The sequence below is a fragment of the Lactuca serriola genome, chromosome 8 (genome assembly GCF_051521515.1).
Source record: "Lactuca serriola cultivar US96UC23 chromosome 8, Lser_US96UC23_V15, whole genome shotgun sequence".
Taxonomy (NCBI): Eukaryota; Viridiplantae; Streptophyta; class Magnoliopsida; order Asterales; family Asteraceae; genus Lactuca; species Lactuca serriola.
Window position 1 is genome coordinate 5188874 of NC_136415.1, and position 72089 is coordinate 5260962.

Here is a 72089-nt window from a genome sequence, read left to right on the forward strand (position 1 = left end):
TATTTCCTTATAAGATCTTGGTTTAGGGAGTTTGTCACACCCCGAAACTGATGGCGGAAACGTTCTGGGGCAGAGGAGGTCATGTATAGCATCACTACCAATGAATAACAGCAATCATAGCAACACAACCATTACAGTGAATACTTAGGTAAAAAAACGTTTACATTTGTTTTGAAACTTAGTTTGAATTACATCCAATAGTTTTGCATTGTAAAAAAAAACTTAAAAACTCTAAATGTTTCGGTTCCTTGAAGGTCCAGCAAGTACTTGTCTACTGATTTCCTGAGAATACAAGCAGTTTGAAAAATATCAGCATAAAGCTGGTGAGTTCATAAGCAGTAATTTGTAATGAAAACTTATTGATGAGTGAACCGAAATGATTATGTAGTTTCAAGAAAATCCGATATTTTCTTTAGTGAAAAACGTAGTGTGATTGATTTCGTATACAACCATGAATTTTCGTTTCTGAAAAACCGTATAGATATGCAAAATACTACTTCATGTGACCAGCTAAAGCTAATCATGAAGTATACGTATTAAAATGTAAAACCGTAGCATAAACGATTCGGTTTTTGAAAACCCTGGCTCGGCCAGTATGCATAGTGTGTTTAGTTCTATTTGGTATAAATAAAACTACTGAAGAAAACCAGGTTGGTATACTATCGGTGATTTATACATAATGTGAGTCATATAACCATGCTTGATATGACTAGAGACCTTTCCAACGTTCTTCAGACGTTGACGTTAAATGACATTTGTACATCTTAGGCGTGCCCGCCAAACTGTAGCTAACAATTCAGATGTGGGATTGTCAGTCCCGAATTGATCTATTCACAAACCTCACGCTCTCCCTCCAGGAGACTCTGGTTATACAGTGGTAGGATTTATCCCTGTACACCTAAGGGTATAGTAATGAAGTAGCGCCTCACAGTATCGTACAATCTAGTTTACAAGTAAAGCAGTAACGTTCTACCGTAATGGAAATCCGAGTGTAAACCACATATAATGATGAATTACAGTTATGAAAAATCATGATTAAACCAATGATATAAACTGTAAATAGTTTCTGTTCCAGTGCATATGTTTAGTAGAGAAAGTTTTCATGCTTGATAAGTTCTTAGAGAAATTCCCAACTATACCGATTATAGTTAGGGGTGAGCAAAAACCGAACCGATAAAATAAAAACCGCAAAAACCATAATAAACCGCAACCGAAAAACCGAAACCGACGCAAAAACCGATGGTGCGGATTTTATTTTTTTGAAAAACCGAATTTATTGGTGCGGTGCGATTTTTATTTAGAAACTGGACCACCAAAACCGAACCTCACCTCAAGCTTATTAAGAATAAAACAAATCACTAATTTATATTATACAATTATATATATTATTTAAAAAACTAATAAATTCTAATCTATACATATATTATATATTGAACTTGACGGTAATTAGTAATTAGGTATTAGGTTTAATATGTGAGTTTGTCACTTTGTGTTAGTGACTTAATGATTATGTGTAAAGTGTAAATACAATGTGGGCTACAACTTGCAAGCTTGTAACTTCTAAACGCAAATTGAGTAAAAAAAATGAGCTTGGGAATATGGGTTGCAAATGAAGTGATAAGTAAACAACATAAAAAACTCAAAATTACAGCTTCTAAATGTGAGGAAACGAAATGACACTATGTCATACAATCATAAATCTTCACATGAACATCACGGTTAAAAAAATTATACCGGTGAACATAAAAAAAACGCACCATATGTTTGGCTCGGTTTAAAACCGACACCGAACCGGTACAAACCGAAACCGCACTCAAAAACCGCAAAACCGAACCATTGAAAAACCGCACCCAACGGTTTCTAGAATTCAAAAACCGCACCTTGCAGTTTGCGGTTCGGTTTGGCCCTAAAACCGCACCATCCTTACCCCTAATTATAGTTTGTATGAATAATGAAGCGAATATCGAATCCGTAAAAACTATGCAATTTTCGTGAAAACGTCCCTTATGCTCGACATAGTACAAAAAGGGAAATAAAGTATGAAATTTTGCATAAGTTTTATGTATATTCCTGAAAACATTTATGTTTAGCTTATAAGAAAAACATTTATGTTTAGCTTGTATTCCCCCCCCCCCCCCCTGAAAACCTTAAAAATACGGAAAAATGAAGGGGTATGAACTCACACTTGTTGCGTGGAGTTGTTGGCTGAGAAGAAGGTTCCTGAGTTGTTGCACGTGACACTTAACGAAATCCTATTGTCAAATAAATACATATATGCATCTAAATTAGCGATTTCGATGAATAAAGTGTCGGAAAACACTTGAATTTGGTTGAGGAATGTTACCGAGACTTGTTTGAATCGAAGGAATGAGTTTACAGCCTTAGAACTCGAGTTTCCGGTCTCTGAAGACTGGTTTACAGTTTCTGGAATGAGTTTACGGTTTCAGCAGGTGGCTGAGTTTACGACCGTAAACTCAAGAATTGAGTTTACGGTCTATGAAGCTTGGACCGTAAACTCGGAAAATGAGGTTTTGAATGCTGATTTCGATGCAAGGTGTGATTCCAGACGCTCCAAAGTGCTCCAAAAGGTGTTTTTTTTTCGATGTTTCCCGGAGCTTAAATGCGATTTAAGGAGTTTACCGTTGAAGAACCTTAGAGAGAGGAGGAGAGAATGCGGCCAGAAAAACGTCCCAATGAAGTCGGAGGCATCGTATTTATAGGGTGAAAGTGGGGGCCACTCATCACTGACCGTAAACAGGGTTTACAGTCGTAATCCCCTTTAGACCAAAAATGTCGATTTTCGAGATTTCGGGTTTCCGCGCGATTTTTGGTTCCGATTCGTAAATAATTTAATTAAATATAACTAGATTATTTTTATAAACCAAAGAGTTTGACGGAAAAGTTAACAAATTTGAATTTTTTTATTAACGGAATCGCGTAACGGAAACGAGATAAGTTTCGGGTTGTCACATCATCCCCCCGTTAGAGGGAGTTTCGTCCCAAAATTCGAACCTAGAATACAAATCATGGATTAGGAAAGAGATGCAGATACTTCTGTTTCATCTGATCTTCGCGCTCCCACGTGAATTCAGGCCCCCGCTTGGCATTCCAACGGACCTTCACTATAGGGATGCGACTTTCTTTCGTTCGTTTGACTTCCCAATCCATGATTTCGACAGGTTCTTCCATGAAGTTGAGGTTCTCGTTGATTTCAATCTCGTTGAGAGGAATCACAAGTGTCTCATCGTACACACACTTCTTTAGGTTTGATACGTGGAAAATAGGATGAATGTTGTTGAGTTCTCGCGGTAACTGAAGCTTGTATGCTACGAGACCGATCCTAGCAAGGATCTCGAATGGTCCGATGTACCTTGGGTTTAGCTTTCCACGCTTTCCAAAGCGTATCATGCCTTTCCAGGGTGAGACCTTTAGAAGGACACAGTCACCAACCTGGAACTCCAAGGGTTTACGTCTCTTATCGGCGTAGCTCTTTTGTCTATCTCGAGAGGCTTTCAGTCGTTCCCGGATTTGTACAATCTTCTCAGTTGTCTCTCGGATGATTTCAGGACCGGTGAGAGTACTGTCGGGGATTTGACCCCTGGCTAGTTGCGTGTCGCCCAGCTCAGCCCAACACAAAGGAGATCTGCACTTACGACCATAGAGGGCTTTAAACGGCGCATCCTTGATGCTGGTATGGTAGCTGTTGTTGTAGGAAAATTCAACCAAAGGAAGATGAGTGTCCCATGACTTGCCGAAGTCAATGACACATGCTCTCAACATATCTTCCAAGGTATGAATTGTTCTCTCACTCTGTCCATCAGTTTGCGGGTGATAAGCCGTGCTCATATCCAATTTAGTTCCCAGAGCGTTTTGCAAGGACTGCCAGAACCTCGATGTGAACCTGTTGTTTCGATCAGAGATAATGGATGCAGGTACACCATGAAGGCGAACTATCTCTTAAAGGTAGATCCGTATGAGTCTCTCCATCTTGAAACTTTCTTTGATTGGTAGGAAGTGGGCGGACTTCGTCAACCGATCGACAATTACCCAGATAGCATCGTGCCTACTCAGAGATCTGGGTAACTTGATAATAAAATCCATGGTTATCCTCTCCCACTTCCACTCAGGTATTTCCGGCTGCTGAAGTAGACCTAAGGGCTTCTGATATTCAACCTTCACATTGGCGCAAGTTAGGCACTTGCCCACGAAGGTAGCAATCTCTGCTTTCATTTTTGGCCACCAATAGAGTTGTTTGAGATCCAGATACGTCTTATCCGAACCTTGGTGAACAGAGTATTTAGTCTTGCGAGCCTCATTCATGACAACCTCTCTGTAACCGCCGAACTTTGGGGTACAGATTTGGTTCATGAAATAGTACACTCCGTCTTCTTTGACCTCCAAGTTCTTGTCCATTCCCCACAAGGCTTCCCCTGTCACGTTCTCGGGTTTTAAGGCTTCCAGTTGAGCCTCTCTTGTAACATCCGGACTCCCAGGTATTATTTTATTCTTTTATGTTTTTGGGTGTGGTGAGGAGACTCGGTGAGTTGGAGTCTAAACTCGTCGAGTAGGATCGCGGTTTTGCACACGGGTTCGCGTCTGGACTCGGCGAGTCCAAGGGGTGGACTCGGCGAGTCCACGCTGTTTAATGAAACCCTAACTTCCAGGGTTTGAGACATATTTAAAGGGGCTTATGGCCGTCATTTGCGGCCACCAACCCCAGAGAGAAACCCTAAAGAGATCTTGAGCGTTTTGGGAGAGAGATGAGGCCATTGTAAACTTTTAAAGCATTGTTTGGCAAGGCAAAGGAGATTCTAGCTAAGAGGAAGCAAGGGAGGTGGACATTCTTCGAATTTGGAGCTCAGAGCATCACTTTGGAGGAAACATTTTGGCTCCCTTTTCTGTTGTTATGATGAACATGGAGGTTTAGGGTTTCTTGACCCCTTTATTGGTTAGATTTGATGTCCATATCGTCCCTATTTGTGACGAGGCTTGGAATGGGATCCATAGAGGTCCAGAGAAGCTTTATTCCTCAAGCTTTATGAGGATTTATGGGAGTTTTGACCATGGGTTATGAAATATGGGGCTAAAACATCATATAGGAGCAAATAGATGTTGTTTGAGCATCAAGGTTTGGACTTTACATGATTATCATGCTTGGGGAGGCCAGATCTATGATTGTATGGAACAGATCTGGCCTCAGAAATGGTTTTGAGTTTATGCATGGCATGAACTCACCGAGTCTGAAGAACAGACTCGGCAAGTAGTATGAAGTTTGCCCGTAATCACTCAGTGAGTGGACTTGTCGAGTTGAGGGAACAACTCAGTGAGTCAGGGTGAGTCAGGGGGCTGAGTTCAAGACGGAACTCGCTGAGTTGTTCTTGAGACTCGGCGAGTTGAGTCGTGGTGGCCCCGCGATTCATGCCAGGTGGAACTCGTCGAGTCAGGGAGGTACTCGACGTGTCAAGAAAGGATCTAAGAGAGTCATTGGACACGTGTAGACTCACCGAGTCGCCCTAGTGCACTCGCCGAGTCCGGTCAAAGTTGACCGTTGACCTTGTTGACTTTTAGGGTTGAGTACAGTTGTATTTATGAGTGTATTACTTTATGTGATTAGGCGGATGCTAGATCACACTTATTCCGAGTCAGATATTTATCGAGACATCGAGGTGAGTCTTCTCACTATACATTACCTAGAGTGGTATATTATGCAGACCAGAGGGTCTTATGTGTTATGTATGAGATTATGTGTTATGTGTTATGTGTATGTTGTATGTTGTTATAGACCGGACCGAAGGGTCCAACGATACAGACCGGGCCGGAGGGCCCAACGAGCTATGACCGGACCAAAGGGTCCAACGAGCTATGGGACTGGAGGGTCTCGCTGAGACACATCGACCGGAGGGTCGTATTATAGCCTTGAGTGACGTATGTGTTGTATGCGGTATTTTGGGGAACTCACTAAGCATTTGTGCTTATAGTTGTTGTCTGATGTGTTTCAGGTACCAGTGATGAGCGCGAGAAGACGCCAGCATGAGTCGTACACACAGGAGGAGTTTATGTTTTGGGATTCTGGGGAAAAGTTTTTGTTAGAAATACATTTGATACAATATGTTGGTGTTATTTTGTGAATAATTGAATGTTTTGAAAATGAAAAATTTGTTTTAAAATGTACATTGTTACATCTCTGATCTGCGCGGACAGGTGGGAATGGATGGTCATTGTTAGTGCCTTCACCTTACGCCCTGAATACTCCTTTCGACTGAGGGCGTCTGCTACCACATTGGCCTTGCCGGGATGGTAGCGAATTTCGCACTCGTAGTCACTGAGTAGCTCGACCCATCGTCGTTGTCTCATGTTTAACTCCTTCTGATTAAAGATGTGCTGTAAGCTCTTATGGTCGGTGAAGATAGTGCACTAGGTTCCATAGAGATATTGTCTCCAGATCTTTAACGCGAAGACCACTGCTCCCAACTCCAAATCATGAGTTGTGTAATTGACCTCATGTGTTTTCAACTGCCTCGAGGTATAGGCGATAACCTTTCCTCGTTGCATGAGCACACAACCTAGGCCCTGATTGGATGCATCGCAGTAGACCATGAAGTCTTTCGTCCCTTCGGGCAGGGACAAGATAGGTGCGCTGCATAGGGCCTGCTTCAATGTTTGAAATGGAGTGTCTTGCTTGACTCCCCAACTGAAGGTTACAACCTTTTGTGTCAGGGTAGTTAAAGGCTTAGTGATTCTGGAGAAGTTTTGGATGAATTTGCGATAGTAGCCCGCGAGACCCAAGAATTGCCGGATTTCTGTGGGTGTCTTTGGTGCAGACCAGTTCTCAATCGCTTTGATCTTGGATGGTTCCATGTGTATGCCTTCTTTGCTAATCACATGACCAAGGAAATTCACCCTCCTGATCCAGAACTCACATTTCGAAAATTTTGCGTATAGCTTTTCCGCCCTTAATGTTTCCAACACCTGCCTCAAGTGTTGTTTATGATCATCTTCACTCCGCGAATAGACAAGTATATCGTCGATGAACACAATCACGAACCTGTCTAAGAAAGGGCGGCACACCCGATTCATCAGGTCCATGAATGCTGCCGGTGCGTTAGTCAGACCAAAGGGCATTAGTACAAACTCGTAGTGTCCATAGTGAGTTCAGAATGCTGTCTTGGGCACATCATTCTTGTGAACTCGCAACTGATGGTACCCTAATCTTAAATCGATCTTTGAGAAATAAATGGCTCCCTGAAGTTGGTCGAAGAGATTGTCGATTCTGGGTAAAGGATATCGGTTCTTGATGGTCAGCTTATTCAGCTCTTGGTAGTCAATGCACATCCGAAAGGATCCATCCTTCTTTTTCACAAATAAGATCGGAGCTCCCCAGGGTGAGGAACTTGGCCTTACGAATCCTTTGTTGATCAATTCATTGAGCTGACTGGATAATTCTTGCATTTCTGCTGGCGCTAAACGGTATGGAGATTTAGCTACAGGCGTAGCTCTGAGGATCAAGTCGATATGGAACTCCACTTGACGCTCGGGAGGGATTCCTGGGAGATCTTCAGGGAAGACATCAGGTGGATAGATTTATCGAAGCAAAGAATATCAGCATGACTGGAGCTTAACCAGTCCATGCCGATAATGACGTCGAAGCTCTTGATGGACACAGGCATAAGATCGATTGGAAAAGAATAATTGTCTAGAGTAAGAGTGCAACCTACGAATATGTCGTTAGTACTGTCCTTCTTTCCGTTAGCCATCTCGACGGTAAATGTTTCGGTTAGAGGTTGGGATTTACATTTGATTAGGTGCTTAAATGAATGACTAACAAAACTCCTCTCCGCACCAGAATCGAAGAGAAGGCATGCATAAGAGTTGTCAAGGAGGAACGTACCCGTAACAACGGTAGGATCAGAAACTGCTTCATTCTGACCCATAGCCAAAACTCTCCCTATATTGCCACCAGTTGTTGCCTTGGGGTAGTTTCTCCTGTAGTTCCTAGCCTCTCCACATCCATAACAAGTTTGACCAGCGCCCGCTCCTGGAGTCTGGTTGGTTGGTTGAGCCGGTGTCTTGCAGTATCGAGCTGTGTGCCCCTTCTTCCCACAGTTGTTGCAGATCAAATCACGGCAGGGCCCGTGATGATGGAAGTTACACTTGGTGCACAAAGGCAGTTTTCCAGCATAACCACCTATAGGGGATTGGGTGGTCGGAACATCAGCAGGAGCAGTAACAACATGAACTGCCACTATTTGTTGTTTCTTGGAGGGCTCCTGCGAAGACTGACCCTTTCGCTTATTGCCAGACTTCTTCTTCTTCTCACCGCTATCCTTTTAGGGTCCAGGGACAGTTGTCACTTCATCCAGATCGATTCCATGATCGATTTGAGTTTATGCCAGATCCTTGGCGCTTTCAAACATAGTTGGCCTAGAAGCCAAGACATTTCCTTTGGTGGGTTGCGTCAGTCCCCAGATGTACCTCTCGATTTTCTTGCTTTCCGGGGTGACCATTCCCGGACAGAGAAGCGCTAGATCACAAAATCTAGCAGTGTAAGCAGCGATGTCGGAACCCTTCATCTTCATGTTCTAGAGTTCGTGCTCCAACTTTTGCACTTCGCCCCTCGGGCAGTACTCTGCTAGCATGAGCTCCTTAAGCCTTTCCCAACCCATGGCATTAGCCACTGGCAGGGTTAGGGTTTTGACTCGACCATTCCACCAGGTCAAGGCTCTGTCAGTGAAGGTGCAAGCGGCAAACTTCACCTTGTTGGCTTCAGAACAGACATAAATTTTGAAGATGGATTTGATGGGTTTTGGTCATAAGACATCCTATGTGCTCATACAAACCCTAATGCTTGGATCTAGGTTTCTCTATTGTACATGCTTTGAATCCAAGACTATAAACCCTAATTCTAGCATATGGAAATCAATATTAACATATAATTAGGTTTAAGATATTACCTTGATTGTTATGTAGCAATAACAATCCCAATTCCTCCTTTGAATTGACTTTGGAAGGCTTAGAGTCACAAGTGTCACTCCTCTAATGGTTCACAAACACTATAAGCAAGAGGATGAAGAGGAGAGAGGATGGAGGCTGCCCAAAACGTGTTCTAACCCTAGAAAAGAAGTTCCTCACGTTTTTTAGCCTTAAGGGTTCTATTTATAGTGAGGCTATTAGGGTTATCTAACAAGGAAACCCTAATTTGGTTGCTTAAGCCCTAAGCAACCCATAGACTCCTTTAATCAAGCCCATGGACGAAATTCTTATGGGTTTCCCCATAGAATTCGTCCACCTCTTGATTTAAGACAATCCATGGCCCAAATTGCAATTATCTTATAATTACAATTCCAGTCCCTTAAGTTTAATTAATCTCTTTTAGTCACAAAACTAATTACCAATTAATTGTTGAGTAATATTAATTAAACAATATGATTTCTCCTTTAATATATTATTCTCATAATATATTAATAAATCATATTTAATCCTTTCTCTCCATAATTCATCCGATCAAGTTGCTTTGGTGAAGGCAACCCAAAAGGACCATGCACCATCGGGTCAAGTACATACCAAAATAGTTATGGACTTAGACACTAATCCAACAGTCTCCCACTTGCATAAGTCTAATAACTATTATGCGTATGACTTCAGATCCTGATCTGCAATCGTAGCTTTCTAAAGCCGCTGTCAACTCTGATCCTATCAGATACGCGTGTCCTTAGATAAGGGATCATATATTCCTCCATTCTAGATATCATATGAGACATGATTTCTAATCATTCTCTTTGTACTATATCTTGATTTCCTGATTTATGACGATTGACTAATTGAACAAATCAAATTAGCCCTAGCCCGGCCGAGCATTTACGTTTGTCATCACTAAATCATCGAGGGGCCCAAAGATATTGCTTTTATCCTACTTTGGATAAAAGTAACGGATAAACTTTGATACAATGCTTGCTTGCACTCACTTACCGAATCACACACAACAATATGTTTTATAAAACCAAGTTACTAGTGCGTTTACATATTATCAATGTGCAACCGATTTGCAAGATACAACTCACACATCTCGGTTTCAAGAATATAAGATATTATCGTCTCACTAATCACTCGTGATACAATTTCATGGAGTGATCCAAGTGAGCGTGGGTTTAATCCAATGCTCAAATCACATTCATAAGCACTCATGAACATTGCAGCAAACATTTGCTTATGTCTAATACACTTTAGACAATCCACACACCAATTCACGACAGTCTTCATTCATATCTACTTCCAACATATGAACGACTGTGGCCCGTTTGAATAATTCGATTATTCTTAATAAACTCAATTATTCTGGAAGTCAAAACATGCAAATGTGAAACACAAGAATAATACTAATCCCATATGGCCTCAAACCTTTGAGCATAAATAAAACACCTTTTATTTATCACGACATTGATTACTCATTATTTGTCGTTTCGATTAATCAACTTTTTACTTGAATTATTACACTTGTCTCATGCTCCTAGCATGCACACAATGTTTACCTATGGTTCTTACTTTGTGAAATAGATCACATTGGACACATTTCCAATCATTCTCATTTCACAACTCCAAATCCATTTTTCATAAGTTTAAGAATATAAAATTCTTGTTACTTATAAAATATGCTAGATTCTAACATTCTATGCAACTTATCCTTTCGTAATGTCACTGCACCAAAGTCACAAAGACTATTGCCAATGATATTACAAAGTCCTCTATCGGAGATTGTTACAAGACAATTCCATAGACGTGATGTCTCTCACTCAAAGTACATTCTTTGAACATCCTTTTGCATAGAAGTTTCTAATCTAATCATAGATTTCTCAATATTCAATTCCCAATATGGACACACTTCCATATGTTCCATATGATAACTCATTCTTAATAGAATCTTATCTATTCGTAATGATGTCGATATGGTCCATCTAATATGGAAACATTTCCATATTTTCCAATACTATACTTCCAACTACTCACAAGCGACCAATCCTCGTCGAACTTGGATTGTCCTTTGATAGTTGTTTAATTATTTAGTCTAAACCGATTCTAGTCCTTTTTCCCTCTAAATGTGCTCGACATTTGGAAAATTTTAGAATGGTCAAACATTAAAGCATTTGCAATCGATCCTATACCCGAAGCGTATGGGACATGACGCATAATGTTTTATTTGCTATGTTCTCAAAATTCGAATTGTGAAGAGGAATGCCGTAATCATAATCGAAATTTTAAGAACACACTATGTACCCTTGACTAAATTTATTAACATTTCTCAACCAAGACCTTTAGATTTGAAATGAAGCATAATATTCTCTCCCTTAATTATAGCAAAACAACTTTACAACCCTTACGAGTTTGCAAGGTATAACTCTTGTTTTCTATAATTAATATTGCCAACTTGCAATACGTGCCTTAATAATCATACAATCATAACATTTATGTTCCCACTATCATGATGATTATTATAAAACATAACACTTATGCTCCCACTAGCTTCGACATGTATTCATAAACATCTTAACTTTCAGAAAAACAATGCTAATTGAATTTCTTAAGTTCATGTTTCTAATACTTAGTGCTTTGATAATCTTTTATCAAGGCTTCTTGAACTTATACACCTTTGCCTTCGATAGTTCATATGTGTGTCTAAACACTTAAGACTAATTGCCAAACCTCACAATTCAAATTATGGAAAGGGATACCGTAACCATAATCGAATTCGAGAATGCAATTTTACAATCACTATCTTCTTAAAATCTTTCTTAGTGAAAGCATTTCCTCACAATCATTTTCATGAAGGAGGAAATCTTATGACACCTAGATTTAAATGGTGTATGTGTTCCTATCCATGTGAATTTGTTAAAACCAAGGTTTACGACAAATTCAACCTCATATGGACCGAACTTTCTAAATCTTGATTTCTTGCCTTATGGTAGCACAGCTGCCTACCACGTCTTCCAAGTAGTTAAGCAGCTCACCTTTTCCTATCAATGTACCTTTCATTGATTAAGGTGTTTTGCCTTTTATGCGTTCAAAATGAGAACTCATAGAACTCACATGCATAATTAACTCGATTGGATTGGCACAGAAACAAAATAATGTCATCACGATAGGTTGTAAACCTCAACTCGTGTGCTAGTGATGATCGATAAGGTTTATTTGATTTGTTCTTGAAACCTTTCAAGACCATTAAGACTCCCACTTACTCCTTGACATATAAGATTCTCTTGTCAATAACCATTTCTTGACAAACAAATATTCAAGAGTTAGTGTAGCTTTTATCAAAACACTTCATAAATTGGTCCTAGTTGGTCTTTGTCTTATCCAAGACATCACAACTTTCCACAGTTGATGAATGTTATAAACCTTACTTTTCACTCGATGTCACAATCTTAACTTTAAGACTTGTTATTGGAACGAAGTATGATTGACTTATTGATTTTAACCATTTCTTCAATTTTTGATTCCTCTTCTTAGACATTCAATTGTACTAAGACTCATTTAGAGGATCAATTGAGATATGGTTCTTAATCATTAAGACCTATCAAAAAGCATAAAAGGTACTTTCCCATCTTCTTAGAATGGAGAAACTTTTATCTTTCTGCCTACTTGATTCTTCTTATTCGTTCTGCTATTGATTTAAACATTTTCAATCAATTCAGAATTACACTTAATCTTGTAAGTATAATCGTATTTACCAAACCTTTAGTGAATCATGACGAATATCAGTGTTACTCTTATGGTGGACTTGATCAACACGCAACTTTGTGTGCTCGATCTCCTAGTCCTTCACTTGACACCTTGTCAACGAATTACTCTAATTTCCAAATATGAAATTTCTCATTCATCGTGCAACCAAGTTGCATGATTCCAAATTTCTGTCCAATTGAAACTTGGGCGATGAGAAACTCTCCCTATTTGGTAAATTCTCGACTTTCCATAAATAACATAACAAGAACCAAATCCATTATTGCTAATATTCAAACATCAATTTTTCATATACGCCATTGCAAGGATAAATAAATATTATAAAATCAAAATTTATTTTATTGCGGAAAAATTTGTCCTTACAATGCAATTCATTGAAAAACTATGCTAATACATCTTTCTTAGCAATCTAATTCTAACTCTAAGTAGTAGCTCAAGAATCTAATCTTCGAGAAATGCGATCAAAATCCATTCCTTCACGGTTAGATTCTGCTCACTTCTTCCTTTAAGCTTCCTTTTTATTCTTCGATCTTACAAAACATCAATTGTAATCTTATCACATTATGTATTAAGAATCTAGAATAGAAGCTTAAAAGAGTTAGTCAATGGATTTTACCTAAATTAGAGCCATACGTTTCGACTCTCCCATCTCTTAGATCTCTTAGGTAAATATGGCAGCTTCGTATCCAATGCCCCTTCTCTTGGCAATAAAACAAATCGACTCTTTTGGAACAGCACATGGAACTACTTCAGACATTGCCTTTCTCTTATGATCAAACTTTTCGATCATAGCATGTCTTTCGTTGCTATTGTCTATATCCATAGAGGTCTTGAAGGCAGATTCACCATTCAACTTTGCTTTTCTATTGCGCCAAACCATTGCTGATTCAGCAGCAATAAACATATAGGTGAGATCTATAAGGGTCACGTCGCGGTTCATCATATAGTACTCTCTTACGAACTCACTATATGAGTTAGGAAGTGACTGAAGCACCCAATCAACAACTATTTCCTCATAGACAACGGATCCCAACATTCTTAACCTATCAATGTGTGACTTCATCCCTATGACGTGTGCACACACCGGCTTTCCTTCTTTATGTTTACTTGCCAAAAGGGCTTGAGTGATCTTGAACTTTTCAAGCATTCGAACTTGTGGGTTAGGGAGAATAATTGGAGGAGGAGGAGGAAGTGAAGTATGATCTCTTGTTCCTCGATCGAATCGTGGAATATCATCTTCACGTGGAATGCTTGTTCCACGGGATTTGAGAAGACCATAGTTGTCAAACTTTGACATCTACAAAACGGGAGAAAACGAATTCAAGTTAGTTGATAGATTGAGTCCTTAGTAAATCACCCAAATGAGATACTAAGGCTAGGACCCAACACAATATTCTACAACTCGGGAGAGGGATGCCGTAACCCTAATTGCAGAATATTTGAAGGTAAGTGAATAACGATTCACTACTTTCCACCATGAAAAACGAAAAAGAAATTTATGTTTTAAATCTATGAAATCTCCTAGATCCTTTGAGATTCATTGAACTTTCAATGGCATGTTTAATCTCGATATGCCCCTCTTGTTTGTGACTGGGATGCCGAGGATCACAAAGCGGGTGTGAATAACCATGCAAACTTACATGGTGCCCTCACATGTTACAATCACCTATTCGATGTGCCGGTAAACCACACACGCTCCACCGAACTATGACAAACATTGAGTCACCCTTTGTTACCTTTGCTTAGAACCATTTAGTGTGCCGGTAAACCACACACGCTCCACTAACATCTTCGCAAGGGCACAAAGTGTAATTTCATGGAATTGTATCAATTCACTTTTGCCTAAGTAACTAAGATTGGGAATTTTATGAAAACATTTAGTTACTTTAATAATTCATTATACTTATAATGGAAGGTTTTCTCCTATCCTACCCGTTCGGCTAACGACCCTCCACTAGTCAAGAGTGCGGTGGGTAAGAGTGGATACCCATTCAATCGCCATTTTATAGGCAATTTCCTTAAACACCCCTTATAGACCAGCTTCGTGAATGAGGCCTACTAACGGTAAGACTGACTTTTACTCATACATATATATAATGTTAGACTTTTAATGTTATATATAGTATAGGGTGTATTTTACACTTTTAAAATATTAGGTGGTTCAATTTAACAATCATACTTTTAATTCACTTAAATTGTAAACCTAAACTTTTTATGGATTTATTAAACCTCTTTTAATTATACACCTTAATTAATCAATAAAACCATAAGGGTGTGATTTGAACTTTTTCAAAACTATACTAGTTTTAGAATTTAACATTCCTAATTAAACTTTTAATCAAATTTTAAATTCGAAAACTTGAGGGCAAGTTTTGAAACATTTCAACACATTAGGGTTTAGAATTTAAATATACATCAAAATTAAACCATTTAATCAAAATTTAAATTCCAAAACTTGAGGGCAAATTTTGAACCTTTTTCAAAACATTAAGGTTTCAACTATTTAAATTTCAAAACAACAAAACTTTTGGGTTAAAATTTAAACTATAAAACCTAAAGGGGAAAATATGAAACTTTTCAAAGCACAAGGATCAAATAAAAAATAATCTAAATTAACATTTAATTACATAATTATCCATATTTGATTTATTTAATGATTTCTTGCAAAACAATTTATCAATTTAGTCAAAATAATTAATCATTTATCACATAAGGAAACAATTATCTTATTAATTGATAAATATCTTCAATTAGATCAAAAATATAGTCATATATATAAAAAAAAATCGGATTTATATTGATCTAATATGATAAGGTAACAATCCATAAGCAAAAATAGCAAGAAATCGCGAAATACCCTCCGTCTGACGAGTTGACTCGTCGAGTCAAGCTTGGACTCGTCGAGTCTGCATGGACTTGGCGAGTCCAGCCTCCAGAAACCAAAAAATCGAATTTTTTTTCAACATATCAAGCATCAATACAATAGAAACCAGTCTAGGCTCTGATACCACTGATGGGTTTTGGTCATAAGACATCCTATGTGCTCATACAAACCCTAATGCTTGGATCTAGGTTTCTCTATTGTACATGCTTTGAATCCAAGACTATAAACCCTAATTCTAGCATATGGAAATCAATATTAACATATAATTAGGTTTAAGATATTACCTTGATTGTTATGTAGCAATAACAATCCCAATTCCTCCTTTGAATTGACTTTGGAAGGCTTAGAGTCACAAGTGTCACTCCTCTAATGGTTCACAAACACTATAAGCAAGAGGATGAAGAGGAGAGAGGATGGAGGCTGCCCAAAACGTGTTCTAACCCTAGAAAAGAAGTTCCTCACGTTTTTTAGCCTTAAGGGTTCTATTTATAGTGAGGCTATTAGGGTTATCTAACAAGGAAACCCTAATTTGGTTGCTTAAGCCCTAAGCAACCCATAGACTCCTTTAATCAAGCCCATGGACGAAATTCTTATGGGTTTCCCCATAGAATTCGTCCACCTCTTGATTTAAGACAATCCATGGCCCAAATTGCAATTATCTTATAATTACAATTCCAGTCCCTTAAGTTTAATTAATCTCTTTTAGTCACAAAACTAATTACCAATTAATTATTGACTAATATTAATTAAACAATATGATTTCTTCTTTAATATATTATTCTCATAATATATTAATAAATCATATTTAATCCTTTCTCTCCATAATTCATCCTATCAAGTTGCTTTGGTGAAGGCAACCCAAAAGGACCATGCACCATCGGGTCAAGTACATACAAAAATAGTTATGGACTTAAACACTAATCCAACAGGATTCGATCTTCTCGAACCATCGAGTCAGGGCGATGACACCTCCATTTCCATTGAAGGACTTGGGTTTCGCAGTCCTGAAGTCCTTGTAGGAACACTCTTTCTGATGTCCCTGACTTCCATCTTGTCTCTGTGGGTCGGTTCCACCTCCATCTCCTCTGGCGTTTACTTGTGCCATTGCTGCAGTCACGGCGGCGGTGACTGCTGCCTAAAACATGACAGGGTTGAATTGAGGAGGTGGTGGTGGTGGTGGCGGAGTATTGTTGTTCCTTTTGATGGGTCTTGATCGGGGAGGCATCTTGTACTAGAAACAATCAAGAAGAAGAGGATGGTAAGTCCTCGAGATATACATAAAGGAACAAAAATGTATCTCATCCTGATAATGAAAGTATTCTACCCAGCGATAATCATAGAAAGGTTACTAACACAGTAAGTTATCGCTTAAGGAAGGAGAGGTAGCAATACTCCACGTACTAAGTTTGGCTCTAGCGAAAATACTCCTATAGTTTTTATGTGAGATGATTTTGGTAAGTTTTAGGCCTGCTGTAGCACCACAGTCACCCCCAAACACATGTTGGTCATGTCTCGGCTGAATATAGTTGATCAGGCTATATTCACCATAAACATGATTACATAACTGCCCATGTTTAACCGTAGCGTTCCAGCATCCAAAATACTTTTGTTCTGTCCTACTAGCGACACGAATCCTGTAATGTACGCATGCTCGTATACTTCTTATAAAAATACTTATATTTTGAAAGTATACTTTTAGCGTAGAGCACTTAGGCCCCTTAGTGTTTATAGTTGTATACCACGTAAGGTTCGGTATACTAGTTCGCTATAAACATGGGCTCTGATACCAATTTGTCACACCCCGAAACCGATGGCGGAAACGTTCCGGGGCGGAGGACGTCATGTATAGCATCACAACCAATGAATAACAACAATCATAGCAACACATCCATTATAGTGAATACTTAGGTAAAAAAACGTTTACATCTGTTTTGAAACTTAGTTTGAATTACATCCAATAGTTTTGCATTGTAAAAAAAACTTAAAAACTCTAAATGCTTCGGTTCCTCGAAAGTCCAGCAAGTACCTGTCTACTGATTTCCTGAGAATACAAGCAGTTTGAAAAATATCAGCATAAAGCTGGTGAGTTCAAACCCCTACATTTTTCCGTATTTTTAAGGTTTTCAGGGGGGGGGGGGGGGGAATACAAGCTAAACATAAATGTTTTTCTTATAAGCTAAACATAAATGTTTTCAGGAATATACATAAAACTTATACGAAATTTCATACTTTATTTCCCTTTTGTACTATGTCGAGCATAAGAGACGTTTTCACGAAAATTGCATAGTTTTTACGGATTCAATATTCGCTTCATTATTCATACAACTATAATCGGTATAGTTGGGAATCTCTCTAAGAACTTATCAAGCATGAAAACTTTCTCTACTAAACATATGCACTGGAACAGAAACTATTTACAGTTTATATCATTGTTTTAACCATGATTTTTCATAACTGTAATTCATCATTATACGTGGTTTACACTCGGATTTCCATTACGGTAGAACGCTACTGCTTTACTTGTAAACTAGATTGTACGATACTGTGAGGTGCTACTTCATTACTGTACCCTTAGGTGTACAGGGATAAATCCTACCACTGTATAACCAGAGTCTCCTGGAGGGAGAGCTTGAGGTTTGTGAATAGATCTATTCGGGACTGACAATCCCACATCTGGACTGTTAGCTACGGTTTGGCGGGCACGCCTAAGATGTACAAATGTCATTTAACGTCAACGCCTGAATAACGTTGGGAAGGTCTCTAGTCATATCAAGCATGGTTATACGACTCACATTATGTATAAATCACCGATAGTTTACCAACCTGGTTTTCTTCAGTAGTTTTATTTATACCAAATAGAACTAAACACACTATGCATACTGGCCGAGCCAGGGTTTTTAAAAACCGAATCGTTTATGCTACGGTTTTACATTTAAATACGTATACTTCATGATTAGCTTTAGCTAGTCACATGAAGTAGTATTTTGCATATCTATACGGTTTTTCAGAAACGAACATTCATGGTTGTATACAAAATTGATCACACTATGTTTTTCACTAAAAAAATATATAATTTTCTTGAAACTACATAATCATTTAGGCTCGCTCATCAATAAGTTTTCATTACAAATTACTGCTTATGAACTCACCAGCTTTATGCTGATATTTTTCAAACTGTTTGTATTCTCAGGAAATCAGTAGACAGGTACTTGCTGGACTTTCGAGGAACCGAAGCATTTAGAGTTTTTAAGTTTTTTTTACAATGCAAAACTATTGGATGTAATTCAAACTAAGTTTCAAAACAGATGTAAACGTTTTTTTACCTAAGTATGCACTGTAATGGTTGTGTTGCTATGATTGCTGTTATTCATTGGTTGTGATTCTATACATGACATCCTACGCCCCGGAACGTTTCCGCCATTGGTTTTGGGGTGTGACAGAGTTTTTAGGGTTTTCTCCCATCCATCTTGTGTCATTAAGTCATTTGAGCATGGCTTGAGGTGGAAACCTCAGATATGGACTGTAGGGAGCCTTGTGAGTCCAAAGACCCGAGCTTTATTAAGCTGGAGGCAAGCTCTTGTGCATCTAACCCTTGTTGGAGCTTGTATTGGCATTATGAGCCTAATATGCCATGCATGCACATAAAGCTTGCAGCTTTATGTGATATTCGAGCCTTAGGAAGATAGATCCGAAGTATGGGGTATTAGTTCTGCCTTAAAACATCTGAATGAGAATTCGACATAAGGGACTCGACGAGTCGATGAGCTGACTCAACGAGTCAGATAGAGTTTGTCCCGTTGAGTATGAACACGCTGTAACTCGGCAAGTTGAGTTGGACCTTCATGGGGGTTCTGAGGAACCGAAGGGACTCGACGAGTCGCATAGATGCACTCGACGAGTTGGATCAACATGGACTGTTAACTTGAGTGTTGACTTCTGTTGACTTTAGGGTTTGGTTAAACTTGAGGGACGGAGGTCATGGAGGGGTAAAATGGTCTTTTACCCATCCCAAGAGATTAAAGAGGGACTAACATGAGTTTACTTAGAGTTGTGATCTTTAGGTGTTAATTAGAGATGCTTATTACATGTAGGCGGGGATTAGACTGTTCGAGGGGTATTTAGTTTCCTTGCTTGCTTACGAGGTGAGTCTTCTCACTATACCTACCTAGAGTGGTAACCTTTGTGTGACCGGAGGATCTTATGATTGTGTATTATGACATCCTGCATTATGTCTTTGTGATTTATGATGTGTATTATTCTGAGCTTACTGAGTTAGGACCGAAGGGTCTACCCGAGTTGTGGGACCGATGGGTTCCACTGAGACACACTGACCGGAGGGTCTTATTTGTGTATAGCCATGAGAGGCTAACGAGTTATGTGTGGTATTTTGGGGAACTTACTAAGCTTCGTGCTTACCATGTTATGTGTTTCAGGCACTTATCAGGACCACGGGAAGGCGTCGACTTGATTGTACAGACGAAACAGAGTTACATTTTGAGGATCCTGGATTGTGTTTAAAATATTTGCTGAATATGTGTTCTTTTGAAAACATTGTTAATTGGGGTTTGTGAACTATGTTATGAGAATTACGTGATTTCTAAAAGGAAAAATTTGTTTGAAAATTTACGGTGTTACTAGTTGGTATCAGAGCCTTGGTTTGAGGGATTCAGATATACTTTCGGGTGTGTCTGGACTCAAATTGAGGATTTGAGAAAAAATTTCAAAGGAACTGATTTTCCTAAAAACGAGCAAGAGTTTTAAGAGGAATCGAGTTGGAGTAGTGTGTACAATCAGCCAGAGCCCGAACGGTGATTTTCCAAAATACCCTTACTTATTTGTGTTATGAGATATTTATGAGATGTTAGGGATGTGTGCTAGATGATAGGATGGGTATTTGATATTTAGGGCTAGTGTTGCCTGATTTGTGATGCCTTAGCCTAGGAGTTGCTGCTATTTGTGGTTGCCTTGAGTATGTGTTGAGTAGGAGTATTTACCAGGAATCACTTAGAAAGAGTTTTGAGTCGAGTAATAATCTAGAGAGGTACCTAGATGAGCATATGAGGGGTCTGCTGAGAGAGTAGCCTATTATTTGTGAGAGATAGAGTATGTGTAAATTGGGATCCTACGAGGAGGACTTGGGGTGACTGCAGGTTGGTGTGGAAGGTAGTATTGGGCCCGCACTACTAAAAACAACGGATCTGTATGCAGCCCAAGTAAGAATCCTTAGGGTACTAAGGAGCATGTAGGGGCGGGAAATCGAGTGTGAGTATGCTCAAGCGAGTCTCTGATGATTTTGTGCTGTGTTTTAGAGACATCATGGTGGGTACAGGCCACAACCCCGAGAGCAGTAGTGCTGGTGACAAGAAGATTCACAGGATCATCCATGAGGAGGTGGCTGCAACTATTCGAGAGGCAATACCAGATATGTTTTGGTCTATTGAGACCACCCTGATTGAGACATTTGATGAGCGGTATGCCGCTGTTACTGAGGTCGCTGATGCTGCGGCCACTACAGCTGCTACCATTGCTAGACCACATGGAGGTGACTCGTTGTTGTTCTGGGAATTCAGAAACACGAAGCCACCAGAGTTTGATAGGACACAGGATCCTATTGCTTCTATGAGATGGATCTCCGACATTGAGGGATACTTTTATACATGTTTGTGCTTAGAGCACTTGAGAGTTCGGTTTGCGCTGAACCAACTTCGTTTGGGAGTAAAGGACTTGTGGAAGTTTGTGTCGATCAGTTTTACTCCTGCAGACCATGTTGCAGTGACGTGGGAGAGGTTTACTCAGTTGTTTCGAGACGAGTATGTTCCCCAGGTGGAGAAGGAACGGTTGGCCCAGGAGTTTCTGTATCTCAAGCAGAAGACAAAAACCGTGACTGGGAATTTGAGGATGTTCCATGAGAGGGCGTTTTTTTGCCCTGAGCACGTGTCTACTGAGCAGGCACGTGTGAACCAATATCTAACCATACTGAGGAGGGACATATGGGAGTTCGTGGCGAACTCGTTGTATAGGACATCGGCTGAGCTTCATACCAATGGCAGGCGGAGGTAGATCGAGCTTGAGTTGCAGACCAGGGAGGAGGGAGAGTCCCAGGGGAGGGATTGTAGACCGGTGGAGTCATAGCCGACGACGAAGCGAGCTAAACCCGCTGATGCGAAAGCTGGGGGCCAGAAGGGCAACACTTGTGGTAAGTGCGGCAAGAGTCACAAGGGATCATATATGTAGCACCTGGGTCTTGGTACGTATTTCTTTCTAAGTATTTTGCATTTTTGGTCTTGGACTCGCCGAGTTGAAGGAACAACTCGCCGAGTAGAAGCGGGACGGGACGTAGGGTTTAAGTGATGGACTCGACGAGTTGTGTAACGTCTCAAAAATACGAGCCAAAAATTTCATTTTTAAAACATACCATTTGCAAAACATTATAAATAAAACATTCACGGATCATGACATTTCATAAAAGATGTTGTTTGTCTGGAAACCATTTCGTAAAACATAATACTATCAGAGTACAAAACCCCAAAAGGATCCCATAGTGCGGAATACAAAGCGTGTGTGTGATGTACCGCTACCGTGCCGTGTCCTTCCCTTTCGAAGAAGAGGTACCTGAAACCAAAACTGAAAACTGTAAGCACGAAGCTTAGTGAGTTCCCCCCTATTACCACATACCATACAATTATATATCATAAACACCGTCGGGCAATTCTGGGGTGCCGACCTACCCGTGTCAAGCCGTTCTGGGGTACTGACTACCCATGTCAAGCCTTTCTGGGGTGCTGACTACCCATCGGTCCTAACAACCGATCCTCAGGGACTATTTCACCCCCTACTGCTACTATCACATGTATCATAACATAACATATTATCAGACATATCTGGGGTGTCCGATCTACCCTTTGGTCCTAACGACCGAACTTGGGGACTATTATACCATGCCAGCATATAAACATATCATCACATACTGTCAGACATATCTGGGGTGTCTGACCTATCCTTCGGTCCAAACAACCGAACTCTACTACTATCACATATACATATTAATGTGCACAAAAGTACCCACTAATTTTAATATTTATAACCTAACAAACTTAACTAACTATGCACTTATAGGCAGTGTACCTAGTCAGATTACAGTATAGCTTGGGTAAGTCGGGTGTCGATCACAGGGAACGGTGTTACTAATTAATTTACTTACTATTAAATTAACCTAATTTATTAACAAGTTTAAAAGGGGTTTTATCTGGTTTTACAATATCAGATGAACTTAAACCAAATTCAATAAATAAAAACACACTCTTGTTTAGTTCGAATCCACTTCTCCCTTATGGCTAGCTAATGATTACGGATTATTAAGTTGGTTTTTTTAGTTGTATTAGTAATTTAGTTCTAACTTACCAATAATTAACTAATTCATGTCAAACCATGTATGTTCACACATGATTAAACACCGAACTAATTATGAATGTAAATATGTTATGTAAGATTTGTTGTATAAACACAATTATGATCACAATACACGTTCTCTAACATAGCTAAGCTTTATTTATTCTAATTACTAACTAAGATTGGTCAATCCTAGCTATAACAATTCAATGTTCACTAAATCATTAGGTAAACAGGTTCATGCAGTTTAATGGTCACTAAGCTACACAGAACATGCAGTCAAGCAATTAGACAAACAAATAATAGCATGCTAGGTTATAAAAATCAAACACAAGCAATTTTTACCAACTAAACTTAATCCATAAACATATAACTATTCATAAGTTTAAAGCTTCATCTAGCTAAACAAGAGTAGCTAGATTCAGTTGCTCATCATATCAACTAAACCAACACGGCTAAAAATAATGAAAGACATGTTCTTATTTAACTAAAATATAAACCTCTATTCTTTTTGGTGTTGAAAACCTTCTTCCAGAACCCTTCTTTCGCTCTGAATTGACTCCTGGAACTCTTTCCTTCTGCCAAAAGCTTCTCTTTTTCGTAATAATCAGGAGGACTTATATAATCCTCAAAAACCTACGCCATGTCGTGGGCTTCAAGCAATCCGTATCCTTCAAGGAAATCCTCCACGTCGCGATGTCTATCTTCTGGAACACCCGTGCCACGTCGTGGGCTTCATCGCCACGTCGTGAATTGAGTGTTTATCGTGAATTTATTATTTTCTTGTCTTTCAAGCCTCCCATGTTCCACATTTTGGCACTTTTGGTCCCTCTCTTCGAAAAGCCTTTATATTGACTGAAAATAACAATTTAAAGTCATAAGTATCATTATTCTAAACATATTATCAATTTATTAATAAAAATGTACTTAAATATTGCCTAAAAATAAGTATAAATATGGCAATATCAAAATACCCCACACTTAGGCTTTGCTTGCCCTCAAGCAAATTTAAACTTAATTCTTAATTACTAACACCACACAGAACAATCCGACTCTAGTTCAGCCATTATGCCAAGACCTCAACGCATGCTTTTGTGTCTAAAATTTTCCTAAAGTACCCCCCATACTTTAAATACTCACAATCTTCATAAACACTCGCCCACTTTTTCTGAACAATGCTCATTTTATGCAACCCTCCGAATCCATCCTCAGAAAACCTCCTTATCCTCAAGGTATTTTTAGTTGAGCAACCTAAGCATACATAATCTAGAATTACAATCATCGATACCACTATGGAGCTCTTTCGGAATTCTTCACTTCTTTGACATTTGATCTTTGATTTCTTTGAATTCACCACCTTATTTGATTTGATTTCTGGTATCTTCAACTTTTGAATTTCTTGGAATTTTGATCTTTTGATCTTCACTTTATTTGCTCCAAAATTCTTCACACTTTTCTCGTAATTCTCTCTCTCTCTTTTTTTTTTATACATGTACCTCACTTTTTTTTTTCACTCAAAACCTACATGCTTAAGCAGAGGCGCTCAACCTCAACCTTTCTTGGTTAATGGTAATAATTTTCCTGGATACATTTCAGGTTTAGGCTGCTAAACATATTGCATCCCTTAAACCAAGTGGGGTTGTGTTTTTGTTCCATGATTTCACTAAAATAAGGGAGGCCACAAATGCACTATTGCGTATATTGGCTCAACTAAACATTTGAACTTTCATCGAATCATTCCACATAATACTAGCAATTATAGCTCAAATTATTATTACTAGATTTAATTATTAAAAATTCAAAATTTTCAATTTTTTACTATCAAATTCTATGATTATCTAGCAAATTTTTACTTTTTCTACCCCCACCCCACACTTATTTCATACAATGCCCTCATTGTATTCATAAAAATAAATCAAAATTAAAGAAAAGGGAGAAAAAGGAACAGACTCCCCTGGGATAGTGGCGTGAGCATCTCCAAAAGTGTGGAAAACGTGCATTTGGACTTCCAAAAATAGAAACTTGTTGTAGAACTGGTTGAATACGTAAATAAACCACGAACATAACTCGAAACTTCAATTCTTCAAAGTGGGTATTTGTACGAAAAAAATGTGGGCAATGATAATCTGGAACACGTCGTGATATGGGATGAAAGCGCGAACACCAAAATGCTGAATTTCTTCAAACTGCAAGAACGCCACGACGTGGCGTAAGGATTCCACGTCGTGGAAACTGGGCATCAGCAGAAAATGGCTTATTTGTTTTATTTACTCTAGCAACTTTGACCAATGGCTAACTGGTTTCAGACGATTCTATGCAAATATAGTTCCCAACTGTAACCTCTCTCCTAATATACCCCACACTTATCTTGAATTGTGGGTTCCAACTCACGACTCTAAGCTTCCTTGACTAGACAAACACGACTCGAAAGTTAACCTTTTATGCTCCTTAGAATTCCAATGCTAATCTGAAAAATGGAACAACCCAAAAGAAAGAAAAAAAGTAACATCATAGTTTAAGAATGGTTTACATTACACACCAAATTCAAACATAAAAACAAACTAAAAAAACAAAATAAAATGAAAAGAAATAAAATCAATCATCATCTTGATCTTGTGCTCCACTTGGCCCTGCCCCGTCATTCTGCGGACGCCATAGCTCCTCCCACGTCGGAAAATAAGGATACTGAGGTGGCATAGAAGGTGGTCGGGTCACACCCAGATGCGAATAAATACCCTCAGTAAGCTGGGTATGGTAAATGGCATGCCCCCGTAGATTATCCAAATACGTTCCCACCTGACTCTGAAAAGGGTCGGTAGGCACTCCCTGCACATACTGCGAAGCAACACGCTCTCTCTCGACTTCACCTCTAGCCCGCACATTCCAACGCCGCGGTCTGGCTGGTGGTTGTTGTCCTGGTTGCGCCTCCTCTTGCTCGTCCTCTATCGGCGGTATAACAAAACGACCCCCGATATTCACCACCGCTCACATAACACCCAAGACTTGAATGGTCAAGTCTGTTTCCGGGAATCGAGTAAGATTCCTCACAAAGTCATGGGTCAAAATATGATATGACCTAGCCAGGCGAGTAACCAAATGCCCCCCTGTAATCGGGCTCCCGGGCCTAGAATTGACCGCTTTCCTCCCCATGAATCTCGCCAACATATAAGGTAAATCACAACAAACTCCCAGGGTAATAAGAGTCCATAAATAAAACATATTCTGAATGGGGACCTTATCACCATGATGCTTGTGATTTATTGAAAAAGTGATAAGGCGGTGTAAAAATCGGAAAACCGGATTCCGAATTTGTGACTCACTCGAGTCACGAGTGTTGTACTCATGGCTAGAAATGCTCCTCCAGAACTGAACATCCAAAACACCAGGATTAAAATCCCGTACGCAGCCAAGCAAGAACGGAATGAAAAACGGAGATTGCGTCTCCACTTCTGTATAGAGCCCCATACGCCAAGCAAATTCCCGAAGACTACACTCTCGGTATACACCACCCAAACGAAACACAAATGCCCGATTGTAGGTGAAATCAAGGGTGCGTTCCTCGAAGCATACGGTAGAGAAAAACTCTACCGATAATTCCCGGTATACGGGTTCTTGGATGGCAAACAAATTCCTCCACCCGTGACAAGTGATCGAAAATTGGTCCCCTTCGTATGTTTTCGACCAATAGCGTGTCAACTCTGCAACCATTCCCACTCCACCAAGCCATCCCCAATCGATAATTGGGGCTATTGCAAACTCCCTATTGTACAGCCATCCAAGCCGATTCTCGTAAGTAGTTAACAACGGTTGGGGAATGTTTTGAGGAAACTGGTATAAGGGATGTATGCTTGCTACATCTATCGGGTTTTCCTCCTATGGAACAGCTCGTCGTGGTCCCATTTCTGCATACAAAAGCAAACCAAAATAGCAAACAACCAACATATTAAAACAATTTAAACCTGTTTCACAGAAGTCACGACGTGGCCAGGCTACGCCACGTCGTGGGCCGCGATCGGTCACAGTTTCTAGATCGGTCTATGTGCATGCCGTTTCTACTAAAATTAATGCTTGGGGTTTGTTCCTATGGACATTTAAGGGATATTCAACCTAAAATCAACCACTAGATTCAACCAATTTCGTGAATCATACAAACCCTAACCATGAAAACTTGAAATTGAAAGAACTAACTACAAAATAATAAGTAAAACACATACCAAGTAGATTAATTGGCAAGATCTTACAAGGAAATTGGAAGTAGATTAAGAAATTGGCTGTGGGGTTATGTTGTTCCCGTTCATGCGGCAGCTTCTAAGTATGATTGGGGCTTATTGGTCAAAGGGTTTTAAGGAAATGCTCCCACCTGATTTTTAAAGGCCACGATGTGGCTAGCTATGCCCACGTCGTGGACCTTAAATATGTTCTCTGGTCCCGTGTTTCCATTTCGACCCACAACGTGGCTGGCTATGCCCACGTCGTGGAAACTGCCAAATGCAAAATTTTAATAAAGTCTAACATATTAACTAATTACTTTGCATTTCATTCATTATTTAAAGTTCCCCACAACTAATTCTTTACCAATTATCAGTTTTTAGATGATGAATTGATGTCTTTCCTAATTAAAAGCTAAAAAAAATTATAAAAGAAAAGGAAATGCAAACCAAGCTCGGGTTGCCTCCCGAGAAGCGCTTCTTTTTCTTGGAGTCTTGAGCTGGACTCCGTGCCTTCTACGTTGAATCTTCGGAAGAGTCTACCACCAGGATCTTTTGTTCCTTGAACTGCCGCTTGTAAGCTTGAACTCGTCTTTTATATGCCTTCTTTGAATTCTCCTTTTTAGCTTTTCCATCTTCTTCAAGCTTGCGTTTTGTGCCCTTCGTTTGTTCCTTGCACTCCATAGCATTCTCCTCCTCTTTCACCACCGACCTTGTTACTCTTGAAGTGACCTCCTCTTCATCACTTGTCATTTCCTCATCCTCTTCGCTCACCCAAGAAGGCGGACTCTTGTAAGCTATGACTTCAATCAAATACGGAACAGATGCCCTCGGTTTTGTCCATTTGACTTGATGAACTGCCTTTATCTCGTCTTCCATAAGCTTTTCCAGTTCTTCTAGTTCATTCTCTTCATTAATTGTGAACACCTCTTCTTTATCTTCTTGAAAGTCATCTTTTATCCCAAAGACTTCTTGTTCATCTCCAACCCTCAAAGTGAGCTTAGACTCGCGGATATCAACAAGGGCTCCAACAGTGTTAAACAATGGCCGACCAAGGATTATTGGAACATCCAGATCTTCTTTCATGTCTAAGACTACAAAGTCTATTGGAAAAACAAATTTTCCAATTTTCACCAAAATATCCTCCACGATGCCACGAGGTTGTGTCACCGAACGATTCGCCATGTGAATCTTCATTTTTGTAGCCTTCATCTTCTGAATCTCCAATTTTTGATAAAATGAAAAAAGGCATCAGATTAATGCTAGCCCCAGAATCGGCTAAAGCATTAACCTTCATTTTATTCCCAAACTTACATGGAAGAGTGAGGCGTCCAGGATCCCCCATCTTTTCTGGTGTTTCTTCCAACACAACTTTTGAAGTTTGTTCACTTAGAATCATTGTAGACTGCTTCTTTAATTGCCTTCGAGTGTCTATCAAGTCTTGCAGTAATTTCTGGTTCTCGGGAGCTTTGGATAAGGACTCGACAAAGGGGGTATTAATTGGGATTCCCTTCACATGCTTTACATACTCTAAATGCTCCTTCTCCAGTAGACTAAGTGCAACTCGGGTGGGAAATGGCAAAGGTGGCTGATAAGCTAGAACGGGCTCAAAGGGGTTTTGATCAGACAAGCGCCACGTCGTGGCCAGAGGAGTGCCACGTCGTGGCGAGCCTGGTTCAGCAATTTTTCCACTTTCGATCCTTGATTTCTTGGGCTGCTGTGGTTCTTCTTCCAATGCCTCCAGGAACTCAGATATTGCATCTTCTTCAGTATCGATGGCCATTACGTGAGATTGGGTCTTTACTTCGGGATTCTTCGGGGACAATTTTTCATGCACTAAAATGGCTAGTTGACCAAATTGTACTTCAAGGTAATGGATGGAGGCTTGCTGGTTCTTTATCAAAGTTTGTTGTTCCAAAATGGCGGAATCAGTGGCATCATGTCTCTTTTCCGAAGCCTCCATAAACTTCATCAAAATGGTCTCTAGGTCGGGTTTCTTCTCGGCCGGTGGCTGCTCCTTTTGATAAAGGCCTCGACCTGTCTGCCTATATTTTTCTTCTTTTTGCTTCTTATACTCTTCATATGGCAGCCACTCCTTCTTCGGTTTCCTCCAGTCCTCATCAAACTTATCCCCACTAGAGTAGCACACTTGAGCTTTTCTGTTCCCAAACTCATCTACATTGCAGTCCTTGGTCAAGTGTGGACCACTGCATCTCTCGCACCTTACTCTTATGGCATGTATCGACTGGTCCATTTGTGTTATCCTGCGATCCATGTTATTCAGCATGGCCATGACAGCTGCAATTTCTTCAGTTTGGGCCCCTCCACCGCCTTTGATTCCATTTTGCCTTAGGTTGTGGTATTCGCGAGAGTGTTTCGCGAATTCTTCAATTAGTTCCTTAACCTCCCTTGGATTTTTCTTTGTCAACGGTCCTTGAGAATCAAGGAGTTGTCTTGTCATCACATTGACCCCATCATAAAAGATTGACATCTCTTGCTGCACATTTAGGTCATGTTGAGGGCAATTTCTGAGCAAGCCCTTGTACCGCTCCCATGCTTCGTATAGTGACTCCCCCGGCTGTTGCTCAAAGTTGGCTATCGCCTTCTTGAGTTTCGCTATCTTGGATGGCGGGCAAAACTGGTCCAGGAATTGCTCACGCATTTGAACCCAAGTGGTGATTGTACCCGGTGGAAGTGCTTTCAAGCACTCCTTAGCAACTCCTTTGAAAGTGATGGGAAGCATCCTAAGCAAGACAGTGTTTCTGTTGACATTTGGGACATTGAAGTAATCTGCAATGTCGTTGACTTCATCTAGATGCTTAAAAGCATCCTCATGATCTTTCCCGAAAAATAGGATGTCCTTCAGTGCGGTCAATATGTGTCCCTTCAGCTCGAATGTGGCAGTGGCAGGTATTGCGAGTTGGACTAAACCGGGACCCACATCTTCTCGGATCTGCTTCTTGTAAGCTCCCATGGACATTTCTTCAATCGCTGCCATCTCGTTCCTTGGCTCGTTCTCGGGTTCGCTCGTGTGTTCTTCAAATTCTGGCTCGGTATCGCTTTCGGACTCGGTTTTGATGGGTGTATGGTCCAAATGCTCAGGATTGCTCTTGTGCTTTGCTGATGAACCTGACTCTCCTGTCTTTTTTCCCGACTTCCTAGAAAAAGCTGACTTCAATTCTTGCAAGGGCACCTTTTTCTTGTGAAGTGCAGACTCGGGGTCTTCAAGTGGTGGCACCAAGTGTGTGTTTGAGCTTCTGGTCATGAACTCCTGCAACTTGCTAAACTAAAAACGTAAAACTGAACTAAAATAAGAAAAACTAACTAAAAACTAAAAATTGAGTTTTCTATCTGTTCACGTCGTGGCAGGTATTACGCCACGTCGTGGACTCTGTGTCTGACAGAAAATTTTTTATTTTGCTGAAAAAACTTAACTTTTTGTGATTTTTATTCGACAAAAAGGATCGATCAATTTAATGCAAATAAATAAGCTAAAAACTAAGCCGTTCCCTGACAACGGCGCCAAAAACTTGATGTGCACAAAAGTACCCACTAATTTTAATATTTATAACCTAACAAACTTAACTAACTATGCACTTATAGGCAGTGTACCTAGTCAGATTACAGTATAGCTTGGGTAAGTCGGGTGTCGATCACAGGGAACGATGTTACTAATTAATTTACTTACTATTAAATTAACCTAATTTATTAACAAGTTTAAAAGGGGTTTTATCTGGTTTTACAAGATCAGATGAACTTAAATCAAATTCAATAAATAAAAACACACTCTTGTTTAGTTCGAATCCACTTCTCCCTAATGGCTAGCTAATGATTACGGATTATTAAGTTGGTTTTTTTAGTTGTATTAGTAATTTAGTTCTAACTTACCAATAATTAACTAATTCATGTCAAACCATGTATGTTCACACATAATTAAACACCGAACTAATTATGAATGTAAATATGCTATGTAAGATTTGTTGTATAAACACAATTATGATCACAATACACGTTCTCTAACACAGCTAAGCTTTATTTATTCTAATTACTAAGTAAGATTGGTCAATCCTAGCTCTAACAATTCAATGTTCACTAAATCATTAGGTAAACAGGTTCATGCAGTTTAATGGTCACTAAGCTACACAGAACATGCAGTCAAGCAATTAGACAAACAATAATAGCATGCTAGGTTATACAAATCAAACACAAGCAATTTTTACCAACTAAACTTAATCCATAAACATATAACTATTCATAAGTTTAAAGCTTCATTTAGCTAAACAAGAGTAGCTAGATTCAGTTGCTCATCATAGCAACTAAACCAACACGGCTAAAAATAATGAAAGACATGTTCTTATTTAACTAAAATATAAACCTCTATTCTTTTTGGTGTTGAAAACCTTCTTCCAGAACCCTTCTTTCGCTCTGAATTGACTCCTGGAACTCTTTCCTTCTGCCAAAAGCTTCTCTTTTTCGTAATAATCAGGAGGACTTATATAATCCTCAAAAACCCACGCCACGTCGTGGCTAGATGCGCCACGTCGTGGGCTTCAAGCAATCCGTATCCTTCAAGGAAATCCTTCGCGTCGCGATGTCTATCTTCTGAAACACCCGTGCCACGTCGTGGGCTTCATCGCCACGTCGTGAATTGAGTGTTTATCGTGAATTTATTATTTTCTTGTCTTTCAAGCCTCCCATGTTCCACATTTTGGCACTTTTGGTCCCTCTCTTCGAAAATCCTTTATATTGACTGAAAATAACAATTTAAAGTCATAAGTATCATTATTCTAAACATATTATCAATTTATTAATAAAAATGTACTTAAATATTGCCTAAAAATAAGTATAAATATGGTAGTATCACATATCATGCTAGTATAGAACATATCAGGTAGTAGCAAACCTAGATGATATCACAAAGACAATCATCTAACAAACAACTCCTACTGGTGGGCCGGCATTGTGGCCGTAGACTCACCGCTACTGGAAGGTAACTCACCTCAAAGTAGTTGCTGATCTGTGTGGGAAGTAACTGTCTTCTGCTGCTGCCGCTCCGGAAATCCTCCGACTATAATTCCCACAAAACCCTTAGTCAGTTACTGCTAACCGACCTCAGGGTAAAATGACCATTTACCCCTTACCAATCAAGAGTCAAAGTCAAAGTCAACTGCCAGTTGGCCCGACTCGCCGAGTTGACTTGCCAACTCGCCGAGTCCCTATCCCTTTGTCCGACCATAAACCCGTCTCTACTCGTCGAGTTAAGCATTAACTCGACGAGTCCTCCTTCTAAACTAAAGGCTAATAGTCCTTCATCCTACTCGCCGAGTTGTATGAACAACTCGTTGAGTTCACCTTCATCCGAAGAACACTCTATGCTGAGACTCGCCAAGCTGTATGAACAACTCGTCGAGTCTGTTCTTGAGGCAAGAAGATTGCTCTGAACTCGCCGAGTCATGACATTGACTCGCCGAGTTACTTCATGAGTGATTCTGGCTTCCGACCCACTGAGTCACACCCCATGACTTACTACACCAACCCGCAATACGAAAAAGGGGAAAAACTCGGGGACTCGCGACTCGACTCGCTGAGTCAGATGAACGACTCGCCGAGTCTGCCACATGCAGATACTATACACGTGATTCTTCTTGAATCCAACTCATGTCATTCATAGATCTGGGTTTCTAGGGCCTGATTAACACGTAAAGTTTCCAACTTTACATGTAAATAATCACCCATGAGGATTTTAGGGCTCAAAATGCACCAAAATAGTATATCTAGGGCTTTCATGCAATATGGCTCCATAAAGGCAGTAGATCCAAGCTCCTGGAGTTCAATCATGCCTAGATCTAGAGGCTAAACAACTTATTACAAACCCTAAAACACAAACAAGCTTGGGGAAAGGCTCAAGAAGGACTTTCATGGAGCTATAAGGGACAATAAGCATGAAAACAGAGGGAAAACTAAGTTATACCTCAAGGAATCACTGAGATAACACAAATATGCATGGCCTCCTTCTTCTCTTCTTGATCTACTCTCCTTCCCTCTCCAAATCTTCAAGAAAACACACCAAAATGCTTCAAACTCACAAGGAACAAGGCTTGAACGAAATATAGAGCTCTGAGGGTGAAGGGGGCGAGCTTGGGGGCGGATAAGAGGGTTTAAATAGGGTGCAAACCCTTGAAATTTAGGGTTTCATCAGACAGCGGGGACTCGCCGAGTCGCCAACTTAAATGTGTTCCGGATCCCGTCTCTACTCGGCGAGTCGGACCTACAACTCGCCGAGTCCAAGGCTAAAAATGAAAAACACTAAGATAAATTTTACGTACCAGGAACCAAGTGCTACAAGTAGACCCTGTCTGGACAAAAACCCTAATCCGAGGGTTTGCACCCTATTTAAACAATGTTATGACGGCCATAACGTCCTTATGCTCCCAGAACACCTCTCATTGAAACCTTAGCCGTTATTGAAGCAATCTTAGCCTTGTTGGTGGATTTTAGTGCTTGTGGTCTTAAGAAGGAAGGAGAAAAGTTTGAGGAAGCAAGTAAAGACCAAGGGAACCCGAGTTTGTGCACTTTTTACAGTTCATTGAAGGTAAAATGTTGTAACCTTGCTCTTTCTTTTGTTAGATCCCTTTTTGGGGAGATTTAGGGCTTTTATAAGCCATTTTTGATGGCCAACCATGATTGCAAACATGGTTAGGGGTTAGAGCTTCTGAATCACGTCATTAAGGGAGTCACAAGGCAGTTGGGAACTGCTTTTGCACCCATGAAAGGTCCCATGCATCATAAGAACTTGTTTTATGTCCTTTTGAGCTCAAAGTCCCATGCAAGCATGTAAATTTTGTAACTTTATGTGCTAGATCGATTGTAGAAGCTTGGATCTATCTTTTGATCAAAGGTTGTACACCAGAAATCGAGGATTTAGAGTGTGGACGTGACCGACTCGGCGAGTCCGTTCCTGGGACACGACGAGTCCAAGGTTTTGAGTCCCATATCTGTTGAAGATCAAAAGAACTCAGTTGAGTGTTAGAAGGGGTGTAACCGGACAGAAAGAGAGACCCAACGTATTGGACGTAATTTTAGACCTGGAGTTCATGAGACTCGACGAGTGCTAGAACAGACTCGGCGAGTCCAAGGCAATCTTCTTAAGTTTGAAGATGAACTCGACGAGTTTTTCATGCAACTCGGTGAGTCGAGGACATGACTTGTTCATCAGATGAAGGTGGACTCGACAAGTGTTCATACAACTCGGCGAGTCGGATGAGTTTCATGCGATGTTCATACAAGAGAGGAACTCGTCGAGTCGATGCCAAACTCGACGAGTCGAGACGTGGATAAGGACGAGTAAAGGGTTAGGGACTCGACGAGTTGACGGCCCAACTCAGCGAGTCGGGTCAACTTGAAGTTGAATTTGACTGGACTTGGACTTACCCTGTTTAGGGTTGCACGTGTTGTGTGTTGACATGAAGGCTGTCGTGTAGGAATCAAGGAGTCGAAGGGAGTCGACTTGTGCGCCGAGGATAATTCAAACACTGCACGACATTGAGGTGAGTTACCTTCCAGTAGGGGTGGGTCTAAGGCCACAAGGCTGACCCACCAAAAAGGGGTATTTAGAAGATAATGGTGTTTGTGATAATTATCTTGGTCTGGTTATGTGTTTTAGTCATGAGATTTATCTGTATGATACGTTATGTGTATAGTAGGGATTAGTTTCCATGACAATGGTCCTTAGGACCAAAGGGTAGGTCAGTATCCGGATATGCCTGACTGTATGCTTATATCTGTGTTGCATGCTAGTGGTAGGGGGTGAAATAGTCCCTAATTACCAGTTGAAAGATACAGATGGCAGTTACCGGTTGAAAGATACCGATGATGGTTACCGGTTGAAAGATACCGATGATGGTTACCAGTTGAAAGATACCGATGAAGGTTACCGGTTGAAAGATACTGACGATATTGTATGATATGTGGTATGATGGGGGAACTCACTAAGCTTTGTGCTTACAATTTTATTTTGGTTTCAGGTACCTCTTCGTCGAAAGGGAAGGAGCCGGCGGCGTAGCAGCGCATCACACACACATGGTTTCTGCATCGAGTTTCTGGGATTGTACTCTGATTTTCATTACTTTTGATGTCATGGTTTGAGACACAACATTATGATTTTGTAAGGTGTTGTTTTATTGACAATGTTTTGGTAAAATGCTGATTCAACATATTAATTCAAAAATAAAATTTTCGGGCTTGAATTTTGGGATGTTACAATGTTGGACAGGGATTTGCTACAGATGTGGTAGGGAGGGGCACATGGCGAAGGATTGCCCTAAGGGGTTTGCAGTTTTCTTTCACTGCAACTAGACTGGCCATCGGAAGGACGAGTGCCCTCAGCTCATTCAGGGATCAGCTCAGGGTTCTGAACCTGCAGCTTTGCGTGCTACAGATAGTCGGTCGGTGAAGGCCGAGGTTCTGAGGGCTCATGGGAGAGCTTTTCAGCTGACAGCGGAGGAGGTCCGCAACACCTGATGTCGTGGCTGGTACGTATTCCCTTATTTATACTATTTTGAGATTTTTTGTGCTTATTCTATGTTATATATAGGTAGTTTCCTTGTGAGTCCTATACCTGGTTTGGTGTTATTTGACTCGAGTGCGAGTCGACCCTTTGTGTCTTTAGCTTTTAGTCGTCACATCAGTATCCGACGTGAGGCGTTGAGTCGACCTCTGAGGGTTTTCATAGCCGACGTGCATGCGTTTTTCGCTATTGATGTATTCTGAGGATGGGTACTAGAGATTTTTGGTGTCGAGTTCCCGATAGACCTGGTACCTATCGCGATGGGTGATGTCTGTGTCATAGTGGGCATGGACTGGCTGAGTCGGTTTGGAGCTATGATCGAATGTGAGCATAAAATGGTGACTATTCGAGACCCTAGTGGGGGAGTGCTTATGATGTATGGCGAGGGTACCAGATCTGGATCAGCTTTCTGCTCTGCTGCCAGAGCGAGACAGAGTCTACAGTAGGATTGTATGGGCTTTTGGCGTATGTGATGGATACGGGGGTTGGTATAGGGAGGCCGAGTTCTATCTCCGAGGTTCTGATAGTTATTGCCAAGGCACCTTATCGCATTGCACCGCCTGAGATGCATGAGTTATCCTCACAGCTCCAGGAGCTGCTAGGGAAGGGGTTCATCAGACCGAGTAGCTCACCATGGGGAGCTCCGATCCTTTTTGTCAAGAATAATGATGGTTCACACCAGATGTGCATTGATTACCGAGAATTGAACAAGCTGACGGTCAAGAACCATTACCCACTCCTGAGGATCGATGATTTATTTGATCAGTTGCAGAGGGAATATTGGTTCTCCAATATTGATTTTAGACCTGGATATCATCAGATGAGAGTTTATTGCCATTAAGTTAGGTACTAATTGACTGAAACAAATCCTTGTTTGGAGCTATAACGCAAATAATTAAGCATAAAGCATATAACTAGTAACCAAAAATGAGAGCTAAACAACCAACAAACGACGACAACGAGACTTAAATACTGACGAAATAAAAAAAAGACATTCAACCAAAATGAGATCGAAACTAACAAATATGATGAAGGAATGTCAACCCTTAGACCGGCTGACGTTTTGATTTTTGGATGGGTTGGAGGGAAACACGCATGTGTGGACCTTACAAGAAATGCAGTCATTACCGGCGACACTAATAGCGGCGACATCACCTTTAGCGGCGAGTTTTCGAAAAGTCGCCGCTAATGGTGTTTTCGCCGCTATTGGTGTCGCCGGTAATGCCTACCTACCCGAATCCGCGTTTTCACGTTCTGGTGAACATCTACCGTTTGATCATTTTTCTAATCTAATGGCTGAGAAACTCGTGGAACGCACAAAACCAATACCGGCGACAATATGTCGCCGCTAAAGATCTAAATTGTCGCCGCTGAAGGTCGAAAAAAATGCGCCTTTTTTTCCCTCTTTGTATGTCGCCGCTAAAGGTTGGATGTCGCCGGTATTGATTCTTTTGTCACCGCTATTGGGTGTCGCCGCTAAAAGTCGACGCAGATTACTCCCCCTTGCTTCCTCTTTCTGCTTCAATCTTCTCTCATTTTGTTCCAACATTTTCTCCGAAAATTCTCCTTTCCTCCAACGATTCTCCCTCATTTAACAACATATAGTAGAAGAGATACCGTCGGGCATCAAAAACTTCCCCTCTCCGGCCACCAGCACTATTGCTACCGTCGATTTCCTTCTCACGGGTTCGTGTTTCCCTCCTCATCTCTTCCTTTCTTTCTACTTTAATGTCGATTTTCATAAGAGTTTGTGATTAATTGCAATTTTGTTTTCAAAAACCTTTTTTCCTTTATGGTCACCATCACTACCGTCGGTAGTTGCTGTCACCTGCATCAACTACCACCACCATTGTTGCAGCACCAAAGATTCCAGTTGAAAGTGGGAAAAGTTTTGGGAACCACAGGTGCATTTTTTTTTAATTTCTTTTATATGTGTGCATTTGTGTGTGTATTTTATATGTGTGTGAAATATGTTATATGTGTATGTATTTCATATATATGTGTGAAAATTGTGTGTATTTCATATATGTGTGTGTAAAAAAAATACGTATATGTGTATAATGTATGTATGTATGTATGTATGTATGTACGTATGTATGTGTTTGTATGCAATTTGGATTGTGTTCATAGTTGTTTTATGTGTATAAAAAGTATGTATATTTGTGTATAATGTATGTATGTGTGTATTTATGTGCAATTTGGAGTGTGTTGATGGTTGTTTTATGTGTATAAGAATTATATATTTGTGTATAATGTATGTATGTGTGTATTTATGTGCAATTTGGAGTGTGTTGATGTGTTGTTTTATGTGTATAAAAAGTATATATTTGTGTATAATGTATGTATGTGTGTATTTGAATGCAATTTGGAGTGTATTGTATACAATGTGTAAAGTACAATGTCATAATGGAAAAAAGAAACAAAAAAAAGTAGGATGCTATTATTGAAAATGTTATTTAAAGTAAATTACTATAATAGTTCCTATGTAATGTGTATTTGTAGATAAATTGGTAATTATTAGTTTGTTGGTTTAACTTAAAATGTTAATGTTAGTTAGGTGGTTTATTAATTTGATAATTTTAAGTTTGGTTTAAGTTAATAGGTGGCGGGAACAACGATCCGGAGTCTACTGTGGAACTTATAGGAGGGAACAACGGTGGCGGGGATAATGACACGTCGTATAAAATTTATCTTTTATTAGAGATTGTTGTATGATATAAATTTATAAGAATTTTGTTATTTATTTTGGTCTATGTATGGTATTATAAAACTTGGATGTTATGTAATCGTTTTTCTGAATTTAACGTATTGGTTTTTATGCATTTAATGTTATTATGTATCGGTTTTTGGACAGTCGAAAATGGCTGCTTTTAAAAAAAATAAAAAAAGGCAATAGCAGCGACATTGGGCATTAGTGGCGACATGAGTATTAGCGGCGACACGTAGCATTAGCGGCGACATCATCATTAGCGGCGACAGTGAGCATTAGCGGCGACTTTTTGATCAATACCGACAAGATGGTAGCGACGACTTAATAGCGGCGACGTGTCGCCGGTAAAGCTATTAGCGGCGACTTTGGTGAGCAATAGCGGCGACTTTTGTCGCCGCTAATACCCTTTTTTCTTGTAGTGTATCTCTTCTCGTAAGTTTGAGGGTCGGGGGTTTCACGGCGGGACAGACTGTATTAAAAACTGCTACTTGCAAGGTCACCAAACATGAGAAACCGTGCATAGAAAATCAACACGCGTTTATACCATTTGCATTTGATATGTTTGGTTTCCTTGCGTCGGATGCGGTGAAGCTTCTTAGTAGACTACAACGGATCATGCACAACCATCTTATATCTCCTAGATCTATGGATGTAGTCTTTAAAAGAATTGGTTTTACCATACAAAAGGGTTTAGCGGCGCAACTTGTTGTCCGTTTGCATTCTCATTCGTTGTATGATGATAACTAAAATAGGTAATTTTTTTCGTAAAAAAATAAATAAATAAATAAATAACACCATAAAATTTTGTTATAAGATGGTGACGTCTATTACAAAGTCTTCTAGACTCGTCAAATAAATAATCATGGATCAAATAGAGTTTTAATTAATACCAAGTAAACTAATAATCAGAAGCCAAAAAATGGTTAAAGTTTATTATCGAAAGAAAAAGGTAATTACAAAGAAAAAGAAAGACAAGAAAAAATATGCTATGATTAACTAACATACTTACTTAGCTAGAAGGCTAAATAAAAACCAAATATAAAAATAACTCAAATGTTTTATTATGCTAACATATGTAACTTATGACGGCTCAACGACTGATAGCATACTAAATCACTGCAACGAATTGGATCTCTCGTTATTATAAATCGTATTTCAATAGTATTATGTCTCTAGCGTGTTGCTAATATCTTGATTTTATGGATTAGTGACAAGTGACAACTTATTTTCTATCATTAATGTATATGTAATCTAACGTTGGTCCGTCACTATTTAAGCTAAATTCTTTCGGTTCCGGCCCCTAGCAAATTTCACTGTTGGTGCGTGTTATTCCATTATGATAGTTTCGATTTGCGACCCTATAGGATTTATACTTTTAACGATTAATATTTGCGTAGAATAATAATTATTTTCTTTTATAAACGTAGACAAAAATGTTGATTCTATAAACTAAAACTAATATTGTATCATTTTGTTCGAGAAAAAATAGACATACATTTCCCACCCACTGAAAAACTAAACATAAATGATATAATTGTTTAAGAAAAGCAAGCAAGTTAAATAGTTTAAGATAAAGATAAATTTAATTGCACGTAGCTATCTAATTTTGCTTAACGTGTTATTTTGTTTCTAGCTGGCTAAACTTAATGCAGAATGAAGACCGTTTCATTCAAAGAAACTCCACTGTTTCTCTAGCATACAATATGAAACATTTGTCGACAGAATTAAGATAATACATTATTCTAGCTATACTTGTGCTACACATATGGACAATGAATTATATTAGTTATATTTAATTAAATAATATAGTGAGATGATTATATGATATCAATATGTGAAGGATTTACAAGTATACACACAAATGAATCCCTCTTTAATTAGAAGTAATTTAGATTTATATTTATTTTAACTACAAATAAACACAAATGCTTTAAATTATAATGAAAAATAAGCAGGTAATTATGTACGGCATGGCAGAGTAAAAAATCAGGTTACTGTGACTCCACTTTCACATTTGCATCACTTCCACTTATAGATAGATCCCAATCACTTCCACTTATGGATCTTTACCCAGCAGCCACCAACACCTTTCCCTTTCTTGCAAAATGTTCCTCTTCTCTCATTTTCTACAACAAATATTCTTACCATTCATGCTCATTCCATTGTGTCTAGAGAATAACATCGTCTTTTTGGCTTAATACATCAACTTGTTTCTCTTAGATCAACCGCCCCACTGTGTGTGTGTGTTTACATTTGTGCAGGATTGAGAGAGAAGCCACTACAGTAAAAGAAAACCCTAGAAAAAAAAAAAGAGAGCAAGAAACAAGTAGATTGTAACAAGATCATATGGATCTGTGAGTTGAAATTAACATCTATGGACTCGACAAATAGCTCGTCATCTTCATCTTCTCCGAGCCGGTATGAGAGCCAGAAGCGTCGGGACTGGGACACATTTGGGCAGTATCTAAGAAACAACAAGCCACCACTTTCTTTCACTCACTTCAACCCTAGTCATGTTCTTGAATTCCTACACTATCTTGATCAGTTTGGAAAGACTAAAATCCACATCTTAACATGCCCTTACTTCGGAGTACCAAACCCACCGACAGCATGCCCTTGTCCCTTTCGGCAGGCCTGGGGGAGCCTTGACGCGCTTGTTGGACGTCTCCGCGCAGCTTACGATGAGCATGGAGGGAACCCGGAGACAAATCCATTTGGTGCGCCGGAAGTGAGGAGGTTTTTAAGGGAGGTTCGTGACTTTCAGGCCAAGTCAAGGGGTATCAGCTATGAGAAGAAGAGGAAACGACCTAAGCAGCAGCAACAGCAACAGCAAGAAGATCAACAGGAGCAGGCATAGCTAGCTAGCTAGCTGGCCTTTTGTTAACGATCAAGAAGTGAGGAACCCTAAAAAGACAAAAGGTCTGTAATGTGAACGGTGCAGATTAATTTGTTGACACATATGTGACTGAATATTTGTTCTTCTTTGTTTGGAAATCACTGTTTATGTTCTTCATCTTCATGAAAATTGAATAGGTTAATTTTCTTAGTAACTAATATGTACCTAGCTATAAGTTGTTTCCAGTAATAATCCCTTATGAATTGATTGTGCAATTTATAATATAAAGAATCTTTGTACCAACTCTTTGTTTATGGTTATTCGTAATCCCATATGTAGAAAACTTTTGATCATTGGGATCGATGATACATCTAAATAATTTATTTGGCTTAGATATATGTTCTACTATCATTAATTACCTTCGTATACAACGGCCATTGCTCCTACTGAGCCACTGATCTCGTCCCTACTACGAAGTTGATAGTTTACCATTGAAGAAGCATTCGATAAGTCCTTTGATCAACCATATCATTATTTCCGTACCCAAATTATATTTTGACCAAAATGTAACCCTTCTTTTCCCCTTTGACTTAAATCTTAATTACTTACTCATAAATTTATTTACAGTTCTAAGAAACCATTCTTACTCTTATCTAGTCTTAAGATTAAGTTCTATAAGAACAAAGATTTAACCATGCATATATATGTGATTAAAACATATAAATTCACTTACAAGCATAAACTACAGTACTTGTTAGACGAAGTTATATATACACGTATCTTTTGCATTAATTACTATCAAGTGTATTTATTCGAACTGAAGAACCAATCAGAACTTGATAAGTCTTTTCATCTTTGACCATTACTCTCTTGCTGTCTAATCACAGTGTCAATTTATATATACGAAAGTAGAATATTTATTATGTGAGACTAGCACTATATAGTATATATTCTATATTTTATAATATCTGGCCTCCAATAAAGTAAGGATTTCATTTTCATGTCACATGATGGATCGATAATGCATTACAAATTCATTGCATTTGCCCAACACCAATATATATGAAGGTGGCATTATACAACCGTTTGCTGGCTGTCTCATTAATAGCGTTTGGAGGCCTCAAAGTCGATTGAGGTTCAATATTTATCAATTCTTAACTGACGTGTTAAATATCGATCAATCATATACAACTTGTTTTTCTCGAAAAGAAAACCAATAAGTGGATATTTGCTTTATTGTTACAGGTATGTTTTAGGGCACATGTCCTACACTTGCATGAAACTTGTTATAATTAGCTAGTGAGAGTGTTCCCGGTTAAATCATGAATAAATCTGGTCCGGTAACGGTAACCGTTCAAAATAAATTTACAAATTAATATAAATTCCGTTTAACAATAAATACATTTCTCTTACTAATTTTCATAGCATACGATATTCATACAATAATTACTTTGAATACTTGAACCCCTCCCCCCCCCCCCCCCCTCTCTCTCTCTCTCTCTCTCTCTCTATATATATATATATATATATATATATATATATATATATATATATATATATATATATATATATATATATATATATATATATATTTTGTGTGTGGCCAACGGTAGTTTAGGAATATTTTATAATTATTAAATAAAATCCAAAATCAAGCTTCTTGAGTAACGGAATTTTCCCATATTTATGTATAATCAATTGTTTTCTATGTTGACTACAAACCCTCCACCCAGGCTTTTCTCTCCGACCTCAACTATAAACAACACTATCATCATTGTTTGCCATCCATCGTCTAGAACGAATAGGGGTGACAAATGTGTTGAGTTGCGGGTTAAGGAGTCAAAATGTATCTACTTTTATATGACACATATAATTATTTGTATCATAAGTTGGCGGGTTGGAAACATCAACACGAATACAACACGTCTATTTCCCATTTAGTAATATCGGTATGCAGGTTTGTAGGTCAAATTCAGGTTATCGGGTCAGATTCGGGTTGGTGTTTTACGGTGAGTCTTTCCATAAGGAGGTTTTGTGTTCAAATTAGGGGGTGGAATTTGTATGGTACCTGTTATTTTTTGCATAAACCGTGTACCGTACCAATTGTAGTTGGTATAATTTTTTTTACTGCCACTACCGTACCAACTATAGTTGGTACCAACTTGTTTGGTTACCGATAAGTTCGGTTTGTACAAGTTGGCAATGGTATATACCCAGATGTATGAGAAATTTGTAAATAACGATTTACATGTTCTTCTTGAACATTGTGAAATGTGAATGGGGTTTTGTGAATTCGAGTTTGGTAATGGTTGGGATTCAAAAGTCAATCCAAAAAGATTTTATTAATGTCTACCATGAGTTTATAATTTCAAACAGTGGGGAGAGAGAGAGAGAGAGAGAGAGAGAGAAAATATATAGTAATACCAACCAATCAAATATATATATATATATATATATATATATATATATATATATATATATATATATATATATATATATTTGTTTGGTTGGCATTACTATGGTACTGAAAAATTTGTACCATTACCGTACCATGATTTCTCAATTTCTATGGTACTACCAACCAAACATGTCGGCTATCAAAAATATTGGTTATCAATATTTTTGGTTCGATTGGTAACATATTATTTGATTTTCCGTGGTACATAGTTGTCAGCCCTAGTTCAAATCTTCTTAGACTCATTTCAGGGTGGCCAATAAGGGTTAATGCATCTATGGTTCCAAATGCAAGACAAAATGTGTCTTTGTGCACTAAATTGTGAACCACCTTTGGGGGGGGGGGGGGGGGGGGGGGCATACTTTAAAACGATAATACCCTTTAAGTAAAAAATAAAATAAAAGGGTTAGCGGTTGATCCGTTAACCCAAATACCAACCACGAACATGAATCGTTTATTTGGTGGTTTGGCAGGTCAGAAATTTCAATCCAAACATGTTTATTTTTGTGTCTAAAGTATTTTAAGATCTTTAGGATCACTTTTTCAACTTTCATTTTAGAGCTTATTTATATCGAAAAAAAATATTTAAATTCATCATTTTTCAACTTCTTTCCATATTGGTATTCGAAAAAAAAAATTACTATGAAAAATGTGCACATATGCATATTTTTCATTAAAAAAATATTTTTTTCAACGAATTACCTTTGATATTAACATCTTAAACAATTAAAACATTTTGAAAAATATATATATTTTCAAAAAGTTAAAAAAAAATATATACATTATTTTTGAATATTGGTTTTAAAGTACAGCTTATCTTATAGGGAAACATACAAAAAAGTCCCAAACTTTTGGGAAAAGTTTCAATAAAGTCATAATTTTTTTTAACAAAAAAAATCTCATTATTTTAAAAAAAAATCATATAATCTGTCATTTGTTGGTCAAATATAAAAAAGAAACTTTTATTAATTTGGGCAAAATATTAAATAATCAATACTTTTCTATTCAAAAAAAAAAAAATTTGTACGACTTTATTGAAACTTTTCCCAAAAGTTTGAGACTTTTCTATAGACATTCATATCTTATATCGAAAAAATAACTAAAAATATGTAAATTCATCATTTATTAATCCAATTCCATATTGATATTCGGAAACAAAAATTTATGTAAAATGTGCACCATATGCACATATATAGAAAATAAAAATATGAATATATTTACAGTAATATATGGATAAAAACATCTTAATAAGTTAGAACACTACTATAGAAATGATTTTTTGAAAAAAAGAAATTTAAAACAAACATTTTTCTACTTATTTGCACATTTTATGTTATATGAAAAAAAAATCAAATATAAGTATGGTTAGATATTAAAAAATGATTAATTTACATATTTTTAGTTATTTTTCGATAGAAAATAAATTCTATAAAAATGATTTTTACAAATAATGTGCATTGGATGAATATGTCATATATTCTTTTTTCAAATGTTAATATAGAAAGAGGTTAAAAAAAGATGAATTTAAATAATCTTAATTATTTTTTTTCGATATAAGATAAACTCTAAAATAAAGGTTGAAAAACTGATTTTACGATCCTCAAGAAGTTAGTGATCATAATGGATCTAACCTAAGTTGTAGTCTATATATATATATATATATATATATATATATATATATATATATATATATATATATATATATATATATATATATATATATATATATGTTCCATTAATATTTCGAAAAATATAGGAATCTTGACATTTTACCTCAGCCATATATTTCTCATTTTCGATCTAGCATTCTGACGTACCGGCACGGCGAGAGAGTTAAAATTGTAAATGATTAATCTATGTCACCACCAGTCCCTTTTTTCCCCGCCACCTTCCCCACCATCACAACCACCACCTCTGTTACCAACCACCATAATTATATATGATTACTCAATCTATATATATATATATATATATATATATATATATATATATATATATATATATATATATATATATATATATATATATATATATATGAGAAATATATAGTTGAAGTTGAATCTCAAGATCTCTGTTTTTTTTTTAAACTCAAATGAACCGCCATTTATATATATATATATATATATATATATATATATATATATATATATATATATATATATATATATATATATATAAGATGTAAAACTATTGTATTACATGAGTTCTTTTAAAAAAAAATTAAATATGAAATTCTAAACATTTAAATGTTTGAAAGAAAAATATTGAATTATTAAAATTAATATGTTTTTTTTTTTAAATTTAAACAAATAATTTAGATAAATAAACAAAGAAAACTAATGAGGTTTTTAAATTTAGAAATTTTAAAATTCAAAGGAAAGTCGATTAATAAAAATTGATATGTATTTATTATTACATTTATTGTTATTATTATGATAAAATGAAAAAAAAAAAAAAAACCACAAAATTCCATGTGGAAAGAGATTAATTAAAAATAACTACAAATGACATGTGGTCAAATATATATATATATATATATATATATATATATATATATATATATATATATATGTTTAGGTTATTTTATTTTTACTAACTATTATGTGCCCGTAAACACAAATTTGGACCACCGAATGGAATATAATCAAAATTCATGATATGAAAGTTTATAATATTACAATGAGATAACATGCACCATATAGTTACTCAAATTTCAGCATAAGGTATTTTGGTCAATTAACCTATATTAAAAAGGAAATTTCGGATTTTAAGGAATAATTAATTCACTTATTTTGAACAATATGAATTTTTTAAATTGATTCCAATTTAATTTTAATATAATTTTTAATAATAACCGATTTTATTCCGTCAGAATGAAAAATTCAACCATAAATTAGGAAATATATTTTCGATTTTATTCTTGTGGAATATGGTTTTATTCAATATATTTTTTATATTTAACATGATAAAATAATATACAACATATTATCAAGAATAACATTTTCTAAACAATACGGATTTTATTCTTTACAATTACAAATTACATTAATTCGTAAAGAATAATACTATAAACAATTATTACATGCATTCTGAGAAAATATGACTAATAACAATTATAAAATTATATTATTCTTCAAGATTAAAACTAAGAATGGTTAAAAAAACATCAAAACCGAAGAAAAACACTAATCCATTCTAAAAGAATATTATTGACAAAAAAAGCTTTATACATTTTTGCAGAATACATTCTGCTAGAATACTCTTGTTTTCCATGTTTTCTTCTTTTTCCACATCAATGACACCCTCTTCAAAACCTTAATCCACAAAAGCATAATCAACCTTTAAATATTAAAAAAAATTATGCATTCTAAGAGAATAAAAATTATCAATTCTAATAGAATGCAGGACACATTGAAGAATTGTAATTTATTCTAATAGAATGTAATCCTAAAACTACAATGAAAAAAATGGGGTCTTATAGGCATTTCATCGAACATTTAGAATGCAGAAAAATTATGCTAAATCTCAAGAAATACATATAATTATGAACAAATATACCTTAGATTAACATTAAAAAAATAACTTTGAATCTCCTAAAACTAAAATAGATAACCCAATATTTAATACCCATAAAAAATATAACATAATTAAAGAATGTAATATAGAATTAAAGAATCAAAAGTAGAAAGTGACCGTATCTTCAAAAAGTATTATAGTAAATTACTGAAATCGTCCATGTGGTTTGGTCAAAATTGCACGTTTAGTCCCTAACTTATTTTTGCACTCGGATCGTCCATATGGTTTGATTTTGTTGCGTTTTTCGTCCCCGTGGTTTGATTTTGTTGCATTTTTCGTCCCTTACATACATAAAGTTAGGGACCAAACATGCAATTTTTACCAAACCATAGGGACGAAAAACGCAACAAAATCAAACCACATGGACGATCCGAATGCAAAAAAAAATTAGGGAACAAACGTGCAATTTTGACCAAACCACATATACGATTTCAGTAATTTACTCAAAGTATTATTTGAATCATCATCCACAACATAGCAATATGAACAAGACCATAAGCAACAATATTTAGATTAATAGATAAAGGAACAAAACAATCATTAAATCAAGAATATGACAATAATTTAATACTCATATTTAATTAATATGATTTCAATGGTTGTTGTTGTTGTTCTATAATACGAACGTATACCATCATACACTACAACAATAAAACCCTATGGTGACGACAATTTTGGACCCTATCCCGACGACTTGTCGTCGGTATACGGTATACCGACGACAAATCGTCGGTATAGAGTCGTCGGCGTAGTCGTGTTGGCATAGGTCAATAGAGTCGTCGGTATAGATGTCGTCGCGATAGCGTCACTTATTCTGATGATTTGTCGTCGGGATAGAGTTCGTTAATCATATTTCCAGGGTTAAAAAATAAAGTTTTATTAAATACCTATAGCGACGACTTGTCGTCGGCAAACCTTTAGCGACGACGCGTCGTCGCCACAGGTTTAATCTATTACGATGACAAGTCGTCGATATAGGGTTTTAACAGGAGCCAATGACATACCTATAGCGACGACATGTCGTCGGGATAGGTACTGTTTGTTTGTTTTTTTTTTTTCTATTTTACAAATTTAGTACATTACCATTCCTGCATTTTTAACAAATCCAAAACACATTCCAACATATATCACTTAAAATGCATTAATTAAGTACCATTGTTCAAATTCAAAACATCAAATTCAAGTCTAGTAGTTAACTAACATTGTTCAAATCACTAAAAAAAACAAACATCATTATCATAATCATATCCTCCTTCTTCTCTTTCTCCTTCTTCTCCTTCTCATTCTCCTTCTTCTCCTTGTTCTTCCATCCTTTCAGCAACTTGTTGAGAGGTACTTGCTTGTGCGTTAGAGTTGAATAGAAAGTTAGGAAATGGAGGTGGTTGGAAGCCCATAATACATGCCGCCAATGATGCATTATATTGTTGCAAGTATTCTTGCATTTGTTGTGCATCAACTTGGGATTGAGATTGAGATTGAGATTGGGGTTGAGATTGGGATGATTTTGAAGTGGAACATCGTTAATTTGGAATTAAACCGAAGTTGGCGGTTGGTCTCCTACCCACCCCGCGAGCATGCCCGCGTCTCGTACCAAGGGCACGTTCTAAACATTTTCCTCGTCTACTATTCCACCTTCCCCAACCTCGCTTTGCATTTTCTCATATTTTTCTTGAATTTTGTCCTAAAATAAAGAAAACAATAAACATACGTTAATTAAAAGAAACAACTAAACGTAAACATTAAAATAATAATAATATTCCTTAAACAAAAAACTATAATTAATAATAAGAATATATTTAAACAAAACATTCATTTCGTTTATCGCTTACCCAATCTTCTTTTGCTCGACTTGTACACCAACCCGAACCTTCTTTGTAGCGCATTTGTCTCCAACCCTCAATATGTTGCGGCTTCATTCTCATTTTTTCCTATAATAAGTGAAATCAATAAATATATTTATACAAATGTTAATATCACTTTTAACTAATACTATAATATTTTATTATCTCTAAATAACGTCGTTGAGCATAGGGTCTACATCCGTAAGCACTTGTGTGCAGAAGTTTCGACCTACAAATTTTATTTTTGTCCGACGTGCGTCTGTATTCATCGGTCAAAAATAACAAATCAATCATTTTGTTCCAAGCTTCGGCGAACCAATCAGTCGGTGGACATCTTCTTGCCCTTTCCACATCATGATATCCACCAACTCTATCAAAATGGTTTTTCATATCATGCTTGCGGTCCCGATAAGATCTTTACATGTCTGCTTGGATACCCGCTCGATGGGGTTCCCATAAGTCTGTGCCCCGGTACCTATTAATATCAAAATAAGTCTGCAAAAGGAAAAACATATTTGATTAGTAAAAAAAATATTTAATAAGTGTAAAATTCAATACATATAAAATATATTGTATACTTACCTCTAGCTCGGGATATAAATCATTTTTGTAATCAATAGGAACACGACGCCAAGTATGATAATGCAACGGTACCTTTGATCCCACCAGATTTGAGATCGGTCTGACAAACATTTGCCCATTGTCCCCCACAAATCGGTACGTCCGCCCAAAGATATCAATATCCAAATCCAAAGGGTTACACTTGTTTTCATACTCATCGTACAAATTTAAGTTTCTCCCTTTGACACGCTTCTTCACATTCACATTCTTTGCTTGTTGGCAACCCGATGGTACACCGCGTGCTCCCCCGTGTGGTGGTCTATCCCCACCGTCTCTTCTGTGTCCCCTTGCGACTTCTGCCATCTGTTTAACAAATATTATAAACATTCATAATATATAATAAAGCTAATTATAAATAAGCAACATTTGAAAATTTAACAAATATTATAAGCAATCAGGATATATAATAACTACGACATACCGTCAATCAGATTCATCATTACAACAATATACATGTACAACATCATCATCACTGTGATAAATAGCTTCTCACCGTGATAAATCCATACAGTATATGATTTTAGAAACCCACGGTCATGTATGTGGGGATAAACCGTACTCAACAACTGTCGATACATATTCACACACTTTACGCATGGACAACGCACTTTGTCTTCAGAGTCAACATGTTTCCTGGCAATCTCCATAAAGTTTTTAAGACCTTCCAAGAATTTTGGGGATTTTTAAGACCTTCCAAGAATTTTGGGGACGTTCGATTTTCACGAATCCAACTTTAATCGACTGTCATTACTGTTTCATTATTAAAAATAATATTGTATACATAGTTAAATTGTATGACTTTTTGTTTGAGAAAAAAACGGACGGAATGGATAGATATTGACAAGTATATAAAGAAATATATACCCTGGAAGTAGAAATCGGACGGAATTGATAGAGTATTCACAAGGGAAGAATTCTAAACACATTTTATAGCATTGTACTTTTAATAATTTTTTGTTTTTTTTTTTTGTTTTATTATAGCACCGTACTTTTAATATCAACGTAGTTTTATTATTTTGTTTTATGTTATAACTATCAAATAGAAACAAAAATAAAATACTTTATTTAACAAGCTAAAAAAGTATGTTGCTATTAATGACAAAACATTTTAACTTAAAAACTAAATATTTTATCACTTCATTCACTTAAACTAATAAAGTAAACAAATCCAAAATATTTGATTTTATATAAAGTTAAACTTAATTTTATATAAACCTAAACAAGTAATTAACATTGTATATATAAAATATTTGATTTTATAAAAACCTAAACAAGTAATTAACATTGTATATATACAATTTCAATTTCATATGTACCTAAACAAATTTCAATTTCATATAATATTTTAAACACAATTTTAATTTCATACAACAATAAACAACTGAATTAATATTTTATACAAATATACAACTTCAATTTCACATCAACCTAAACAAACAAACATACATATACTAAACAAACAATACAATCATACACATAGCAAACAACCACCACAATCAATTCTCTTTCATATTTATAGTATATATACATTTTTTTTCAATTACAACATTGTACTTTTAATAATTTTTTGTTTTTTTTTTTTGTTTTATTATAGCACCGTACTTTTAATACCAACGTAGTTTTATTATTTTGTTTTATGTTATAACTATCAAATAGAAACGAAAGTAAAATACTTTAATAAACAAGCTAAAAAAAATATGTTGCTATTAATGACAAAACATTTGAACTTAAAAACTAAATATTTTATCACTTCTTTCACTTAAACTAATAAAGTAAACAAATACAAAATATTTGATTTTATATAAAGTTAAACTTAATTTTCTTTTTGAAAAGTTCATAATTGCAAAATATTTCACAATAATACAAAATATTTGATTTTATATAAACCTAAACAAATAATTAACATTGTATATATACAATTTCAATTTCATATGTACCTAAACAAATTTCAATTTCATACAATATTTTAAACGCAATTTTAATTTCATACAACAATAAACAACTAAATTAACATTTTATACAAATATACAACTTCAATTTCACATCAACCTAAACAAACAAACATACATATACTAAACAAACAATACAATCATACACATAGCAAACAACCACCACAATCAAACACATACCAAACAAAAAATTCTATAGTCATACAATCATTCCAATTTCATATAAACTTATACATATATACAATCACAATTTCAAAAAAAAAATTATAAATAAAAATACTAACCTGTTTTTTTCTTTTTGCTGTGATATCAGGATTCTAATTGTCAACTTTGATGAGTATCCTAGGGTGGTGGCTGGTGGTCACCAAAAATACACCAAATCAGAAAGAAAAAAAAATAAAAAAAAAATAAAAACGATAGCAACAACACAACCAAAACCAATCAGCACTTACATGATGTAGCAGGGAATGAGAGAAGGCTGCAGGTAGTGAACCGGAGGTGGACTCGCCGGTGGGGATGGCTGAAAAGGGTGGGTGAACCGATTGCAATAAATAACACAAAAAAACTCCAAATTAGGAAATTAGGGGTAAATATCTTCACCACACAACAATAAAGAGAAAAATCGGGTAGAAAAGACAATACCTTGTGCTAATCGCCGGATTTTAGGAAGTTCCTTCGATTTTCGCCGGTAGCGAGAGAAAGGAAGAAAGTTGTGTCGCTACGTGCAAATGAAACGCATAAGGTGGACTTTTAGGTATACCCCTATGCCGATGACAAGTCGTCGGTATAAGGTTAAAATAAACGACATCGTTTGCTATTTACGCTAAAATAAAAAAATGAAAAATAAAAAACCTCTATGTCGACGACATGCCGTCGGTATAGAGTCCATAAATCAACGTCGTTTCCATAAACCGGGCCTGCGAATATAAATAATTGGAAAATAGATTTATCGAAAGCTATACCAACGACAAGGCGTCGGCATAGATTTTCAGCAATGTCGCGTATTTTTTGGTAGTTCCCGTCAGAGGTTTCGAGACGACATATCATCGGCACAAGTATCCGGGTCAAACGATTTTGGTCAAAGTTGGCAAAACTTGTGGCGACGACTTGTTGTCGGCGTAGGGGGTTGTAGCGACGACATTTGTCGTCGGAATAGGTGTCGTCACCATAGCCATGTATTCGTGTAGTGATATAACTTTAATTATGAGGCTTTCAATGGTTTTACTATAATTTGCATTCCAAATTAATTCATCTAACTGTAACAGCAATACATGGAAGCATCCAATTTTAAAAAATGAAAGACTCATCAAAAAGAAAAAACAGTTATGGTTCAGTTTGGTTTCTATAAATCAAAATTGGAAACTAAATAACAACGATTTTGGAAATCAAATCACCGCTGGAAAGTTGCATTCGATGGCTTTGAATTAGCGATCTAAACAAGATATCATAGAAGTTGTATAGATAACTTGAAGGATCATAAAACTAACTTGAAGGATCATAAAACTGAATTGGAATATCATCGCAACAGGTTTTTCTTTAGCCGTTTATAGGGTTTGACTTTGATATCCAATATTTAAAAGGGATAATAAATATATTAATTATCTATCAAAATTAAATATGCAAATATTACAATAATACCCGTAAATGATTTATTTAATAATTTATTATTTCTGGAATTCTCATTGGTGCATACAAGCACACAATAATTGTCAAAAACATTTGAATATATATATATATATATATATATATATATATATATATATATATATATATATATATATATATATATATATATATATATATATATATATATATGGTTAGGTTATTTTGTTTTCACTATCTATTGTGTGCATGTATTACTGATTCTGGACCAATCATTTTAGTTATTTTAAGAAACTAATTAATGTATATTACATGTTGAAGATATAATAGATATTAATTACATCTTCAGCATTTAATACTTTCTTAAAATAACTAAAATGATTGGTCCAGAATCAATCATACATGCACACAATAGATAGTGAAAACATTTAAACCTAACTCTCTCTCTCTCTCTCTCTCTCTCTATATATATATATATATATATATATATATATATATATATATATATATATATATACAACAAGGAATCAAGGCAATAGGGGCAACATTTGTCGTCCCTAAAGCCCTTAAAAATCGTCCCTAAAGCTTTTAGCGACGATACATCGTCTCTAATACGTCGTCACTATTGTCGCGTAGCTATTGCTCAACAGTCGTCACTAATGTGGTTGTCGCCTCTATTGATGTATGTCGTCTCCATTGGTGTCGCCCCTGTTGCTAATAAATTTTTTTAATAAAAAATAATTGATTGCAGTATTACTATATGATTATGATGTTCATCGTGAATGGAGTTCATCCATGTTCTACATATATTCCTTAAAATGGTTGAAGATTGCAAAAAGAAAATAATAAAAAAAACAAAATAAAACACATAGCAAACACAAAGTAAAAAAAATATATATTCACATTCATCTAACAAAGTTTACTTCTTTTTTTATATCTAACCAAAATCCACAAAAGTTATTAACTTTAATATTACAAAGAAAAAATTAACATTCTCTTTCTTTGTAACTTTCTATGTAATGAAAAATCTATCTCTTTAACTCTAACATTCTCTTTCTCATCAACTTTCTATCTCCCTGTTTCTTAGATTGAAAACCAAGTGAAGGTGGTGCCTGAAGGTGTGACAACCCAAGTTGTCCCGTTACATTTCCCTGTTACCGTTAACGGAATATTCCAGTTTATAAAAGTTCCGTTAATTAGAGGTCGTCAATTAAATAAACATTTCAGTTGTTTATGTTTAATATGCCGTTAAGTCGTGATAAAAGGAAATAAAAACACATAACACACATTTCCATTTAATTGGAAAAAGTTAGTTTTTATTATTACGACCACTAAATCGGGTGCGACCAAAAGCCCCGTATAGTTTTCCACCCTCTCTCTCTCTATACTCTCTCTCTAGACTCGTTTTCGACCCGAATCCGCAACCAAACGCTTCCAAATTGTAAGTCCGCTTACCCTAGCTTATTCTAAACATTATGATTCGTGTTTATAGCTTAGAAATCGGACTTGGAAGTTGTGAAAGAGGAGTTTACGGCCTAAGCTCCTCCTTAGGCCGTAAACACCTAAAATGAGGCCAACATGACCCCAAAATGTCCCTAAAGGCTTGGAAATAAATTAAGGGATTTGCCTAGGAGTGTTTAAACATTAAAGCACATGATTTTAGGGGGTAAAAGAGAGTTTACGGCCAAGGCATATGCCAAGGCCGTAAACACCTCTTAATCATGTCAAAAAGCCCCAAAAACACTCCCAAATCACCCTTGGACTTAATACATAAATTAGGGGCTTGTCCTTTTGGGTTTAGATCAATTAAACTCAATAAAATGAAGGGGTAAAGGGAGTTTACAGCCCAGACATGTGTCAAGGCCGTCAACACCCCTAAACATGCCAAAAAGGTAGTTTTAAATCCCCCAAATGGCCTCACACTTCATTATAAATTACTAGCAAGGTATTAGGGGCTTGAAACTTCAATATACTCAAGGAATGAGAGTTTAAGGCCGTAAACTCCCTTAGGATTTGTCCCTAGGCCGTAAACTCCATTAAGATGCCCTTAAAGACCTTAAACTCACTCATACTATATAGTTTTGGACCTAGAATAATTTCATGAACAAGTTAGAAGCCTTAAAACACACTAGAACCCCTCACCATGAGTTTACGGCCGTAAACTCATGGTGAGATGTCCCTGGGCTGTAAACATAGCTTTGGGAGTTTACTCTCGGATAGTAGACTCCATTCCTAAGCCATACACACCTTTAGACGCTACCCGGGACACCCCAAACACTTAACCAAAGTGTTTTCCGCTCCTTTGAGCGCGTATATTTGTTTAACTAGTATTAAATATACTAATTGTATGTGAACATATGTTATCATATGTTAAATAGGTCATTGAGTGTGTTCGAGTCTTTACGTGACACCGAACGCCCAACCGGCACCCTCGTCGGACCTACTTACACCAGGTGAGTTCATACCCCTGAATGAACCTTTTCAATGTTTTTACATGTTTTATAGGGGGGGAATACAAGTTAAACATGCCAGTTATCATATCAATCACATGTGATTGATAACCCGCATGCACAAGATTTTACCACTGTACACTGTTTTACCGAGTAGGATACTATGGTGGTTTCAAAAGGGTTTTCATTTGTTTCAAAACTCTTACTTATACTGTTTTATCTTAATTCATTTTAAACTGGCTTATAAAATTTCCAAGGATTTATAAAGTTTTTCAGACTTATTTTACCAAAGAATACTAAATGTGATTTTCCCTGAGTATAAAGGTTTTTCCAAGGCTTTCATCGAAGTTCCCTTTTTTCGACGTATACTTTTACTTGTTTGTTACTGCTGCTTCGCTTTTACTTATTTAAAACTCCTACTTGATAACGCATTTCCTTCGTGATACGCTTATACCGGTTATTGTCTCTATATCGCTTATACTTGTAGCCTCTTATACTTGATAGACGCTTTTACTTCACCAGTTGTCGTTTCCACTTCGTGATACACTTATACTTGGTACACTTATACTTCATGATTCGATTATCCCACTCTATACGCTTATACTTCACGACTCGGATATTCCACTGTACGCTTATACTTCACGACTCGGATATTTCACTGTACGCTTATACTTCACAAGTCAGTTATTCCACACTGTACACTTATACTTTACGATATGATTCCACTTGATACACACTCAAGCGTAGTTAGATGTATGTCTGTGCTTGTATAGATGCATATAAATAATGTTTGAAGGACTTAGGAAGGCTCGTCCGCCCTATTTCCTTTTCTTCGTTGAGATGTGGTCTGGTGGGATCGGATGTCCATCCGAAGATCGTTTGATTCATTAGTTATATATTATGTACACAAGCATAGATATATGGGTTTACTTCAGTCATTTCAGTTATGAGTCTCTACCTCTAGTTCAGCACTTACATTAGAAACCCACTGTTTGGAAGTCTCTACTCACTATTTGGGATGCATCTTCAGGACACGGCCTTCTCCGTCGTCTAGTTGGTAACCAGAGTCTCTTGTAGGGAGAGCGGACATTGTGTGTATAGATCTATATGAGATTGACACCCCCGCACCCTGACTGCTAGCTACAGTCCACGGCCTACCAAGCCAAGGGGTGACAAATGTCACATTTTATAGACGCTTGTAGGGCGTCTGGAACTCTAGTCAGTATGGTTACGAGTATCCCGGGTTACCTTATAATTCATGGCCTTAAGGTAACGGTATTTCACCGGCAATTTACACTGTATGCTGGTAACTCATTTTCAGAGTCGCACTGTTTTGACCTTACAAGACGTATCTTTCATTTGATATTGTCTGGGGTCTGTATTCACTGTTTTGACCTTACAAGACGTATCTTTCATTTGATACTGTCTGGGGTCTGTATTCTCTATTTTGACCTTACAAGACGTATCTTTCATTTGATACTATCTGGGGTCTGCATTCACTATTTCAGACCTTACCAACGGTACCTTTCATTTGGTACCTTTTGGGGTCTGTGCCTCCATTTGTTATACTGAACCAGGCGTGTCGTTCGTTCGATACTTTCCTGGAGTCTATGATTCCTTGCCTTAGTCAGTAGTCCTCACTGCTGAGGCATATGTTATTCCCTGATGTCGTTTGCTTTCCTCAATAATCAAATTCAGTATTTTGATAATGATAGCAATTTAGGGAAAATGAATTTTTACCACATAACACTGACCAGTCTTGGTAGAAGGCTGCTTTATTAAAGAAAATATAGGATTTTCTGGAAAGAACTCTAATACACAGTAAACACTTAAACTACTACTTTATAAAGTTATTTGAATAAATGTCACTAAATACTTATGAACTCACCAGCATTTGTAAAAATGCTGATACTCGCTTTTCAAATAACTTGTATTCTCAGGTCAGAAATTAGACAGTACATCCCCGGAGCTGTTGATGAAGATAACTTAGTACCATGCTGTTATTATTACATTTGTCAGTATTACTTTGATACCCTGTTATGTAAACTATGTAAAACTATTACTATTAATGCAATGTTTTGTTGTACTTTGATTACTATAATGCATGTGTTGTGATACTTGACATGACGTCATCCACCCCAGAACGATGCCGCCTTTCCGGTTTTGGGGTGTGACAGATTGGTATCAGAGCATTGTTTATAGTGAGCTAAGTATATCAATTCATAAAAGATATACAGCCTATAAATACAAAGGGATAAAACACTCTGACCAAGAATTATACTTTAAAATATAACCATATTTTACCAAAGTATAATAACATCCAGAATCTAAACACTCGAACACAAGTATCACAAGAAGAACAATAATAAAAGTCTTCGGATGTTGAGCATTGTCGTCAAACCTGGGCAGTTATGTAATCGTAAGCTGGAATAAATGTAACCTGATCAACTACATTTATTCGAGATGCGATGAACGTGTGCTTGGGAGTGATAGTGGTGTTGCAACAGGTCTGAAACTTACCAACTAGGAATGCTAGAGCCAAACATAAAGTTAAAATACTATAGGAGTATTTTAGAACACTAAAAAGATCCTTATTGATATACCTACAATTACAGAGGGTATACTCCCAAGGTTATATATTATAAGGATCCCATAGGCTAAGAATGTGTGGTTTCGCTCTATTTCCTTTTCCTCGTTGGGATGTAGCTCTAGAGTAGTATCACATATTCGAAGGCCTATCGGATCTAAGCTATATATGATTTGTATACCCTGTGTAATCGTAGCAGGACTCGATATGGATCACCCAGTGAAATGTTAATAATCCCTTAGGATTCTTTAGACATTTCCATTCTCGCACGAACCCTGTAGAAAACCCTACACTCTTCAGTGCTTGTCAGAAGAGTTGATTCCGACCCCGAAGAAGTTCATTGAGAAGATTTCCAGTTCGGAAATAAATGAACTAGGTTGGGACTATTAAATTCACCAAGTGCCTATATCTTTTAGGGACAGTGGTGAGAGATTCGCCTAAGCTTCCGAGATTCCAGTCATCCGGCATGAAGCGATGACACCCAGAGTCAGATTCGTAGGCAATGCGGAGTAGAGATTCAATATGTCCATACGAGGAGAGAACCCTAGGTAACTACCTGAAGGAAACCAACGCCGATTCCAGTCAAAGATACGAGGCAGACAGCGGGAGCCAGTACATGGAACCCGAGAAGTGTCTTTTTCCTCGTGTTCGTCACGCTAATACACCCATAAAATAATACAATTTAGTGAGTTAGTGGTTACACTACTCACGCTATGTGTTAGGTAAATCGTCGTTTCCCATTGCCAGATACACGATTAGGGCAGATCCCCGCATCTCTATTGAGAGAATTTTAACCATCTGCCCTTGTGAGCCTCTCTTTCCGCAGTTTCGTTCCGAACCGTTCTCAAATCTCTCCAGGCCGGAGAGTGAAACCTTTCCCAGTATAAAGGTAACTTAGTAGGAACGACTCGCATCTTAGGGCCTTTTTCCGGTACTCATACTCCTACCTTGATTACCAGGACTACATAATAGGGATGTAGGTCGACACTCAGACAATCAGTACCCTAGGCACGGGAAAAATTTATGCCTAATACGTTCACGACAGAAATGTCCAGGGTTAACCATCGTCTCTCATTGTCTTGTGTTCCTTTTCGTGTAGGAAAAACCATGCCTCCGAAGAAGCATAACCAGTCCGCAAGCAAGAAACCCACTTTCCTGTTTGATGAAGCTACTTTCCGGGCTGCGGTCTCGGCAGCCGTTGCAGCTGCCATCGCTCAACTGAATGCTAACAACGCCAATGTTAGCGAGGGCCTTATGGGGATTTCCAGCCCCAGCTATGGACCGCAGAAACCCACACTTCCATGCCCGACCATTCAAGAAACTCAACCAGCCCCACTAAAGAGAAAGTTCAAAAACGAGGAAGGAAGTACCTCGGCTCAAGGACCTTCCGAAGGGCAACGAGCTGAGGCAATCAATATCCCTACTTACCCTTCCATCCCAACACCTACAAGACCAAACCTAGAAAGCCAACCAATGACGACAGTCCCGAGCAGGCAAAATGGTAAAACAGAGAGGAGGAAACGGAATCGTCACGCTCGAAAGGAGCGCCAACGACTCCACAAACTTGCTGCGCAACAACAGCAAGTGGAAACTCCCACCCCTCCAGCGCCAGCACGACCCCTTTCAGAAGTCCCCGGCATCGGGTCCAACCCTACACACAATAGTGGTGTCAAGGTTGGACTCTTTAAAGGGAAATTTTCGAAGTAGAGAAACGAGGAGGGCACTCGTGTCCACGTAACTCTGAATAAGCACCTCACTCCTACCACCAATACTAGTACGAACCGGCCATGTCATCAGTGCGGTGAGATGGGACACCTCAAAAAGGATTGTCCAATAATAAAGAACTCCGGCGCAGACGGGAGGATACTAAGAATCACTGTTGCAGGAGAAACGACAGGGGCACAAGAGAAGTCTAACTCTAATGCTTAGGTAGAAGCATCAAGGAACCCGGTGGATTTTTGGTACGTCTTTCGATCTCAGATAACTAAACCGAAAACATTAAAAGACTAATACATAATGTAAATACTTCCCCATTAAGGTGAAAGTTGCAGCACTGTTATAAAATTTAAAATTCATTAGGTAAAACTATAATGGCTAAACATATACGTTACGACCATGTATAGTTAAGATGGATAGACCTAGAATGAGTGAATGCCGCCTCATTTCCTGTTCCACGTTGGGTTGTGGATTTAGGGCGGAGTCGCTCAGTCAACAGTCCTCCCCACCTTAAATATATATGACTAGTATATGTTAGGCGGTTATAGAAATGCCTTGTGAGAATCCACTCATGAAAAGGTACTCTATTCGGAAACACTTAGAACTCTCTATAGTTCCGCGTCGACTCTATCGGTCCAAGTATCCGCGGTAGTGATACATAGGACGAAACCCGAGACGCCTAGAACTTGTGTGCCTGTTCGGCACATTACTCTATCGATCTTCATTATACACCATGTCGGAGTGTACCAACTTCGACGACTCTATTGATCATGGTTCGACTTCGTGCAACCATGTGTACATTCTTAGTACTGTGTAAAAAGAACTTTCTCCGTAGCCATGTCGGCAAATAAAGGTTCTCCCGAACCTACACCTAACACAAATAATCAAACCTAATGCGATCCGTCAATCGTCCCTCTTATGTCAAACCTTCTGAAGTACCCAAGAGAGGATACCGTACGCTGTTGACCGACCCCTCGTAGTCAGATGGACACCGAAGTGAACGACACTGCAGATACTCCAGAAGACGATAACCACCCGAAGCATACCTAGTAGATTCCTTAGAAAGGACCTTCATCCTATCCCATGGAACGGGAGCTAGAGTCAAGAGAACCACTTCGGGTTGAGCTACTATAATGACCACAAATCCGAAGTTGTTGTCATTCCGCTTGAGCCAACATAGTAGCTAACACCCTCGGTTGGTAAAGAAATCTGAGTCGAAAAGTCAAGGACATTGACTACGACCATCCATTCACGCTTAATCCCCCGAATTAAGCATCGCGGAGAATATCCCGGAAATCCGAGAGCTGCGATAAAGTAAACTCTAAAAAGAATGGATGAAAAGATTAAAGTTCCGAGTGATGGGAACCTATACTCACTAGATTCGACCTAGACCGAGAAAACTCAGAACCTTCGGAAGAGTGGTTGCAGTAGATGCCCACACTACTCAGGCACTTCGTCCATCCTGTTACAGACAAGTAGTGCCTATAACCCTCCACCCTCTCGTATGGAGGAAATCGTCGTCATCCCGTAGACGATAGACTTCATTCCCCGAAGTAAACACTAGAATACCGAGAACCACAGGATAACCTCCGCATCCAAGAATACTCGATCAAAGTGCGAAAGTAGTTGCGTTAAGCCTCATGTCCCAGATCCCGAAGAGATTATAGACTTGACACCAGCCTTGGTGTTAGTCGAGGGATTATGCAGGAGCATGCGCTTTCTGCACTAGATTAAACCAAATTCTTAGAGATTCATTGGACTATTAGGTGTTCCACGAATACTATCACGCCCTGAAATAGTAGAACCACCTCCCGAGATAGTCCAACACTCGTCTGGTGAAACCCTGTCTCCCCGACCCTCAGGGTTTCCGTATCTCAAGAATCGTTAGTGTAGGTTCATTTTGCACGAGCTTGAGATAGACACTCTATAGCAAACAGATAACCATAGTCACGCAACCCACTCGATGACCTAGAAAGTCTCTATCAACCAGTTGACAGGAAACACGAAACCAAAAGACCACCCGAGCTCCCTAAGAACCAACCTGCAGGACTACACATCCAGTACCAGTGAGAACGTTAAGAACTTCGGAATGGCGATCATGCCAATGATGATCTTGCCATAGAAGTACACTACGTTCTAAGTGCTGAAAAGCTCTACCATTCCGAGAGCTTAGGACCATCCGAGAAATCCTCATGGAGACTTGGTCCAACCCTTTTCAGGCCGCTACTTCTTTCGGATATACCACGAGATTCACACCCGATCGATCCACTTCTTAGACTTGATATGTGATTTCCCGACAACACTCTTCGTGCCTCACTCATCTTGATAGAATCCATTGAGAACCCTAACCTTGTAGATACACCAATTGGAACCCACTAGCTACACTAGACGGAATCCGCATCACGTACGTGAAGGTCTGTCGGAATGACAAACACAGACTAGAGTTCACTTGGGAATGCGAGGACAACCGTATAGGAAGTACTCTCTTACTTCTACTTGGCCATTCATACCTACTTCCTTGCCTAGACCTGAATTTCGGGACGAAATTCCCTCTAACGGGGGGATGATGTGACAACCCAAGTTGTCCCGTTACATTTCCCCGTTACCGTTAACGGAATATTCCAGTTTATAAAAGTTCCGTTAATTAGAGGTCGTCAATTAAATAAACATTTCAGTTGTTTATGTTTAATATGTCGTTAAGTCGTGATAAAAGGAAATAAAAACACATAACACACATTTCCATTTAATTGGAAAAAGTTAGTTTTTATTATTACGACCACTAAATCTGGTGCGACCAAAAGCCCCGTATAACGGCAGTATTGGGTAGAATTCCACTGAGCTCCAACTTCCACCCATATATAAGGGGGAGTAAACTCCATTTGGAGCTTTTCCACCCTCTCTCTCTCTCTATACTCTCTCTAGACTCGTTTTCGACCCGAATCCGCAACCAAACGCTTCCAAATTGTAAGTCCGCTTACCCTAGCTTATTCTAAACATTATGATTCATGTTTATAGCTTAGAAATCGGACTTGGAAGTTGTGAAAGAGGAGTTTACGGCCTAAGCTCCTCCTTAGGCCGTAAACACCTAAAATGAGGCCAACATGTCCCCAAAATGTCCCTAAAGGCTTGGAAATAAATTAAGGGATTTGCCTAGGAGTGTTTAAACATTAAATCACATGATTTTAGGGGGTAAAAGAGAGTTTACGGCCAAGGCATATGCCAAGGCCGTAAACACCTCTTAATCATGTCAAAAAGCCCCAAAAACACTCCCAAATCACCCTTGGACTTAATACATAAATTAGGGGCTTTTCCTTTTGGGTTTAGATCAATTAAACTCAATAAAATGAAGGGGTAAAGGGAGTTTACGGCCCAGACATGTGTCAAGGCCGTCAACACCCCTAAACATGCCAAAAAGGTAGTTTTAAATCCCCCAAATGGCCTCACACTTCATTATAAATTACTAGCAAGGTATTAGGGGCTTGAAACTTCAATAAACTCAAGGAATGAGAGTTTACGACCGTAAACTCCCTTAGGAGTTGTCCCTGGGCCGTAAACTCCATTAAGATGCCCTTAAAGACCTTAAACTCACTCATACTATATAGTTTTGGACCCAGAATAATTCCATGAACAAGTTAGAAGCCTTAAAACACACTAGAACCCCTCACCATGAGTTTACGGCCGTAAACTCATGGTGAGATGTCCCTGGGCCGTAAACATAGCTTTGGGAGTTTAATCTCGGATAGTAAACTCCATTCCTAAGCCATACACACCTTTAGACGCTACCCGGGACACCCCAAACACTTAACCAAAGTGTTTTCCGCTCCTTTGAGCGCGTATATTTGTTTAATTAGTATTAAATATACTAGTTGTATGTGAGCATATGTTATCATATGTTAAATAGGTCATTGAGTGTGTTCGAGTCTTTACGTGACACCGAACGCCCAACCGGCACCCTCGTCGGACCTACTTACACCAGGTGAGTTCATACCCCTGAATGAACCTTTTAAATGTTTTTACATGTTTTATAGGGGGGGAATACAAGTTAAACATGCCAGTTATCATATCAATCACATGTGATTGATAACCCGCATACACAAGATTTTACCACTGTACACTGTTTTACCGAGTAGGATACTATGGTGGTTTCAAAAGGGTTTTCATTTGTTTCAAAACTCTTACTTATACTGTTTTATCTTAATTCATTTTAAACTGGCTTATAAAATTTCCAAGGATTTATAAAGTTTTTCAGACTTATTTTACCAAAGAATACTAAATGTGATTTTCCCTGAGTATAAAGGTTTTTCCAAGGCTTTCATCGAAGTTCCCTTTTTTCGACGTATACTTTTACTTGTTTGTTACTGCTGCTTCGCTTTTACTTATTTAAAACTCCTACTTGATAACGCATTTCCTTCGTGATACGCTTATACCGGTTATTGTCTCTATATCGCTTATACTTGTAGCCTCTTATACTTGATAGACGCTTTTACTTCACCAGTTGTCGTTTCCACTTCGTGATACACTTATACTTGGTACACTTATACTTCATGATTCGATTATCCCACTATGTACGCTTATACTTCACGACTCGGATATTCCACTGTACGCTTATACTTCACGACTCGGATATTTCACTGTACGCTTATACTTCACAAGTCGGTTATTCCACACTGTACACTTATACTTTACGATATGATTCCACTTGATACACACTCAAGCGTAGTTAGATGTATGTCTGTGCTTGTATAGATGCATATAAATAATGTTTGAAGGACTTAGGAAGGCTCGTCCGCCCTATTTCCTTTTCTTCGTTGAGATGTGGTCTGGTGGGATCGGATGTCCATCCGAAGATCGTTTGATTCATTAGTTATATATTATGTACACAAGCATAGACATATGGGTTTACTTCAGTCATTTCAGTTATGAGTCTCTACCTCTAGTTCAGCACTTACATTAGAAACCCACTGTTTGGAAGTCTCTACCCACTATTTGGGATGCATTTTCAGGACACGGCCTTCTCCGTCGTCTAGTTGGTAACCAGAGTCTCTTGTAGGGAGAGCGGACATTGTGTGTATAGATCTATATGAGATTGACACCCCCGCACCCTGACTGCTAGCTACAGTCCACGGCCTACCAAGCCAAGGGGTGACAAATGTCACATTTTATAGACACTTGTAGGGCGTCTGGAACTCTAGTCAGTATGGTTACGAGTATCCCGGGTTACCTTATAATTCATGGCCTTAAGGTAACGGTATTTCACCGGCAATTTACACTGTATGCTGGTAACTCATTTTCAGAGTCGCACTGTTTTGAACTTACAAGACGTATCTTTCATTTGATATTGTTTGGGGTCTGTATTCACTGTTTTGACCTTACAAGACGTATCTTTCATTTGATACTGTCTGGGGTCTGTATTCTCTATTTTGACCTTACAAGACGTATCTTTCATTTGATACTATCTGGGGTCTGCATTCACTATTTCAGACCTTACTAGCGGTACCTTTCATTTGGTACCTTCTGGGGTCTGTGCCTCCATTTGTTAGACTGAACCAGGCGTGTCGTTCGTTCGATACTTTCCTGGAGTCTATGATTCCTTGCCTTAGTCAGCAGTCCTCACTGCTGAGGCATATGTTATTCCCTGATGTCGTTTGCTTTCCTCAATAATCAAATTCAGTATTTTGATAATGATAGCAATTTAGGGAAAATGAATTTTTACCACATAACACTGACCAGTCTTGGTAGAAGGCTGCTTTATTAAAGAAAATATAGGATTTTCTGGAAAGAACTCTAATACACAGTAAACACTTAAACTACTACTTTATAAAGTTATTTGAATAAATGTCACTAAATACTTATGAACTCACCAGCATTTGTAAAAATGCTAATACTCACTTTTCAAATAACTTGTATTCTCAGGTCAGAAATTAGACAGGTACATCCCCGGAGCTGTTGATGAAGATAGCTTAGTACCATGCTGTTATTATTACATTTGTCAGTATTACTTTGATACCCTGTTATGTAAACTATGTAAAACTATTACTATTAATGCAATGTTTTGTTGTACTTTGATTACTATAATGCATGTGTTGTGATGGTTGACATGATGTCATCCACCCCAGAACGATGCCGCCGTTCCGGTTTTGGGGTGTGACAGAAGGTGGCTGATGGCGGAGGTGTAGTTTGATGATGGCTGATGGCAGAGAATGGTGGAAGATGGTGCGGTTGTAGTATTTCTGTTGGATTTTGATTATGGAAAATAGTGGTAGATGATGAGGTGGTGCAAGAATAAGGTGGTTCTAATGGTGGTGGATGGTGGCCAAGTTTGGTGGTGATGGTGGTTGTAGTTAACTTTTGAGAGAGAGAGAGAGAGAGAGAGAGAGAGAGAGAGAGAGAAAGAAAGAGTATGGTGGTGGATTAGCTTATCAGATCATGAGAACAAAGGTGTACCATTGGATTGTCAACGAGATGGAGGGCCTGAATTACACAAAAAGAGAGCACACGGATCGTGAGCAATATTGACGACACTATTAGTGACGACAAAAGCATTAGAGGCGACGACATGAAAAATGTGGGGGGGGGGGGGGGGGGGGAAATATGGCGGTCTTTTTTCGTCGGCATTAGTGACGACACGAATAGGGGCGACATGAGCATTAGTGATGACATTCCCCGGTGTCACCACTAATTCCTGTGTCGTCCCTATTGGTGTCGTCACTAATACCCATATTTCTTGTAGTGATAAGGGCGGAGTTTTATTAGGGCGAGGGAGGGTTGTGGCCACCTCTGATTTTTTAGTTAGAAGTAGCCATATACTTTAATTTTATACATATTATGCCCAAAAATATAAAATTTTGACTGCGGCCTCCCCTATTCATTGATTTTTATATATATTATATTTATGGGCCCTCCAAATCAAATGTTGAAACTCCGCCCTTATATATATATATATATATATATATATATATATATATATATATATATATATATATACAGAGAGAGAGAGAGAGAAGAGGGTTCAATTGAGAAAAAAAAAGGTTGAGAATGGGGGAATCATTCTCAGCCACTCATTTATTTTTGCCGCAAAAGCCTCTGTCGTACCAGCAAAAATTGGAAAGGAATAGACATGTGTTTTCCAACAAAATATGTTTCCTTAAACTATGCTAATCATTATATGTTAATATATACAAAAACATTTTTTTTCTTTTTTTTTTTTAATTTTTAAGAAGCTATTTTTATCGAAAAATGATTTTAAATATACCAAAATTCATGATTTTTTATTCTCTACAAATAGACATCCATATTGATATAGTTTTAAGATAAAATAAAAAATTTATTTTTTTTATATTTTCAGCTATCGTTATTCATAAGTGAATAAAAATGAATCAGGTTTTTACTACAGTACATTCGTTATTCGGTTATGAATAAAAACTATGATTATTTTTTTTTACTATTTAAGTATCATTCATATATGAATATAACATATAATAAACATAGTATATTCATATTTAAATATTAGACGATGCATTCACTTATGAATATCACATAGTATATTCACTTGTGAATATTAGATGGTATATTCAATTATGAATATTAGATAATATTTTCATATCTGAATATTACATAGTATTACATGGTATATTACATGTGAATGTTACATAGTATATTCATTTGTGAATATTAGATGATATATTTACTTATGAATATTACACAGTATATTCACATATGAATATTACAAGGTATTTTTACAAATACATATAATTTTTATATGTTATTCACATATGAATAACATACAGACTTGCATATTTGTTTTTTTGTTTTAATAAGCATATACTGAGAAAACATATTCATATATGAATATAACGTGGTAATTTAGTTTATGCATTTCATCAAACAGTTGGAGTGCATACAATTTAACTTTTTTTTTTTAAATATTAAAAACATGATATTTTGACTATTTAAATCTTACAAAAGAGTAGATTGATAGAGAATTATATGAAATTTTTCAAAAAAAAACGATTTGATTTTTTTTCTAACCTCAGTTTTGAAGTTTTATTTGATAATCGATGTTGAATGAATGATATGAAGTGGATTTTTGTTGATTATCGATGATGTTGATCTAATAACGCTGGGAGTATAATTAATCATAGATGTTGAAGATCTGATCGTATTCAAGCACAATTGAAGGTTGATTTTTTTTTGTTAACTGTTGAATCGTTGATTATTGACGAAGATCGATGATTTAGCACTGGATGATGTTGATGATGGTTTAATTGAAGAAATCTGGATGATTGTTGAAAGTTGGAGAAGAAATTCGGATGATGAACGATGAATGAGTTTGAACTACAAATACGTATTTGAGATTGAAGGTTGTTCTCATATTTACAAGTTTGTCACCATGTCTTTTTATGCTTATATAAAATGAGTGGTTGTGAATGATTCCCTCATTCTCAACATTTTTTATTTTTTCAATTGAACTCACCTCTATATATATATATATATATATATATATATATATATATATATATATATATATATATATATATATATATATATATATATATATATATATATATTAACCAAGTGGTAATGTTACGATTATTCTATTTGATCTTTTTCGAGAAACAAAAAACAATTATTCTATTTCATAATGTGTCAACACCTTTAAAATGTTGTAGCTTGTGTAAATTATGAAAGCATTTGTTACAAAACAATTTTAAAATATTACTAATACAGTAGGCCAGGAATCCGAGCGATTTTTTGCTGGTGAATCTTTCTCCGATAATATTTAGTTTTTACTATGATTTACTTGGTTCAAGCATAGAGTGCAATTATCTTCTTTACAATGGCACGAATGGTGTTGTTTTCTACTTTTGTTTGTAACTTCTAAAATGTAGTCTGATTCTTGTTATTCGTTTGTTTTTATAAAAAAATATCTAAAAAGACTATGATTACAATAATAGAAAATTATTTAAGCACTTAATGTAAAACAAAACATTAAAAAATAAACCAACAAGCAACCGTACGGGTCTTTCTGCTTGGTTAATGGTGGTTGACTGTTTGTACCCTTGAAGTTGTGCACCATACACTCATGAGTCATGACTCACACTCCTGCTTTGTCAAAAATGATTCGTACTTTTCTCGATACGTGCGCACTAGGGTTCCACTTTTATTCTTATAAGTTAAACAAAATATCATATTGCAAAATGAAGATTTTGCATTTTTTTTTGAGAAAATTACCATCATGTTTTCTAATTATTTTTCATTTAATAATTAAAAATTATCATGTAGACAAAAATCAGGAAAATTGAGCAATATAACCCCTATAAATAAAGTCTTTGAAAAAAAAACCATTTTTTTTTATAAAATAAATATTTTTTCTGTAATAATCTATTACAAAGCTAACTCCGGGATATCTTCACACTAACGTTTTAGAACATTAAATTTTATTTTATAATTACATGCTATGTTTTAATTATTTTGTTTACTTGTGGTTTTATATAAAATATATATTACAATAGTAACGATAAAATTTTAAAATCTACAATAAGTTATGATTAATTAAAGGGTTAATATCACAAAAGTCCTATGTTTTTGGCACTAAATTGAAAAAAGCTCTGAATTTAATTTTTCATTTACTATGACCACGACATTTTCTTTGAGTTATCGTTTGAGGGCACATAGTCGGTCACCAGCAGGTAACCTCTACCATCCAGTCACCACTAAGCTATTCCGTAGCCATCACCTTTCACGAACCATCACTGCTAAAGGGTTTTTCATGCATTCGAGAAGGTTTTGACGTTAAGAAGAATTTCACAGTCCCCAATTTCGCAACTTAAAGCTTCAAAATCGTTGGTGAAGTAAGGTTGGAGTAGAAAGGTACGTGTATGGAAACAAGAAATCGATGATTATGAGGGTGGTTATCTTCGTCTATGGAGTTCCAAGTTTGAACTAACAAGTTGTGTTTTTGTTTTTTTATGAAACAGATGGCTTCTACTTCTAGAACTAAGAAGCCTAAAGGGCCTAAGCTCCCTAAGAAGACATATCTTCCAGACTCTGACTCTGATGAAGATGCATTTGACTTTAGCTTCTTGGATTTTCTGAAGAAACTTTCAAAGCCCCCTCAAGACTATGTGATGATCAGTTTCTTAACTTATTGTGTGATGAAAACGTATAAAGAAGGAGTATTGATGGAATAGTAGATGATGGAGACATTCCTGGTGTCCAACAAAAAGAGCATGCCCACTTAGATGAGGACAATGAAGATGTTGGTGTGGAGTATAGGGTGCATGACCCCAATGTTGACTGGAAAGAGATGAGGCCCCGATTAGGAGACTGTTATGAATCCGTTGCTCAACTCAGGTTTGCTTTAACTAACTATGCAGTCCATGGAGGGTACCAGCTTTATTTTGAAAAAAGTGATAGAGTGAAGGTTATAGCTAAGTGTGGTAGTGGAACCAGGGATAGCAATGATAATAACAAAATGCAATGTCCATTTAGGGTTGCAGCTAGATGGAAGTACAATGAAAGAACATTCCAGATAAAATTTTGTAATGAAATGCATCTGTGTGCTAGGAATTATCATTTTGGTTCCTTAGTTACTAGCAGTTGGTTAGCCAAACACTACCTGAAAGATGTAATCATGAAGCCCAAGATGACATTGCTAGAGATACAAGTAGATGTGCTACAAAGGTTTTCAGTGAGTGTATCTCTTGGGCAATGCCAAAGAGCAAGGACTACTGCAATGGGGATGATAGAAGGGAAGTTAGAAGATCACTATGCCAAGATTTGGGACTATGCAGCTGCAATTAGGTTGAGTAATCCGGGTACAACTTGCTTGGTGGGGGTAGAAAGTAATCTGGGGTTTAACTATTTCAAAAGGTTTTATGTTGGCTTCAAGGCTTTCAGAGATGGATGGAGCAGAGGATGTAGAAGGGTAATAGGACTAGATGGTAGTTTCTTGAAGGGGTAGGTTGAGGGGGAGATTTTAACTACTATTGGGAGGGATGCAGACAACCATGTCTATCCAATAACATGGGCAGTTGTGAATGTTGAGAATAAGGACAACTGGACCTGGTTCATTGATAATTTGGTTGCTGGCTAGGATCTTGGTGCTGGCAATGGATTGGTTGTTATCTCAGACCAACACAAGGTACCACAACATACACTAGTATACAATATATATTTGTATGTTACAGTCATTAATATTTACATGTTTTGTGTTGTGTTGTATTTGTTAATTATAGCGACTTTTACAGGCTGTGGCATACCTACTCCCTAATGTTGAGCACAGACAATGTGCTAGACACATCTTTGCAAACTTTAGAAAGAAATTCACAGGATTAGAGCTAAAGAGTTTGTTATGGGAAGCTGCTATGAGTACAGTGGAAGGGGACTTTCTTGCTAAAATGGAGAAGATAAAGAAGATAACAGAAATAGGATACAATTATCTTATGGCAAGGAAACCTGAAACTTGGTGCAGAGCCTTCTTTTCTCATGGGTATGCTTGTGAAGCAGTAGAGAATGGGGTTGCAGAATGCTTCAATGCCATGATCAAACAAATAAGGAAGAAGCCTATAATCACAATGCTTGAGGAAATAAGTATTCTCCTTATGAAAAGGTTTTTTCATCAAGGTCAAGAGGCCACCAAATGGAGGGGTAATTATGGGCCTAACATACAAGTGAAGCTTAATGAATTTGGGAAAGATATGAGGTAATATAAGTTTTTATTGGCATGTATCCAAAAATATTAAGTATGTATTTATATGTGTACTTTGTTTGTTTTGTGATGTGTTTGAGACTAGGTATGGCTACAATGGATACAAGGTTGATTTAGCCAATCACACTTGCACCTGTAAATTGTGGATGTTGTTGTGCATACCATGTGTGCATAGTCAAGCTGCAATCAACTATGTCCACAAAGATCCAAGTGAATTCATTTCATCTTGGTTCCACAAGGACAAATATGTTGCAACCTAC

General features: G+C 37.5%; 1 protein-coding gene and 1 non-coding gene across 2 annotated transcripts; both read left to right on the forward strand.

Annotated features, from left to right (window-relative positions):
• Positions 1–29717: 29717 nt before the first annotated feature.
• On the forward strand, positions 29718–29824 carry LOC145071902 (small nucleolar RNA R71). The gene has a single exon (XR_013690865.1). It is a non-coding gene; the product is annotated as a small nucleolar RNA R71 (small nucleolar RNA).
• A 10708-nt stretch (positions 29825–40532) lies between these two features.
• Positions 40533–41625, forward strand: LOC145069673 (protein LIGHT-DEPENDENT SHORT HYPOCOTYLS 2-like). The gene has a single exon (XM_079016624.1). The coding sequence runs from the start codon at positions 40861–40863 to the stop codon at positions 41341–41343; it is 483 nt and encodes a 160-aa protein (XP_078872750.1). The 5' UTR covers positions 40533–40860; the 3' UTR covers positions 41344–41625.
• The last annotated feature ends 30464 nt before the right edge of the window (positions 41626–72089 follow it).

Excerpts from the sequence above, each read along its gene's own strand:
- LOC145069673 (XM_079016624.1), top strand. The coding sequence starts at position 40,861 with ATGGACTCGACAAATAGCTCGTCATCTTCATCTTCTCCGAGCCGGTAT.